The 58,950-nt window shown below is 41.3% G+C and overlaps 1 protein-coding gene and 1 non-coding gene across 8 annotated transcripts; both read right to left on the minus strand.

The window, feature by feature from the left end:
• Positions 1 to 2,912: 2,912 nt before the first annotated feature.
• On the minus strand, positions 2,913 to 58,164 carry LCA5L (lebercilin LCA5 like). Of its 7 annotated transcripts, XM_045540686.1 has the most exons (11): positions 58,001 to 58,143; positions 48,975 to 49,126; positions 45,705 to 45,707; positions 35,541 to 35,879; positions 35,133 to 35,279; positions 29,078 to 29,592; positions 26,967 to 27,104; positions 9,336 to 9,420; positions 7,547 to 7,653; positions 7,252 to 7,369; positions 2,913 to 3,647 (listed from the first exon to the last, which is right to left on the minus strand). In XM_045540686.1, the coding sequence occupies exons 4-11, from the start codon at positions 35,866 to 35,868 to the stop codon at positions 2,926 to 2,928; spliced, it is 2,160 nt and encodes a 719-aa protein (XP_045396642.1). In that variant the 5' UTR covers positions 35,869 to 35,879; positions 45,705 to 45,707; positions 48,975 to 49,126; positions 58,001 to 58,143; the 3' UTR covers positions 2,913 to 2,925. The 7 variants fall into 7 exon arrangements, with proteins under 7 accessions (XP_045396642.1, XP_045396643.1, XP_045396644.1 ...); XM_045540687.1 differs by lacking the exon at positions 35,133 to 35,279 and having other exon boundaries at positions 58,001 to 58,118; XM_045540689.1 differs by lacking the exon at positions 7,252 to 7,369 and having other exon boundaries at positions 3,539 to 3,647; positions 58,001 to 58,164.
• Positions 56,562 to 56,665, minus strand: LOC123631167. Its single transcript, XR_006733036.1, has one exon. It is a non-coding gene; the product is annotated as a U6 spliceosomal RNA (small nuclear RNA).
• Positions 58,165 to 58,950: the final 786 nt, after the last annotated feature.

Here is a 58,950-nt window from a genome sequence, read left to right on the forward strand (position 1 = left end):
TGCCTGGGACTCATTGGGTTTTCTGAGTCAATGGATTGATATCTTTTATTGCTTCTGGAAAATGTTCAGCCTCTGGATATTTAGCCCTGCTCCATTCTCTGTTCTCCCTTCTTCAGAAACTCTGATTAGATATATGTCAGACCCTTTCACTCTACTCTTCAGGTTGCTTTACCTCCCTCTCATATTCTCTCTGTGCTTTTATATTGATAATTTCTTTACATCTCTTTATTCTGGTCTCCTCTGCTGTTAAATGTTTATTGAGTTAATTTAAATTATTATATGTCTTGTGAGTACTTTTTTATATATTTTCACATATGCGTGGTCATTTGTTATAGTTCTTGTTCTTTTCATATTTTCAAACATTTCTTTAAACATTTATTGTATTGATATTAATAAAACATCTATTTTATTTTGAATATCTGTTCTGTTGATTTGCTTAGCAGCTTGTTTTCTTATGTTTGTGGTGTTGGGGCGGGGTGGGGTGGGGGTGGGGCTGCAAGTTTGTTTTTGTTTTGTTTGTTTTTTAAGTTGCCTGTGGAGATTTCTTGAGGCCTGGTTAAAGATAGATTCCTCCAGACAGGATTTGCATTTCTAAGGGCTTGGAGCATTACCAACCTGGACCTCTTCAAACTTTAGTTTTAGGTTAAATAGACCACTTAAGCAATCCAATTTCAGGCTATCCAACAGGATAGAGGCTGACCATGGCTACAAAGTCTCAGTTTTATACAATTGTTTTGTTCACTGAGGGTAGAGACCCTAGGAGTGTCCCACCATTATATGGGAAAGGGACCCCCTGCTTGGGCTGACTGGATTTTGTCCTTGGGAGTTTTGTCTGATGCTCAGTTCTCTAGTTTTGGCAAATGCCCTTTGGGCAAAAGCTGACTTCAGAGCTTTGCTTATCTGTCTCCCTGGGTGCCTACTGTCACTTAGTGTTGACTAGCTGACCCGTTGATTTAAAAACATGTTTGTATTGATAAGGAAAACCCCATCTATTACTTAGCACAGCAGCCACCTGAGACCCCCACCCCTCACGGAGGACCCATATTAGCATATTACTAACCTAACACCTGGCACATTAGCATACCACTAACCTAACACCTGGCACATTAGCATATCACTAACCTAACATCTAGCACATCAGCATAACACTAAACCTAATTACCTGGTGCAAGACACTAACCTAACCTATTACCTGGCGGGCATTAGTCACCTGAGACCCCTCCCCTTTGATCACCCCAACTTAATAAAAATGGGAAAAATTGGGTAGACAGGGCTCAGAATTTGGTGGCGAGACCCCTCTGAGCCCGCCGGCGAATAAACCTTGACTCTCCGACTCTCCGTGTGCTGCTCGGTTTGTCCTCGGGACCACTCGCTGTAACACTTGCCGTAACAGTATAGTTAATACAACATTTTCAGTTTTTGTTACAGCAAGAGTGCCAGAGTACCTTCTCTGTTAGACCTCAGGAAATGGATCTGTTTTTGTTTTTTCCCTGATTGTAAAGTTATGTCCATTACAGAAAACATAGAAGAAAGCCAAAGTAGAAAACACATTTTAAAAATGAATAAATAATTGGCCACAATCCCACTCCTCAGAGATAAAAAGTTAGTATTTTAATATATTACCCTATAACTTTTCCCACTCATACAGTCAAGATGACTGGCAGGCAGCAGGCTTAGATTGTATTTTTTATTAAATTTGTTCTCTGTAGAAGCACTGCTAAATAGCTCTGATTTAATATTATGATTTGTGCTTTTGTGGGTAGGCATAAGAAAAAAATCCTCTATCTGCTATAAAGCTGGAGTAAACATTGTAATATTACTCAGTACACCATTTCTAAGAGTCCTTTTAGTAAATTTTTTCAGATTTTAGGCAACTATGTCATTTCATGTGCATTTGCCTATTTTCACCTGGTCCCTCCCCCCTTCTTTCTTTACTTTTTTGTTTTTTTCCATCTCAGTTTCCCTAAAGATCAAAGCTTATACCAGTTGTAGTATTTATCTCATGCTTGGTTTTAAATATAATTCTTTTCTCACCATGATTTTTACTCCCTTTAAAAATTTTATTTTACTATTCTTAATTTTTAAAAGTGAATTAATATTATACACCAACCCATAAACATCCTTGGAAATACTATATAGTAGATTATAAATAAGTTGTCCTTATAACTAAATGAAGGTAAGTTAAATAAAGCTAGGCTGGGAGTACAGCCCCCTTTTTATAGTCCTAATTAAAAAAATTCTAAGTTTAGTAAATATATTAATTCAGACTGAACAGCTAGCTTCCGTAAACACTAATTACACTGATATGCTTTTATTTTTTTAGAACAAGATTAATAGAAAAATGGTTAAGTTACAGGTATGCCAGAAATCTCAATAAATAATACCGAATCTTAGGTGTTCATGAGGAAAGTGTCACCTGCAAAGACAGGATAATTAGATGACCACTTTAGCTGAATAAGAGAACATCCAAAAATGGTTTTCATAAAACCAAGCTTGGTAATCACTGTGCTTTTTTTTTAAATTAAGAGATTCTTTTGATCATATTCCTTTTCAAAGCTGTTATATGTATGAGATATATACGTCTTAGGTTGACTAACTTAGAGTTACTAGTTATGAAGCCCCAGAGAATACTAAAGCCATGAAATAAATCAGCCTTCCAAAAGATAATGGACACGTTTCACTTGTAGAAAAAAGATGTAAATTTGTATTTAAAGTGTTGTCATTGGCTAATATAAAGTGGATTTTTAAAATTAAATTAGCAATAAAACAAAACCTTAATTATCCAAAGTCAATTTAAGCACTAAAGCGCATACACGCGCGCGCGCACACACACACACACACACACACTCCCTCTCACACATTTTAAATAAAGATTAAAGGCACTTGAGAAGCAGTATAGCAAACCAGAATGTATTAGGATATTGATTAAATTATTTTTCTTTTTCCTTCTGTAGGTGAAGATGACTTAATAGAATTTACCACAGTTACTTTAGAGTCTCCAAAAGCATTGTTGGCGGAGGCCTGAGCAGGAGGTAGATGCTGCGTTTCCTTGCTTTTCAAAATCTCCTCAGATCCTTTCGTAACAGCATGACTTGACTGGTCATTTTTTAAGACATAGCCTGATCCAAAGAGTTCTTCCATTAGGCTGCTTTTCTTATCTCTGAAAGTTGTATCTTTTGCTTTCATTCTGGAAGACTTACCAAAAGAGGGTTCATAGCCGCTAACGGAATGTTCTTGCTTCAGTTCTTCGGTCTGAGTGCCATGTTTGCTTGTGCCCTGATTGCCTCTCATGCCGCCGGTGTGGGCTGGCACACCTGAAGTAGGAAGCCCGTGATGCAAGTTTTCAATCGTTGCCGTGAACGAGTAATGCTTTCTCTGTCTGAAGGGTATTTTGGCACATGGAACAGCATATTTATCAGGTATCTCATTCATGGCATTTGTTTGGTCAGTTCTTTGAAGCTTGTCTTTTACTCTGTCATCTTCTTGACTGCTGTCTCCTTCAGGATGAATCACCTGAATTCTTTTTGGTGGTAGTTCTTGTTCTTTCATTAAAATGGGCTTCTTTTCTTGATCTTGCTTTTTCTCTTTTTGTCTTCCAGTAGTCTCCAGAGGTGCTTGTACTTTCAAATGTTCTTCCTTTGATAAACCTATATTACAAAAATAGACAATTTAGTGCTCTTTTAAAAATTAATGGATTTCTATATTGAGATGGTATGTTTAACACACTTATTTTCATTGCCTGACAAGAACATTGAAATGACAGAAAAGATAAAATAGATGCATACAACCCTAGATTACAGAGAAGAGTGCTATTAACAAGCTTGGTATATATATATATTTTTTTTTTGAGACAGAGTCTCACTCTGTTGCCCGGGCTAGAGTGCTGGAGCATCAGCCCAGCTCACAGCAACCTCAAACTCCTGGGCTCAAGCGATCCTCCTGCCTCAGCCTCCTGAGTAGCTGGGACTACAGGCATGCGCCAACATGCCTGGCTAATTTTTTCTATTTTTAGTTGTTTGGCTAATTTCTTTCTATTTTTAGTAGAGATGGGGTCTCGCTCTTGTTCAGGCTGGTCTCAAACTCTTGAGCTCAAGCAATCCTCCCTCCTCGGCCTCCCAGAGGACTAGGATTACAGGTGTGAGCCACTGCACCCAGCCCAAGCTTGGTATTTTGTACTTTCCCAGAACATCTCAAATAAATGGGAATTATGGAAACAAAAGAAAAGTGATATTCATAGTAGAAAAATAAAATTTGCCGATAAGGTTATTAATAGATGTTTAACATCACTAGTTGGATGTAGTGCCATTTAAAATAATACAAACATTTTCACCCATCCAATTGGCAAATCATTTCTAGAGTTGGTGAGAACATGGGGATATTGGAATTTTTGATACTTGTTGGTGAGTGTCTACTGGTAGAGCTTTTTTGGATGGCAACCAAAAAATTTTAAGTGAACATATTCTTAGACCCAACAACTTTACTTCTTGGAATGAGCCTACCAAAATAGACAAAGATAAATATAAGGAAGATGTTTACTGCAGCATGATTTAGTAACAATGAAACATCCTACATATCTGTCAAATATGGAATTCTAGGCAGTTATTATAAAGAATGAGGTGGATAAGCAGGAACTGACAGGGAAAGATGTTCCCACCCTAGAATATAAGCACATGAGGGTAGGATATTTTGCATTTGTTCACTGCTATCTCCGTAGTGCCCACAACAGTGCCTGACACAGGGTATGCTCAAAAAGTATTTGTCAAATGAATAAACTTTCTAGGATAATATGAATGACCAGAGTGTACTGAAAAATAAATGGAAGGCTGGGTGCGGTGGCTCACGCCTGTAATCCTAGCACTCTGGGAGGCCGAGGCGGGCAGATTGTTTGAGCTCAGGAGTTCCAGACCAGCCTGAGCAAGAGTGAGACCCTGTCTCTACTAAAAATAGAAGGAAATTATATGGACAGCTAAAAATATATATAGAAAAAATTAGCCGGGCATGGTGGTGCATGCCTTTAGTCCCAGCTACTCGGGAGGCTGAGGCAGGAGGATCACTTGAGCCCAGGAGTTTGAGGTTGCTGTGAGCAACAGAGTGAGACTCTCTGTCTCAAAAAACAAACAAACAAACAAACAAACCAATAATAAACAAATAAATAAATGGAAAACTTAAATAGACTAGTGATCATAGTGAAAATGCAACTGATGTCAGTTTCTACCAAACTGTATCAGATGGATTGGCTTTACAGGTGAGTTCTACCACACTGTTGTGTATTGAAACATTATTTGGTCCCACAACTGAGGCGTGGCCCTTCTAGGGCCTCTACTGAATGTCTAATGTGTTGAACAAGGGCTTTGCACTCTGGGCTGAGGGGACTCTGGGAATCATTCATCAGTGACTGTTCTTTCCTTGCAAGTTGTTCTTACCTGGCCTTGGGGGTTCCACCCATGTTTCCCATTAGTGATAATGTAACATGAAAACAATGGAGCAGTGTTTTCAAAATTCTGAAGGAAAATTATCTCCAACCTAGAACTTTCCATCTGGGCAGTTACTATTCAAGTGTAGGGGTTGAATGATGACATTTCCAGATGAAGGTATACAAATTTTCCTTACATGTACACATTTACAAGAAGCTAGTGGAGACTGTGCTCTTTAAAACATGATGGAATTTACCAAAAAAGAAGAGGACTTGGTTTAGGAAACAGAAAATCCAGTAGAGAAGGGGGGTGACAGGACCCTGTAGGAAATGATGAAGGGAGATGCCAGGATGGTAGCTGCACATCAGAGGTGAAGAGATAGACTAAAACCCCAAGTCCATTAGACCTCCAGATACCAACTACCAGGCGAACCAGGGCCTTGGCCTGTCTGACTGTGGCTGATGAAATGTTACATTCTCAGTCATACCTTGCAGCCTGGGCCAGCTGAGGACTCTCCTTGCACCCTACTTCTGAGAGCTGAATCAGGTAAGCTTTGGTGACCTTAGAACAGGAAGTTCTGGGTGCCCCATTCCCTCTCACCCTACCTTTCTTGGACCTGCCCACAGAAGCCCTGCCAGATGCCGTGGATCTGATGGCTTTTCCGTCTCCCAGGACAATCCTTGATCTCACCTATTACTGACTGGGGCCCTTGGACATTCAAGGGAGCTGAAGCTGGAGTCTCTGCTCAGCTTACCTTTTCCTGGAAGTCTTCATTCAGCAGTGACAATATTGCCCTTTATCAGCTGGATTTGAATTTGCTACTCAGTTTTTCAAAGCTGAATGTATATTTAAGGGTACTGTTATAGACTGAATGTTTTCCCTCGGCCCACCAAATTTCAAATGTTGAAGCCTTAACCCCAGTATGGCTGTATTTGGTGATGGGGCTTTTAAGAAAGTAATTAAGGTCAAATGAGGTCATAAGAGTGGGGCCCTCGTGATGGAATTAGTGTCCTTATAGGATGAGACACCAGAACTCTGGTGCTTTTCCTCTGCCCTCTTTGAAAGGCCACATGAAGACATAGTGAGAAGGTGGCCATCTGCAAGCCAGTGAGAGAGCCCTCACCAAAAATCAAATGGCTGAAACCTTGAATTTGGACTTTCCAGCCTCTAGAACTGTGAGAAAATAAATGTCTGTTGTTTAAACCATCCAGTCTGGTATTTTGTTATGGCAGCCCAGGCAGACTAATACAGATACATGTGAGGACGGGGAGCGGAGAGGGAAAGCAAGGGGATGGTGGCATGAAGTCCAGGATGGCAGTGGTTTCTGGTGGGCAGGGTGAGCAGACAGGATTGGTAAGGACCCATTGGTGTTCTAAGGGCACTTGTGCTGTCTCTTAAGCAGGGGAGTGGGCATGCATGTTCCTTTTATTAAAATTCATAAACTGCATACATGTTTTATATGTGCTTTTATATACACACATACAGTAATTCACAAATTTTAAAAGTCAAATAAGAATAAAAGAGACTTAGGCTGGGTGTGGTGGCTCACGCCTATAATCCTAACACTCTGGGACGCTGAGGTGGGAGGATTGCTTGAGGTCAGGAGTTCGAGACCAGCCTGAGCAAGAGTGAGACCCCATCTCTACGAAAAATAGAAAAAATTAGCAGGGCATAGCGGCACACCTGTAGTCCCAGCTCCTTGGGAGGCTGGAGGATTGCCTGAGCACAGACGTTTGAGGTTGCTGTGAGCTATGATGGTAACACTGCACTCTAGCCAGGGTGACAAAGAGACCTGTCTTAAAAAAAAAGGGAGACTTTTTAAAGTTGTTAAAATTACCTTCATGTTTTCTCTTAGAATCTTCTTGCTTTAGTAGTTTACTGATATACTGAGAAATTTCATGGTTTATTTCAGTTGATTTGTCTTTATAACCAATGTTTCCTGTTGCCTTTTTACCCTATAATTTAGAAAAGCAGCAAAAACACATTTTTGGAGTCTAGATAATTTTAAATTGTATTTTATTCTAATGAATACAAATACTTTTTGTATATTAATAGAACAAGTGACTGTAGCCTAATTTATTTTTGTTAAGATATATTTAATTAGACACTGCATGATTTCAGAATTGGTGTACCTTAGTTGTCAAAGATGGAACATCATCTGATTTTTGGGTTTCCTGGTGTCTCATACTTATAAATGACAAACTTTTTCTGTCTGCTTGTACCGATTTTGTTGAAGAAACTATGGAACAGGTAGATCATATGTAAGAAACATATTTTTCATTTGGAAGCAATTGACTTTAAACATAAAGTAAATAACTTTGATGAATGCAACGTAATAATAAAACAAAGTATACTAGATATTTTCTAAATATTCAATATATATATATAATATTTGCTAGATTCCTTTTTTCCCCTGCTGTGACCCTTGTTTTGTCTTGTTTTGGGCCAAATAGGTTATGGGAATCACAGTGTTAGAGTACACGACAAGCAGGTGTTAGGATAAGTCAACGCTGCTATTTGAGGACAAAGCTGTCCCTTGCCAAAGAGATTCAAAACTATAGGCATGCAATTGTGCGAGGCCAACCACCCAGATATCCTGTGTCCCAGCTCTTGATTATCCACGGTTAGAATGTCCATGCAGAGTACACGACCGCTAAACTCTAGACTTCACTTTCCTTGAAATATTGTATCATTTAAACAACCCCGTCACTGAGCATCTTCACCGGTAGCTGTCACTCTGGATTATAAAGCCGGAAGCAAAGGAAGGCACGGATATTTGAGGTTGCTGCCTTTGGAAGTAAACATGTAGTTATTTCTACTGTCAAAACAGAGGTGAGCGTTCCTATTGTTCCTCGTCTGAGCAGAATCTGCTGCTGGGCCATCTTGAGAAAATGGGTACACACTGTCTTGAAGGGAAAAATACTGTTCACCTACAAAAGGTGCAACTAATGATAGTGGCATTGGCATGGATGAATCCCCCACACACTATGCTGAACAAAAGAAGCCAGAGGCAAAAGAGTACATGTTCTGTGATTCACTTACATGGCATTCTAGAACAGGCAAACTAAGCTATTGTGACTGATGGAAAATCAGTGGTTGCTTTGAGACAGGGTAGGGGACCACTGACTGCAAAGGGGCACAAGAGAACTTGGGGAGATGGAAATGTTCACAGTCTTGATTGCTGTAGGCAGCTACATGGGGAGAGGCAGTTGTCAATACCCACTGAACTGCACACTTATAATGGGTTCCTTTTTTTTTTTTTTTTTTGAGACAGAGTCTCACTCTATTGCCCTGAGTAGAGTGCCGTGGCATCAGCCTAGCTCACAGCAACCTCAAACTGCTGAGCTCAAGCGATCCACCTGCCTCAGCCTCCCAAATAGCTGGGGAGTACAGGCACACACCACCACACCCGGCTAATTTTTCTATTTTTAGTAGAGACGGGGTCTTGCTCTTGCTCAGGCTGGTCTCAAACTCCTGAGCTCAGGTGATCCTCCTGCTTGTGCCTCCCAGAGTGCTAGGATTACAGGCGTGAGCCACCGCGCCCGGCCAAAATGGTTGCATTTTATTGAGGTAAACTACATCTCAGTAAAGTTCATTTTAAAAAGCCATATACTGGCTAACAGATATACTTAGAAAGTTCCATTTTTGACGACATTTTGCTTCAAGCTAAAAGTTATCCTCTTGTTCTACCTGGAGTGAGGACATAAGAACTGAGCTGAAAATGGAAACAGGGAAGCATGTCTACTCTTTTCTAGCTATTTCAACCATATCACAGTTTCATTATTCTTGTGGAATCACAAAATATATTTCAATGCCTAACAAAATGATTTTTAAAAATATCCACTATTTTGGCTATACAAATTAGGAAAATCTAACTAGATACTTAAAAATAGATTTTGAGCAAAAGTAATTAAAACATACCTTTTGGATAATCTTCTTTATCATATAAATTTTTAAGTATTCGATTAGCATAGATGTTTTTAATTTCAAGCTCACGGTCCTTCTCCTGAAAAGAACCACAATACCAATTTTTCTAAAAATGTTTCCTTTTATCAACCTTGATTTCTTTTAAAAAACAATTTAAGGGGCAAGCGCGGTGGGTCATGCCTGTAATCCTAGCACTCTGGGAGGCCCAGGCGGGAGGATCACTTGAGCTCAGGAGTTTGAGACCAGCCTGAGCAAGAGTGAGACCCCGTCACTACTAAAAATAGAAAAAATTAGTTGGATGTGGTGGTGTGTGCCTGTAGTCCCAGCTACTGGGGAGGCTGAGGCAGGAGGATTGTTTGAGCCAGGAATTTGAGGTTGCTGTGAGCTAGGCTGATGCCCGGCACTATAGCCTGGGCAACAGAGCAAGACTCTGTCTTAAAAAAAAAAAAAAAAAAAGAAAACAAAAACCAATTTAAGTGAGCTCAGTATCTTTTGAATAAAAGCTATAGATTCTAGAAGAAACAGAAATAGGTCATATCATTTGTTACCATTCCGGACATCAAAAAGTATTAATACTAGATTTTTTTTTTTGAACAAAGTATGACACATTATTGTGATGGGGACAATATTTTTGAATAGCCTTGTAAATAAACTTTTTTCATGGTATTCCTTCTGTACCCTGGGCCTGCCTTGAAGTTTATTATTCCTCTTCCTGGTCCACTATAGTAGCCACTAGCTACATGTTGTGATTTAAATTAATTAAAATGAAATAAAATTGAAATTCAGTCCTCAGTCACATGACCCATATTTTAAGTGCTCACCAGCTACATGTGACTAGCGACATAGTATTGGACCGAGCAGATAGACCATTTCCACCATCGCAGAAAGTTCTATCAGATAGGGCTGCATGTAGACAAGTGCAGAGTGGGTAAAGCCTACAACAAGGGCATCATTTGTTCAGTTTTAAATCTCAATATTGACTTTTTTGAGTTTTGGAAAAACAAAAGTTTTGAAAGCCTCCCTTGTTGAGGAACAAAAAAGGGTTTTATTAACTACCAAATGCACCTTCTTGCACATCAACAGGTGTGTCTGTTGGACTCAAGACCACTGAGTTGTAGTAACAACCACAGTCAACAGAGGTGGGCGTACACGAGTTAAGGGTGGAAAGTCCAGGAGGAAGGCGCCCAGGGATGTGACAGACAGACACACAGACAGATGCACATGGTGGGGCGGGGGTGGGGGCGGACAGAGGGAGACTCTTCTGGTCTCTTTGTACTCTTAGGATCAAATCTATGACCAAGGGATATTCAGGGAGTAAGAAACATCTCTGAGGTTTGGAAAAGTCTCAGCACAGGAGGCCTTGATATGGCCCAGGAAAACTGAAAGCCCCTTTAAAAAGCCCCCACATTCACCATGGAGCTAGAGTAACATGACATTGCCTAAGTGGTAAGTTAGAAAGGGCTAAAATATAATGTCTGGGCAAAGGGCTTCCTTTACCCTCACAACAGGTGGGACCGTGGAAGGATACTGCACGGACAGCTGGGAACCTGCTCTGGAGTCCTCAAGGTTATGGATCCAGGTGGTCCCACAGCACAGGCTGTGAGCCAGGGATCAGATGGAGGATGCAACTCAGAGCATCTGCATCAACAGTCAGGAAGGGAAGAGCAGCAAGACTTGTCCACACTGGGAAGAGGCCATGAGTGTCACCAGCTGCAGTCAGTGCACACCAGACAGGGTCCTGGGAACCTGATTGGTTAAGACCGGTCACTCCTCAGTAGGACCAGGTCTAGAGAAGGCCAGAGAACAGAACAGGGATGCGAGGCTCTTTCTCCCCTCACCAAGCAGACACGTACGTTTCTCTTGTGCCTAGATGCTGTCTCCGCTGAGAGATGGGAGACAGGGATGGGGAAAATCCCTGCAAGTCTAAGAGACTAACTGGCATGAGACTTTTTTATTTTTTTGAGACAGGGTCTCTCTCTGTTGCCCAGGCTGGAGTGCAGTGGTGCAATCATAGCTCACTGCAGGCTCTAACTCCCGGGCTCAAGTGATCCTCCTGCCTCAGTCTCCTGAGTAGCTGGGACTACAGGCACTCACCACCACACCCAGCTAATTCTCAAAAATTGTTTGTGGAAAGGGGGTCTCGCTATGTTGCTCAGTCTGGTCTCAAACTCCTGGCCTCAAGGGATCCTCAGCCTCCCAAAGTGCTGGGATTATAGGCATGAGCTGCCACCCAGCCAAGTCTGTTTTTAATTACAAGAGACTGAGACAAGCTTTCATCCATTCCTCCATGTCCATCTCCATCCCCACCCCTAATTTATGGGAATGGGGCTCATAGGGAAGTATGGTTCAGCTATAGAAAATAAAGAACATTACATATTTTTGTATATCTAAACTGTAGATTGTAGGGCTTTTTTTTTTTTTTTGAAACAAGGTCTTCCTTTGTTGCCGGGGCTGGAGTGCAGTAGTGTCATTATAGCTCACTGCAACTTCAAACTCCTGGGCTCAAGTGATCCTTCTGCCTGGGCCTCCCAAAGTGCTAGGATTACAGGTGTGACCCACCACGCCCCGCCTGTAGATTATAGGTTTTATGTCACTTGAATCACAAATTAGTTTATTATCAGAGGTATGTAAATGGATAAAACATGAGAATATTAATCTTTTCTAGAATTTGGGTTTCTAGAAGCAAAAGTGTTACAGTTCATCTCTCTTTTTCTTTCTTTCTCATTGTGGCACTGTCAAAAAACAGTAATGCTGACAGTTTATTACCATGAAAAGCTGTTCAAATATATTCCACATATCATGTTTAAGAAGGATATTGTGTAAAACATTTTAGGATGATTTTCATCCACAGTGGTTAAGACAAGAAAGATTTTGATGTTTAGAGGGGCAAATTTTGATTATCTGGAAGACTCAGTTCTATCTTTTGGTTTGGCCTGGACACTCCGGGATCAGCAGCAGAGAGCAGGAAGGAGGCAGATCTAGAACCGACTGGCGGCGGGCGTGGGGATGGCTGGGGTCTGAAGGAAGCAACGTGAAGGACAGTCCTCCTTCAGGCTGGGAACAGAGGTTCAGGTCTGGGTACCACGACAGGGCTGGGCTGAAAGTCTAGCACAGCGGGTTTGGAACACGATGCAGGCAGGACACTTGTGTGGTTGAGTTCAGTCGGTTAGCCAAGAGAAGCAAGAGTAAAGCAAACCCAAGGCTAGCAGTGCTCATGGAGCGCTTGTGGAGTACTCACAGGAGATTCACAAGCTCAAAGGTATCAAGTCAGAGTTAAAGGGGAAGCTGGGTCGTGGTGTGGAACCATATTAAGGTCACCATTGATGGCTTCCAAAAATTACATAGGAAGCAAAGTTTTAACAGACACCACCCATTGGCAGGAGTAAGGCTGTAGCCTGGAAGTGGGCTGGGGGTACAGGACTTCATTTGACAGCTGTGGAAGGCTCCTCTCACTCCAGTCCATACTCCAGAAATGGGCCTAGACCTTGGTGTTGGATAACTTTGAAAATGAGTTTCAAGGTACAGAAATAGAAATTTTTAGCTTTGAGACCAGACCCTCCCAAGCTCAAGCAATAATGACTTACATTAAAGTGGCAGATTATTGTATTTTCCTAAAATTGCCACTACAATATTTATGATCCTATATGTTGTTCCAGAACTTTGTGGCTCCCCATCAAGAGGTGAAGTTTACTAACTGAACTGCCTTTGACTGACTTGACGAATGGAGTGAGCGGAAGTGATGCTATGTGACTGCCAAAGCCAGGTCATGACAGGAAATGTGGCTTCTGCCTGGCTCACCTGTTCTCTGTCTCTCTCTCTCCATTTTTCCTTTTGGAAGCCAGCCAGTAAGTTAGGAGGAAGACCACACCACATGGAGAGGCTGTGTGTGGGGTTCCAACCAGCAACCCAGCTAAGACCTCAACTGTCAGCTGGTACCAACTGCAGAGTAAGAGTGAGACTCGGAGGATTCCAGCCTGCAGTCTTCAGGTGTGCGCCACCATGCCCAGCTAATTTTTTTTATTTTTTGTAGAAATGAGGTCTCACTATGTTGCTCAGGCTGGTCTTGAACTCCTGGCCTCAAGCGATTCTCCTCCCTTAGCTTCCCAAAGTGCTGGGATTACAGGCATGAGGCACGGCACCTGGCCCAGCCCACCTTAATCTAACCATTTCTACTAGTTTTTAATGTATAAGATATGTAATTTTAAAAACTTTTTCCCCTTTTGAAACACTTATTAAAAAAATGTAAATATGCAAAATATACAAAAGAAGAAAAACTAGCACAGTGAACCTCCATGAACCCATGGACCGGCTTCATGAATGAACAACTCATGACCTATCAGATTCCCTCTATACACCCACCCTCTCTGACGCTACTCCTCAGCCCTGGATTATTCGAAGCAAATCCTGGTTTATAATTTAATCTGTCAATATTTCAGTATCTATAACGGACAAGGGCGTCCCTTTAAAAACCTAACTGTAATATCATCATTCCATTCCCCAAATTGAAACTAAACCCTTAATATCAACAAATATTGAGTTTCTTCCACATTTTTCAATTGCCCTACAATTTTTTTCTTTTTAAATATCAGATTACACCAGGGATGCACTACAATTTTTTTTTAAAGCCTATTTGAATTAGGATCCAAACAAGGTCCAAACCACTGCAACTGATACATCTCTTAGTGTCTTTTAATCAGTAGGGTCCCACACCTACCTCTCGTATTTATTTCCACTTTGCTATTTATTTGTTGCAGGAACCGCAGTGTTTATACTGTAGCGTTTCACAGTGTGATGCTGCTGACTGCAGCCCTGTGGTATCCTTTATTACTGTGGTCCCCAACCCCTGGGTACTGGTCTGCCGCATGTTAAGGACCAGGCTGCAGAGCTCCACTGCCCCTCTCCCTGCACTTCCCCTCCATCTGTGGAAAAATGGTCTTCCATAAAATTTAGGCACCAGGGGTCAGGTGGGGGCTGCACAGCAGGAGCTGTGGCTGGTGAGTGAGCAAAGCTTCATCTGTATTTACAGCCGATGCCCATCACTCGTATCACTGCCTGAACTTCCCCCACCCCCCTCCCTGTTCATGGAAAAATTGTCTTCTATGAAACTGGCCCCTGGTGCCAAAAAGGTTGGGGACTGCTGCTTTATCATGTTCCTCTCCTCCTTTACATTTAAACTGGTAGTTAGAGCTCAGTGTGTAGTTAGATTGAGGTTCCGTGCTTTGGATGAGTACTTGTAGGTGGTGGTATGGTAGGTGGTAGTATGTACATCTGTCAGGAAGTGTATGGATCGTGCTTTCTCTTTTGTGATGCTAGTGGCCATTGATGATCATCGATTAGAAGAGCCAGGACATCATTAGGAGTTCCAAACGGTGATATTCTAATCCTATCATCCCTTTTACATTATTAACTGGGATACTTCTCTAAGGAGGCTCTTACCCACTCACAAACTATTTGGTTACTCTGAGGAGTAGTTCATATGGGAAAGGTAAACATGTTTGCTTCTTTTCCTCTATTTACCAGTTTGCAAAATAGTGTGTTGGTTCCCTGTACTCCAACAGTGACTATCACTGAGGTATTTTGTTATTTGAGAATCATTATGAACTCCTGAATTCATTTGGCAAGTTTTAACCCATGCAGTTATCTTTATCAATCATCAAATTGCCCCATCTTTGGCCAGTACGAACCTATTCTAAATGGCTTCTGAGTACTTTTGATATTACACTAATAGTCCTTGAGAGTTTCCTTGCTTTTGTGTGACAATATGTCCCAGGCTCATCCAGCATAGTTCATGCACCAAACCTAGAATTTTTTAAGGAGCCCTAGTTCTTTTTAGAGGGATGTGGAGTTTAAAGACCATAATCTGGGCACCAGGGGTACTCACTGCTACTGAGCTGGTTACTTTGGAAATATATATTTATTTTTAAAGATAAAATACATCATAAATTCATACTTCCACTTCATTTCAAAATCAGGATGATAGGCTTTTTATTTGCCCTTATTTTACCTCTGTATTTTCTTTCTTCCATCCTCCAAATCCCAGTTCTCCATGACACCAATATAATCCATCATGTGCTTTATCCCATGGGATATACACAACAGTCTCAAAATAACAATGTCAACACCATCACCACCAATATCATTACTAATGATAAGGAAACCCCCCATCTATTACTTAGCACAGCAGCCACCTGAGACCCCCACCCCTCACGGAAGACCTGCATCAGCATAATACTAACCTAACACTTGGCACATTAGCATACCACTAACCTAACATCTAGCACATCAGCATAACACTAAACCTAATTACCTGGTGCAAGACACTAACCTAACACCTAGTACATTAACATATCACTAACCTAACATCTGGCACATCAGCATAACACTAATCCTATTGCCTAGTGCAGACACTAAACTTATTACCTGGCAGTCATTAATCACCTGAGACCCCTCCCCTTGTATGACCCCAACTTAATTAAAATGGGAAAAATTGGGTAGACAGGGCTCAGAATTTGGTGGTGAGACCCCTCTGAGCCCGCCGGTGAATAAACGTTGATTCTCTGACTCTCCGTGTGCTGCTCGGTTTGTCCTCGGGACCACTCGCTGTAACACTTGCCGTAACATTTTGGTTCCCTGACCAGGAGACCGACTGCCCTGGCCCCTTGAAGCCACCGGTTTGGGGACGGGCGCAGCGACCGGCGGGACCTCAGCGACAGAAGCGAACCGGTGCCAACCGCCTTTTTGTGGCATATCTACGCTCCTCGGGAGCTCCCGCCGGCCGCGGGGTCCCGAACTTGCCCGGACACGCCGGAGAGAAGGACAAGTCAAATCAGGTCTGGAGGCATCGGACCAGGTAAGGTCCCGGGACCCGTCCGAGTCAGGCCCGTCAGACCACGGAAGAGGAGCTTCTTCCTGAGTGCAGGGAAGGCCCAGGGTGGGACTGTGTAGCCTCTGCCTGTCTGAGTGAGTGCGTGAAGAGTGACTGTTTGTGGTTTCATGGCTGCGGCTACGGAACCTGAGTGGGTCCTCACCTGCGGTTCTGTGGCGGCATCGTACGGCATAACAGGGATTCACTCGCCTAAAAGGAGTGACCAGGCCCGGGGATTATACGGGCACACCTTAGCCAAGATGCGCCTAAGTTCCCGCGAGGGACGCAGCCAGGCGGAGACCTGAGAGAAACCCTGTCTCCCCACCTTTTGTCTGTTAAACTGCGACACCGTTCAAGGGTCTAGGATGGGTGGCGTAGAATCTAAGCCTACAGTCCTTAAATGCATGTTAAAGAACTTTAAGAAGGGTTTCATGGGAGATTACAGAGTCACACTGAGTCCCAGCAGACTTAGGGCCCTCTGTGAACACGAATGGCCCACATTCGGGGTCGACTGGCCCACGACAGGAACCCTAGACCTCCCCACCGTGCGAGCAGTTTGGAGAATCGTGACCAGGACTCCCGGCCACCCCGACCAATTCCGTTACATAGACTCATGGCTAGAGATTGCTCAGACCCTGCCCCCTTGGGTCCGGTTCTGTGCCAATAAGGGACAGAGCAGGATTTTTGTGGCCCAAAGGACCAGAGACTCCAGACTGTACAAACCCCTCCATCAGGAAGCTCCTGAAGAGGATCCACCACCGCCACCCTGCAACCCTACTGTGACACCTCCTGAAGTACCCCCGAATCTGCCAGACACCCCGCCACCGTCAGTCTCCCTGCCGCCAGTTACGGACCAACCAGGTGCCGACACTCCCATCACCCGCCGGATATGGTCAGCTCAGGTCCCAACTTCAGCTCTCCAGATGCCCCTGCATGAGGTGTGAGGTCCGATGCAGGTTACAGATGATGGGTCCATTCAGCCAGGGCAGCCAGTCCTGTACTACCAGCCCTTCTCCACCACTGACCTTCTGAACTGGAAGCACCACACCCCACCTTACTCCGAAAAACCTCAGGCCCTCATTGACCTCCTAGAATCCATCTTTCAGACACACCATCCCACTTGGGAAGACTGCCGCCAGCTCCTTCTGACCCTTTTTAACATTGAAGAATGACACCAGATTATAGCTGGGACAAGGAGGTGGCTCCAGGACCAGGTTCCAGCAGGGACCTTGGACGTGGAGCAGTGGGCACTCAGAGCAGCACCCGAGACCAACCCGGATTGGGATTTCAACTCCCTGAGCGGACGAGAGGCACTCGGAAGGTATCGGGAAGCTTTCCTCCACGGGGTCCGGGAGGGAGACAGAAAACCACTCAACGTGAATAAAGTCGCTCTGATCGCCCAGAAGCCAGAGGAATCACTGAACGAATTCTATGAGTGCCTTTGTGAGGCCAACCGAGTCTATACACCCTTCAACCCAGAGGCGGCCAAAAATCAGTGGATGGTGAATGCTGCATTTGTTGGGCAGTCCTATGCTGACATCCAACGAAAACTCCAGAAACTTGACAGGTTTGCAGGAATGAACCTCACGCAGCTGATGGAAGTGGCCCAGAAGGTCTATGTTAATCAAGACTGAACTGCCCAGAGGGAGAAGGACCAGAAAATGAAACGGAAAGCCACTCTCCTGGCCGCTGCCCTCAGACGACCTGACCCAGCCAAGAGACCTGGCCCACCACGGGAAGGAGGACCCAGGAGACCAGGGACCCTGAAGCCTGACCAGTGCGCCTATTGTAAGGAGTTTGGTCACTGGAAGCATGAATGCCCCAACAAAAAAAAAAACCACCCACCGCCAAACTGGAAACTGCCCAGGGGCTTCCAGCAGGAGCCGGAGATCCAGGACCTCATCGGTCTCACTGGGGTTGACTCAGAATAGGACCGATCCAGTTCCCTGACTGTTGGCCCCCGTGAACCTACGGTCATAATGGAAGTGGGGGCTGACCAATAAAGTTCATGGTGGACACTGGGGCAACACCGTGGCTCCACTTACAAAGTGGGAAACCACCATTGTGGGAGCCACTGGAACTCGAGTAGCTCAACCCTTCTGCCAATCCCGAATATGCCAGATGGGGGGCCACCAGATAAGACACGAATTCCTATGCATACCAGAATGCTCCATGCCCCTCCTAGGTCGAGATCTCCTGAGCAAACTGGAAGCCCAAATCACCTTCCACCCAGAAGGGCCTGCAAGCCTCATGGTCGGTGCTCCAGAGACTCTCATAATGGCGGTCACCCTGCCTCGGGAATCGGAGTGGAAGCTATATGATGAGGCCGAAGAGGAACAGAGCCCGCCTGACTTTCGGCAGGACTTTCTGTTGGTACGGGCAGAGGACAACCCCCTGCCCAACGGTCTTGCACACCAACATGCACCCCTGGTGATCGGGATGAAACCGAGCGCCCAACCGACCAGGAGACGACAGTATCCCATCCCCAAGGAGGCTCGAGAGGGAATTCAGGAACACATCGATAGGCTTAAGCGGGAGGGGATTTTGGTGGAGAGCCAATCTCCATGGAACACTCCCCTCCTGCCAGTCAAAAAGCCCAACGGAGGTGGATACCAGCCCGTCCAAGACCTGCGATTGATTAATGAGGCCACAGTGACTCTCCACCCAGTGGTACCAAACCCATACACCCTCCTAGGCCTCATTCCTCCAGATGCTGCCTGGTTCTCCTGCCTAAACTTAAAGGATGCTTTCTTCTGCATGCAGCTCACTCCGAAGAGTCAGCCCCTGTTCGCCTTTGAGTGGGAGGATCCTCAGACTGGATGGAAAACCCAGCTCACCTGGACACAACTACCTCAGGGATTTAAAAATTCACCAACTCTGTTCGGGGAGGCTCTAGCCACTGACCTCATGTCCTTTCTTTGAGAAGAAACCCACTGCACACTTCTACAGTACGTCGATGACCTCCTTCTAGCGAGCCCAACCAGGGAAAACTGTCGATGGGGAACCCGGTGCCTGCTCCAACTGGTCACTGACAAAGGATATAAAGTCTCCTGGAAAAAGACACAGATCTGCAGGCAACAGGTGAAGTACCTTGGTTTCCACATCACTCAGGGGCACCGGACACTGGGACATGAGCGTAAGCACACCATCTGTACAATTCCCAGGCCGACCAGATGGAGACAACTCAGGGAATTCCTCGGCGCGGCAGGATTCTGCCACATCTGGATCCCAGGTTTCTCCTTAAAGGCTAAGCCTCTGTACGAGGCCCTATGCGGGCCTGAAAACAAAGAGTTGGAATGGGCCAAGAGTCAGGAAAGGGCTTTCCAGGAAATAAAAGACTTACTAAAAAGAGCCCCCGCACTAGGGCTACCGGACCTCACCAAAGACTTTAACCTGTTTGTACACGAGAAGAAACAAGTGGCTCTGGGGTTTTGACTCAAACTGTGGGCCCATGGCAGAGACCAGTGGCTTACTTGTCAAAACAATTGGATCCGGTAGTGGCAGGATGGCCACCTTGCCTCCGTGCACTAGCGGCCACCGTCCTGCTATTTAAGAACAAAACCTCTGTGTGTGAGTCCCTCATACAGTGATATCTCTAATGAACACCTCAGGGCCCCCGTGGCTCTCAAGCAACCGGTTACCGCAGTATCAAGGACTGCTGTGCGAAAATCCACGGGTCACCCTGGAGACTGTGTGGACCCTGAATCCTGCCACCCTCCTACCCAGTGAGCCAGGGCCCCCAGACCATGACTGCACTGAAGCGGTAGAGGAGGTCTATGCCAGCCGGCCAGATCTGAAAGATAGTCCTCTACCAGCACCGGACTTAGAACTCTACACGGATGGCAGTAGTTTTATCCAGAATGGGAAACAACTGGTGGGCTTCGCTGTCACCACAGTGGATGAGGTCATCATGTCAGCCCCTTTGCCCCAAGGGTGGTCGGCACGGGCGACCCCCAAAGGGCGGAGCTATGGGCCCTCATCCAAGCCCTCAGGCATGCCCGGGATAAGAAGGCAAACATATACACAGACTCTAAATATGTCTTTGCCACAATACATATCCATGGGGCAATATACAGGGAGAGGGGACTGCTGACTGCAGGTGGAAAGGAGATCAAAAATAGGGATGAAATTCTCCAACTGCTGGAGGCAGTTTGGGAGCCAAAAGAAATTGTGGTCATCCACTGTCGAGGGCACCAAAAGGGCACAGATCCAATTGCCACCAGCAATTGCCTGGCAGACCCAGCGGCCAAAATTGCAGCCACCTGAGAACATTCAGAGGACAACACTGTGACCCAATGCCAAATCTTGTTGGTACCCGAGTGGCCTGAAAAACCAAAATATACTCCAGAAGAGAACCAGTGAGCAGAGCAGGAGAAGGCCAAGAAGGACGCAGACAGGTGGTGGCACCTACGAAACCATAACATCTTTATCCTCAGTAAATTAGCATACGCTACTGTCTCCCGATATCACAACCTGACTCACTTGGGAAAACAGCCCTCACGCAGCTACTTGCCCAGTACTACTACATCGCCAAACTTCCATCCATTGCAACAGCAGTCAGTATCTGCTGCCAGATCTGTGCTAAAAACAATGCAGCGGTCAGGCTGAGACCCGCCCCAGGAATTCAATACACCGGAACCTCTCCGTTCGAAGATGTGGAAGTTGATTTCACAGAAGTAAAACCATGTCAGAGGTATAAATACTGGTGCATATCACTGGTAGTGATATGCACCTTCTCAGGCTGGGTTGAGGCATTTCCTACCCGGACCGAAAAGGCTAGGGAAGTGGCAAAGTTTCTGTTGAGAGAAATCATCCCCCGGCATGGTCTACCACTCTCATTTGGCAGTGACAACGGACCAAGCTTCACTGAGGAGGTCATGAAAACCCTCACCAAAGCACTAGGAATCAAATGGAAACTACATGCAGCCTATAGGCCACAGAGCTCAGGGAAAGTAGAGCGCATGAACTGGACCCTCAAGACCACTCTAGCAAAGCTATGTCAGGAAACACAATTACCCTGGGTAGACATGCTAAGCCTAGCCCTGTTCAGAGTCAGGTGCAAACTGGGGCCCACAGGATATTCACCCTTTGAAATCCTGTTCGGTAGACCTCCCCCACTCATCAAGCGATTAAGGGGAGACATCAGACAACTAGGGGAACTGAATATAAACACACACCTCCAAGCCTTAGCCAAAACTATGTGTCACATCCACCACACCATCCTAGAAAAAACCCTATTGCTCTGGGTCTCCCTGTCCACCCCCACCATCCTGGGGATCTAGTCTGGGTAAAGGACTGGAAAAAACTACCCCTAGAGCCCACCTGGAAGGGTCCCCACACTGTGATACCAGTTACTCCCACTGCTGTTAAAGTTGCAGGTATCACTCTGTGGATCCACCACTCCTGGGTGAAAAAGGCTGAACCAGACAACGAAACTAACTTCTGGACTGCACATCAGGACCAGCAGAACCCACTGAAGATCCAGCTCAACTGTCTGCCAACAAGGGCAGCCACACCCAGGACCCAACAGGAGTAAATGGGACCACTGGCCCTTACCCTGATTGGGGTTGTAGGGACTTTACTGGGGATTGGACTCTTCTCGGTAGCTCTAGGGGATTGGACTGTACTGCAGAGGGCATCTCTAGCTGTGATATATTGGCTCAATGTAGGATGTCTGCTCGTGCTTCAGTCCCTACAGTCCTCCTGGTTGGGGCACTCGCCCTAACAACTATGGCAGAGAAACCCTGCCCTGAGGCTTGTTATGCTAGGACTTGGATTCCCTCCACTAATGGGATTACTCGAGGCTTCTGGACCACGGGAGGTTTCCCAGTTAGCACCTACATGCCAAAGACATGTTATAGTGAGGCTTGGGTGTGCCACAGTGGAGGAAAGAAACATTGGACTGGCACCATTACAGGTGATACTCAAACCTGTATAGCCCCAAGGGGAAAACCAGCTTGTTGGACTTACTACACCCACTGGGGAATGTCTGATGGGGGAGGAGTCCAAGAGCAGGCAAAAATCCAACAGATTGAGGACACAAGGGCTCAGCTAATTAAGATAGCCTCATTAACAGAGTCAACTTATAAGAGGCCAGATCTTACAGGCATACGAAAAATCACTGAACCCCGGAAAACCTCTCCCCTAATAACTCGGTTCCTCAATATGACCCTCCAGGCCCTACCCAACCATACTTCATGTTGGGTCTGTTTACCCCGCCCAGAAACGAGTCTATATTGGGGTCCCTGTGCCTCCAGGCTGGAACTCCAGTATCTTAAACCCGGGCCCAAACAAAAGATCCCTGATGGGCCCAGTAGCATACAATGTCCGTTTAGCCATAACTTCCCACATGTATATTACTTGCATTACTAACACGGGAGAAAATGAAATATTGGGATTCATACCAGGTGAGCTGTGCACAAATAACCAAACCTTACCCAATAATGCCACCACCACCTGCTCCCGGGATGGCATATTCGTTCTTTGTGGAGACATTGCCTACCTCTGCCTCCCAGGAAACTGGACCGGGACCTGCACCCAGGTCTTCCTCGCCCCAGATGTTTCTATCTTTGAAACCCAGCAACTAGAACCTGCACTAAGCCCCCACCCAAACACCTGGAAAAGGCGGGCCTTACTAGCATCAGTCCTCATAGCGGGAGGAATTGCTGCTGGGATAGGAGCAGGAGTAGGAGGCCTAGGAACATCCCTGAGCATCTACCACAAGTTATCCCAAGAACTAAATGAAGACATGGAACGAGTAGCAGATTCCCTACGGTCCCTCCACAGTCAACCGAATTCATTAGCGGCAGTGACCTTACAGAACAGACGGGCCTTAGACCTACTCACTGCTGAAGGGGGGGACCTGTATATTCCTAGGGGAAGAGTGTTGCTACTAGATAAACCAGACAGGAGTAGTGACCACAAAAGTCAGGGAGCTAAAAGAAAGAATCCAGAAAAGAAACAAGGAATTAGAACAAACCTGGGATTTTGACTTGGGACAATGGACTTCATGGCTACTACCTCTGGCTGGGGCACTAATAACTATCCTTCTCCTTGTCACTGTAGGCCCCTGCATACTCAACACAGTTATTAAATTTATAGAAACAACTGTAACCCGGAGAGCAACAGCTCACACAATGGCCTTACGAGGCTATCACCCACTGGGAAATGATGCCCTATAAAAGGCATGTAAAGGCATCAAAGGGGGGAATGATAAGGAAAATCCCCACCTATTACTTAGCACAGCAGCCACCTGAGACCCCCACCCCTCACAGAAGACCCGCATCAGCATAATACTAACCTAACACCTGGCCCATCAACTAATCTATTGCCTGGCCCATCAGCATAACACTAAACCTAATTACCTGGTGCAAGACACTAACCTAACACCTAGTACATTAACATATCACTAACCTAACATCTGGCACATCAGCATAACACTAATCCTATTGCCTAGTGCAGACACTAAACTTATTACCTGGCAGTCATTAATCACCTGAGACCCCTCCCCTTGTATCACCCCAACTTAATTAAAATGGGAAAAATTGGGTAGACAGGGCTCAGAATTTGGTGGTGAGACCCCTCTGAGCCCGCCGGTGAATAAACGTTGATTCTCTGACTCTCCGTGTGCTGCTCGGTTTGTCCTCGGGACCACTCGCTGTAACACTTGCTGTAACACTAAAAACAGTTTTAAGTTTTTTTTTTTTTTTTTTTTTGCGATTTTTGTCCTTATAGTGTATCTCCCTAGCCATATGCAATGATATTTATGTGTTTTAGGTCACTTGGAATGGTTTCTCTCTGTGACATTATGCCACCAATAGAATACAGTGGGCTCTCTGTATCGGAGGGTTACACATCTGCGAATTCAACTGAGATCGTATAGGGACAGAATTCGGGCCTCACTTCTGACCGCGGGAGGCAGCATGGGGCTGTAAGACCCAGCCTTACTAACTGCAGAAGAGCAAAAAAGCAAATGACCTCCGAGCCGCTGGAATTCAGCCCATACCCATATAAGGAGGGGACTCAATTGTCTGTCTCCTGAGTAATGTTTTCCAAGACCAGCAAAACAAGATGCTAACACCAGCTGATAAGGAACCTGCCACACAAAAACCAGACCTACTCAGATCTAACCACCCACAAGCCAAGAGGGACCCTACACTGACCTTACCCCAACTTTTCCCACATTATGATCTCAGTTTTATGCTAAAAATCAAGCCCAGGGGTGGGAGATTTAACATGCTGAGGAGACACGCAATGCATGAAGCATATAATAGAACTACACAGGCGCAGGAAACATCTCCACCTCTGCATGCTTAGGCGGCACCCTCCTCCCACCTAACCCTCTTTAAAACTCTCCCCGAGTTCCCCCGGGGAGTCAGCCTGAGGGTTTTTCCTCTGTGCTGCCTCCCTTATGTTCCGACATAAGCCCCCCCAAAGCCTTGCTAGTGACTCTGGTTTGGCCTCTTGTTAATTTCTTTTACATAGAGAGCCCAAAGGCCTGCACCCGTAACACAGCTAACCTCGGATTGAAAATACAGTATTTGTAGGATGCAGAACCCACGGTTATGGCAGGCTCACTGTTCACGGTTGGGTTCATTTGCTTTGGATATTTGTGGATAACTTTTTTTTAACATTTAATTCTGCTCATAATTATGCAAAATGCGTGGTTCCAAAGTCAAATCTACTGAAAAGATATTCAAGAAATGTAGGTTCTATAACTACCCTTCTACCCTATCTCTTCCCCTACCTCGGTTGTTATCCTATTATTGCTTTTGTTTTTTATTTTTTTATTTTTTTTTTATTTTTTATTTTTTGAGACAGAGTCTTGCTCTGTTGCCCGGGCTAGAGTGAGTGCCGCGGCGTCAGCCTAGCTCACAGCAACCTCAAACTCCTGGGCTTAAGCGATCCTACTGCCTCAGCCTCCCGAGTAGCTGGGACTACAGGCATGTGCCACCATGCCCAGCTAATTTTTTGTATATATATTTTTAGTTGTCCAGATAATTTTTATTTCTATTTTTAGTAGAGACAGGGTCTCGCTCAGGCTGGTCTCGAACTCCTGACCTCGAGCGATCCACCCGCCTCAGCCTCCCAGAGTGCTAGGATTACAGGCGTGAGCCACCGCGCCCGGCTGCTTTTGTTTTTTAAACATAGGCAAATATGTGGATATATTTGTATTGATTCCTTTTTCTTAAATGGTAGGATACTACACACTTTCCTCTGCCTGCCTTTTTTCACTTACCCACATATCCTGGAGATTAATGCATGGTAGTATATCAAGATTCCTCATTCTTTTTTACAGGTGCATAGAAATCCATTGTGTGGAGATACATTTACTTTTCTTTTTTAAAATAAATTTGGATCTTACTGTACATAGAATTTTGTATCTTTCTTTTTGTTAAGCATTTCATTAAGTATTAAGCATTTCTCCTGTAAAAATGGATTTTTAATGGTTATATACTATTCATATTCATATGTCTGCATAAGGAAGCACAAAATTCATTCTCAAATTTTCTGCTATGTATGTGCATGTTTGCCTTGGCCAGGGGATCTTGATGCCTTTTCTGTTAGATTACTAAAGCTGGTTGCTATAGCTATGCCTATTTTCTGGCACATTCTTTTTGAATATGCTGGAAAATGGGCATATTCTTCTTTCTGAAGAAAACATCTTTCTTAAGTTTCCTGAAAATCCAGAGAAAAAAGGAACCGAGTCTTTTCTCTGCTCGACAAAGGGAAAATTTACATTCAACCCTCCTCAGTGTTCTTCCCCTTCCTCTGTGATCTCAAGGCTACTGGGAAATCTAAATTTCCTACTTAATCATAAAAAAGTGTAAGATTCTTGTCTTAACAAATCAAGCCTAAGATGTATTAGTTGAGGCTTGAAACAGTTTATTTCTTAAGTGTTTTATGTAAATTTTGGATATTTTAGCAATCTTTTTTTTTTTTTGAGACAGAGTCTCACTTTGTTGCCCAGGCTAGAGTGAGTGCCGTGGCGTCAGCCTAGCTCACAGCAACCTCAAACTCCTGGGCTTAAGCGATCCTACTGCCTCAGCCTCCCGAGTAGCTGGGACTACAGGCATGTACCACTATGCCTGGCTAATTTTTTGTATATATATTTTTAGTTGGCCAGATAATTTCTTTTTTTGTTTTTAGTAGAGACCGGGTCTCGCTCAGGCTGGTCTCGAACTCCTGACCTCGAGTGATCCACCCGCCTCGGCCTCCCAGAGGGCTAGGATTACAGGCGTGAGCCACCGCGCCCGGCTATTTTAGCAATCTTGAAGGCAGAAAGATAGCAAAAAGTCTGAAAAATAGTTTAAAAATTCTTATTTTTAAAGCAGTACATACTTTTAAAAGACAGTTTTTAAAATATATTTGCAGTTGAGATGTTACAATAAATTTATGGGTCATTAAAATTTACCCTAAATATAAATAAAGTTAATTTTTAAATTTAAACACTAATTTTGAGTTACATTAAAATGTTAACAAAATGAAATATTACTTCATGTGATAAAATAAAAATAACAAGAAGTCTTGTTAATGAATGGAACATGCTTTAATTTTTCTAATTTAGTACATTCTCACCAAACTGTTAACTCATTCTAATAATTGCAGATCCTTTATCTGTTCATATGATTGTAGGGAAGAAACTCAATTTGAGAAGGATATTCACAAAGGTAAATAATTTAAAGATGTAATAGGCATAACTAACTCTTATATTTTGCGAAACAGAATTTCATTCTTACATTTTGTTTTAAAAGAAATACCTTAAGTTTTTGTTGGAGGCGTTTTACTTCCACTTGCAGAGTCTTGGTAGCTGTTTGAGCTCCTAAAATCTTCCGGTTTTCAATAGCCAACTGCCTACTAAAGGCTCTACTGTTCAACCTCAGTTGTTTTTCCAAGCTCTGAAAATAGCATATATTTCAACTATTCTGTAACCAATTTGATATTATTAAAAATTCAATTATAATGGAACTAAATGCATTTATGAGAAGTGCAAATTTTTAATACAATTTTAGCGAAAGTCTTTATAGGGGCATATATTAGAACTAAGCATAACTGAAAGAAAAGAAAGCCCCAAAATCCCAGATCCCAGAACTAGAGAATAAATATCATATGTTTGAGCCTAATGTTTTTTACATACTCTGGAATTTGATTTAAAAATTCTGAACAGATCCTGAAAACCCATAATCAATGGCATACATACGCACTCTGTCCAAATGAACTATGCTGCCATCTCTGCGTAAGGTGCTCTTTAAAAACCGTTCCAGCCTCTCTCTGTAAGGGGCGGCTCAGCATGAGTGCAGAGCATCACAGAGGGTGATTCCCAGACAAGAGAAACCACAGTTGTGACGGAGCCTCACACCACCACGTCTGTCCCTACTGACGGACTGCAAGACCATGGAGCTGACTGAACTCAGTACCCATCTCCACACATACTCACCTGCTCTCCAGAATGAGAACTATTTTACTGGAGAACTGTTTGACCTGGACTTTGACAGAGGCCTTACCAAAAGGGCATTTTTTTTTTTTTTTTTTTTTTACATAAAGTAGGGTCTCCTCCATTTTAACATTAATGCTTCCTCCTTAAAGAAAAGTGGAAAATATAAAAAGCCAAAAGGATGAAATAATCACTAAAATATAAAAAGCCAAAAGGATGAAAATACCTACATGTTTTGGCCAACAAAACATTTTTCCCTCACCAAACGCCCTACAATCAAACAGGACATTCCCATTCTTGGTAAGTGCTTCTGATAGCCAAGAAAATAGTTAATTGGTTCTTCAATTTGTTTTTTTTTTCAATAAAGACATGAACTACTTAAATATTTATATATAAAAATCTGTAGATGAGATAAAAATACATTTATATGACAGACATATGCTAAGATAAATCTAATATTGCCTAAAAGGACAAATAATATAACTTTGGTATACAAGAGTGAAAAATGAGGTTACTCATTATTTTCTATAGCTCACATATCAATTTTTTTGTGAGAAAATTCTCTTTGAAAATAGAGAATTTGCCAATAGAATAACTGAGATAAAACGTGGATGAAATGAACCTCATATTTACTTAATTCAAGTCATAGAAAATACTTGTGTCTCACCAAGTATTAAAGAATTAAACAGTTAGTTAATTCCACTTATGTTTATGCCCATAGAGGCCCAGACTGTGTCTAATGTAAAACAGGCAGGAGAATTCTCAATCTGTCATCAGTGCCTCCTCTCAAATCATCCCTCATAATGTAATCTCCAGGCTTTTGACAACCATGTGCTGTTAAGGAAAATCAATCCATTCATCTCTTCCATTTTTTAATTCCCTTTCCTTGCCCACTCCCTGGAAGATTATCTGGGAAAAATTCCTATTTCTAAAATAACTAAAAATGTCTATGTGATAATGATTGGCCAAACTGATGAGGGAGAATACAAGAAAAGGGACTGAATGGGTACCTTGTGTAGGTTTTTAGGGAAGTGGCCTTTTAATAAGCAGTTTAAAGGAGAGGGGTGATTTCAAAGAGAGGTTTTGCACAGCACAAGGCAACCTTTTCAGCACATGAAAAAGACTTCCTTAACACTGGCAGCTGCGCTGTCTTAGAGAATGGGCATTTCCAGATAACGAGCCTAGCTAATTATGAATGAACGGAGCAAGAATGAAGCCCCGCTCACTACCACAGGATGAGCATTTCCAGTTCTGAGCTGTTTCTGTTTTCCTCAAACCTCTCCCTTTCTCCCGTCCTCCATCAGACACTGCACTCACCCAGGGCGGCACGCCAAGCATGGCGGTGAACGCTTTGTTACAGGGGCAAACAGGACTATGGTGTACTCTCTCTGTATTCATTTTGGAATCTTAAAATGTCTAGGCCTCTACAATACAGACCTGTATTTTTTTGTCATTTGCCTCCATTTTTGTCGTAAGAATAGATAATCTTTGAGTGAGTTCTTCCCTTTCTGCAAGATTTTTGTCTTCAGAAAGTTTCTGCAGTGCCTGCAAGGCATCTTTAGTCCTCAGTAACTCGTTGTCAGTCTCTCTAAGTTTCCTAGATACAGTTCTTTCCTTTTCCTGGGATTTCCTAAGTAGTTGCCTTAAATTTTTTACTTCATTCTGATGGTTAACCATAATTTGAGGTAGATTATTTTTTGAATTCTCATATTTTCCTATAGCTTTCACGTGCCTAAACTGAAGTTGTTTCAAAAATTGGTTTTCTATGATGATGGCTTCTGATTTACGATGTATATCAGCTAATTCATTTCTTAGTTCTTTAATCTTATGAAGCCGTGCTGAGAGTATTCGATGAGCCGTAGCATCTCTTCTTTGGGTAATCATATTGATTTGAGAATTAAAAACTGAGGCATTCGAGGTGTGTTTTTTTCCAACTGAGATTTCCTTCTGGCCTGTGTAAGTAGACAATTTGGTTTATTACTAGTAATGTATATATAGATATAGACATGCAAATGTGCACATATGCGTAATCTCCCCCCAACAATGCACACATATAAATACACACACAGGTGAAACTAGAAGGGGAAAGAACTAACATTTAATGAATACTCATGTTTTACGCTAGGTACTTTATGGATATCTCATTTAATACAATTCTTTAAGGTCAGTTGTAGTCTATTTCATAGCTGGAGATTTTAAGTCATTTGTCCAAGGGAACATAGCCAAGAAGTGACACAGAATAGATTGAAAACCAGGTCTTCTTTGACTCTAAAACCTGTACTGAGATTTTTATTATAAAAGCTATACTAAAAGCCATGATAATAGCTAACATTTACTAAGTGCTTGTCATATGTCAGGCATTGAACTGAATGCTTTACACAGATTATCTGATATAATCCTTCAACGACATGTTATGAGGTAGAGTACAACATGAGAACCAAATGTGAAGATCTCATATATTTGAAATGATCCTTAAAAAGCCATTAAACTGTTGGGAGGGAGAAAGAGAAAGACAATGTGTATGTAGATACCATCTCTCAGTAAATCCAACACAGCCATTTTTTCCCCCTGTTACTTTGGCTGGACACTGAATGAAGTAATTGGTATGTGTTTAGGGGTCTATTTTAAACAAAAAGTATCTAAAAAATATTACATTTAGCACCACGCTTATATAATTGAATTTGAGTATGTTAAATGTATGTGTAACACCACTGTACTGTTAACCTATTTTAAAGATAAAGAAACTGATGCTTGGGGATGTCACTTGTCAATGGGCACACAGCTAGTAAGTGGTGAGACAGAACCCACAGTCTATGTGCCTGTGCTAGTGCCCCATAGGTGTGTGCATTTGTACGATCTAACTGTATGTATGTGTGCACCTGTCATCTGTATATATATGTATATGTGTGGATGTGTACATGTTAGTATATCTATATTCTGAGAAACAGAGATTTAAACTAGATTCTAAAATCTAAAAAGCCAGGTCCACATTTGGGAGAGAAAAGGGCACTTAGTGGCCAATGTCACTGGAGCCCTAACCTTAAGCTATTGGCCCAAGTGTGGGCACATCATCTGAGACAGGGCTTAATATGTTTGGTCTAGGTGGGGGGAAAGGCAATTCTACTTATGATAGAAACAAGGAAACAACAGAAATGAAGCATGCTTTCTGGGGGTAAAGCATTTGAATGACAGACCACATATATTTTACAACAATCACTATGTCATTATCACATCAATAACTGGTGGACTATCTTTGCAATTACGCCTTCAAGGGTATTTATTTTCCCACTGGGAACAACAACTTAGTAGGGGCTATGGCTAAGCATTTGAGTATTTTAGAATAGCCTTTTGAGCACATTAAAAATGGAAAGCAGAGCAGGCCAGCCTCTGGGACACCAGTAGAAGGCTAGTGAAGAGGTGTCTGGGGTTATGTTGAGGACACTTTAATACCTTGGGCACTAGCTAGGGAAGACCTAGACCCAGACAGTGTGGACCAGACTGGTTTAAAACAGGGGAAGGCAGGGTCTGACATGTTCTACACCATGGCAAGCACGACTGAACTTGACTCCCAACTTGTAATGTCTTCTAGCCCTTGGGTGGTCTGGCCCTGGAGGAGAGAGGGATTTCACTGAGACTAGAAGGATGGGTGATGGGTTCCACAGGCAGTGCAGGCTTATGTGCCCCTTCCCTGCCATATTCAAGTCATGCGAGAGGGAGTCCAGGGACTAACCACCATGGCCATGGGAGGTCTGGCTGAGGCCCCAGAAATCAAGAAGTGTACAGAGGGCATGGATGCTTTGAACAGGGTGGGCCTGGCCTTTTACAGATCACTTGGGCTTGGCCAAAAAGCATATGAGAGATGAAAATGAAGGACCAGAGGCCTTTCCCAAACACTCTTGTCTGTGTATGTAATGCTCCCCCATACACCCATACTCCCACCATTCCCCAAACGTGTCTGACACTGAATTTCTTGTCTACCCTAGTGGGTGGGTGGGAGAGAATAAGCCAGATTTGTATGCTGGCTTTTGAGTGGTATACAACAAATTCACACTATATATGTCATACATACTTGTATAACCATAAAGGTTATAGAAAATTGAAATAGGGTTTAATCCTTAATGACTTTATATCTCATTATCCTAACCCACACATAGTAAGATTAGTACAGTTTATGGTTTTTATCCCATTTCATACAATAAGGCAGATTTAGCTAAATGATTAAACTACTCTTAGGATACCTGATTTTCAAACCACTGAGCTAAAACACTCACTCAAATTAACTCAATTCACCAAAAATATATACACTTAAGTCCACAGTTAGCAAAAAGGGCATGGTTCACATTGCTTATAACGACACATGTGCTTTTGAACAGTCCTAAAATGTCGTCATCCTCACTACTTCCCCGGCAAACTCACGTGCTCCAGCCCGCCTTCCTTCCTAGGCCCTCTTTCCCCAGGTTTACCCCTCCCAACCCCTTATTTCAAAAGCTCTCTTTTCCTCCTATCACCTCCCTGGCCTCATCCTAGTTCCCTCTCCTGGTCATTGTCCCCTTTAGTCTCACTGTCCCATTTGTTCCTGTGCTCTTCCCTGCCTCACTCCAGCGCTGGTTCTCCCGAGCTACGTTCCCCATTTGCTTGCGGTGGCTCTGCTCTCTGCCAAGTTCTCCTCTCTTTCCTGGGTTTACCCTGTATTTCACCTTAAACAGACAGATTCACTTCCTCCAAGGACCAGGGTAAAGAAGACGTTCAAAGGAACCTTTCTGTTCTCCCTAGTTTCTGCTGTTAATCTGTTAGAGCAGGTGTCTCTTCAATACTGCCTTAGGTCTCCCACCTATACCTGACTAAGGACAACAGGGCAAAAGGTGTCCCAAGCATTTGAATGCAGTAAAATAACTTCTTTTTTCATATATCAACGTTTTTAATGACTAGCACATGTTTTGGTATCCGAGTCATGACACCAAATATGTTGGGTTTCAGGGTCTGAAATGTCGGTTCTTGGTGTGTTCATGGCTGAAGAATGACCAGATGCACCAAAGTAAGGCAAGCATGAAAATGAGGTTTACTGAGGAGAGAAAGATAGGATTATAAAGCAAGAGAAAGATATAGGTTTACAGAGCAAGATATATATGCCACAGATGACGACTGGATCCACTGTTGTAGCAAAAGAGGGCAAAACAAAGAGGCCTTAGTTATGGTCTCCATCTTGTATTACAGTGTCCAGATTGGGACCTCCCTCGTGGCTCAGACATCACCATGGAACTACTTTTATTGAACAGCTGGGAGTTCTGTGACCTGAGTCTTACTGTACATGCAGATCTCCCATGAGCCTCTCTGAAGACCCATTTCGGGGGGAGGGTGAACTGCACCAGCACCCACTTTTGTCCCTAGGAGACCCAGAATCCCTTGCTATCTACCTAACATATTGACAAAGAAAATAAATCAAGGAAACAATTTTCTTTTCTTTTTTTTTCTTGTCCAAAATTAAGTGGCCAGAAGGGAAACAATTTTCTAACTGATAGGATCTATAATTGAAAGAGTTCTGAAAGTACATATTCTACAAAAGAAGGAAATAATTTTTGAAAAGCAAATTGTAGAAACATTTGCTTGCTATTTACAATGATTTAAATAAATCTCCAATGTTTAACCAAAGCAAAAATCCTGTCAAACTGAAGTTCTCATTTCATCCTCATAATTTTTCTCTATGAAATGTTTTTCTGCCATAAAATTTGCTTTCATAAATTTTCTAAGACGGGAATTGAAAATAACTTCTGATATACTATTCTTTAGTGAATTCTGAGTCTATATTCGTGGTTCCTAATCCAGTGTTACTAGCCCTGAGGGCCAGAGATCTACTTTTAATATATCAGAAAGCTGAACAGAAACTGAACATTCACTTGAAAAAGGGTATGCACTGGCTAAAATATTAAGCTGCTTTGCTTTGGGTTGGAATTATATTACCCTAGGGTGGAACAACTTAAATTACTTTGGCAAACACTTGTAAAACATGAACCGTATGGGAACAAATGAATAAAAGAAAAAAACCAAGGAAACACTTTATGGTTCTGTGACAAAGCTTGAAGTTGCAATTAGTATTTTAAGTTCATCATACACTAGGCAAGGGTCCTCAGGGACATACAGAATTTGAGTTAAAGATGCATGCAAGATTAATTTAAAATAATTTCAGAGTATTAATATACAAAAGAACACCCAAGTAAGAGCAAACCTTTCACTCTTTCAGACAATGGAACTTAGGATTCTAGCCTCCTGTGAAGGCTGCTCCCACTTTATGAACAGGTATCCTGCATAGAGGGCTCAAGAAAGATTTGTAGAATAAATAAATGGGGGATCAATTTTAAAAAGCTAAATTATGAGGCACTTAGAACTGAAAATGCAATTTGTTTTTGTGGAAATAATTTTATAAATGCCAACTGCCCTCTCATACAGTCCCATAAAAGTTTAGACTCAACATAGAATGTTGTGTCCCTTATATAAACTCCTAGAGCCAGACTATTTCAGAATTTTGGGGGTTTTATTTTTTAGATGGGTGCATAAAATGGCATTTTCTATAGTTCTCCCAGTAGGGTCTGGGACAGCACCCTTTAATCAAACAATATTTCTGTAGTGAAATACATGACTTTATACTAAGTAAAATAAATAAAGATCAGTCTCATATCAGTTCATACCAGTTTTTGTTGTCAAACCAATTTTGGTACCAAAGATACAAAAAATGTTGAGTTTTCAGAGATTTGTAAAGCACAAATGTGAATTAGGGATCATGTATTTGTAGGACCTCATCTCCGATATTCTGTTGTGATAATCTCTTCCAAATGCCACCAACGGTCCCATCATGAGAGAAGGAACTGGTCTTTTCATCTTCTGCCCTGGGCCCTGCCAGTGGGTGTAGGATTCCCACCTCTTTAGAAAAGGGACTGTTCACCTTTTGAGAATCTGCTAAAAGCTCTAGGCCCTTTTCCCTAGAAAAGTTTATGAACACACACAGACACAAAAAATTTCATGGAGTTCACTGACATGTGTCTTAGATGAAGAATCCCTGCCCTATAGCTAGGAGAAAGGAGAAACGAAGACTCTAGATGTTCCACAAGTAGCACAGAGGGTCCTGGACACACTGGGGAATAGCAGGCTGGGGGTGAAAGATGCCAGATAAACATGACAGTGATAAATGGGCCCCATCAACAGTAGGCTCTGAATTATTTTGACTTGAGGGTGCTCTGATGGTCAAAGAAGAAAAGAGTTCTAGCTATTCTGATAGAAATACTATAAGCTCAAGATTGCCTAAAATGAGAGGAAGTAATTACAGTTTGGGCAAGGGGGCAGGGAAAAAGAACATCAAAGATATCACAAGCTAATTCCAATTTGGACAGTTAGGGAGTTGATGGAATTGGTACCATTAAAATCCACAAGGAAATGACATTATTAACAGCCTTATGAACGCTCTCTGTTTCAAAAGATTGTTTTCGCCAATTTGCCTCACCAGACTTGGAGACCATCCTCTTGGGCTGTTGAGACAGGTATTTAAATTTCATTGGCGATTCAAACTTTGATTCTCCAGCTGAGATGAAAGGCAAGAAGCCAGTGAAATCCAAGTATTGTGGTACTCTGTACCAAGGCCACCTGTTAACTAAAAATGGAACTAAACTCACTAGTAGGCTCCAGCAGGGTACGCCGTGCAAAGACTAGGCTCTACATTTTAAGCATTTCTGTTATTTTGTAATTATCTTAATTTCTCTATCTCCTAATTCCTTCTATAAAAGTTCACCTATAATACATACAATGTGGAAAAATAATAAAATGAATATGTACCACTTCAAGTACTAAAGTATTAAAAATAATGTCATTATAACCAGAAATTCAGTCTTGTTTGGGAAATTTTGCTTCTTACCTTGAGGTTGGGAGATTTTAGAAACATTATACTTTTTCTTCTCCTCCTTCTTTTCTTTTACCACAGGCTGCTCTAAATAATTTCTAGTAATGGCAGTTTCTGAACAATCCGAGAGAAAGTCTTCTGAATAATCATAGTGAGAAGTTAAACTTCTGCAGGAGCACTGGGATCTGCTATAATCAACACTCTTATCAGAAGCATTACTGTTCCTTGAAAAATCACCTGTGCCTGGGCTTCTCTTGCATTCTGCAGACTTCCTGTTGTTTTCTAATGCCACACTGGGGAAATGTTCCTCTATATTTGTTTTTGTTGTATCAGCCAAAGACATAGTAAAATACCCTAATAAAAGAAAAGTCCCTTTTAATTTATAGCTATTGATATTATAATAAACCTATGCTTTGTTATATTTATTTAATTATAAACAGATAATAGGAATGGTAACAACACATTATCCTGAAGTATTTTCTGTAAAAATTTCAGCTTGGTTTTTATATGTCAATGGAAAAAAAGCCAAACTCTGCAAAATAACTTAAATAGGTTTATTCTGAGCCAAATTTGAAGACTATGGCCTGGAGCCACACCCAAGAAACCTTGAGCAAGTGGTCACACTGTTGTTGGGTTACAGTTTGGTTTTATACATTTCAGGGAGACAGGATTTACACATGAAATCGTAAATCAATATATAGAAGGTGTACATTGGTCTGGCCTGAAAAGGTGGGACATCTCAAAGGGGGGGTGGTTACAGGTTATAGGTGGGTTTAAAGACTCTTTGATTTGTAATTGGTTAAAGAAATGAAGCTTTGTCTAAAGGCCTGGAATTTTTTAAGCTAAGATAAAGAAGTCTGTTAATCAGAGACAAGCCATAGGACAGATACCCAGAGTCAACTGATTTGTTATGTAAACTGAAGTCCTATAGGTTTGTCTTGTGTAGCCTTAGGCCTATCAATGAGTTACAAAGGATGTTTACAAGGGAGGGGGCATGATGAGACATGTCTGACCTCCCTTTTCATAGCCAGCAACTCAGCTTTAGGGTATTTCTGGTGTCTGGCCAAGAGGGGGTCCATTTAGTCAGCTCGGGGGAGCTTAAGATCTTATTTTAGTTCACATATATCATTTCTACATAAAATATAAGACCCTCTGAGACCAAACTTTGGTGAAGTAATATTCACAGGTAATATAAGATAAAGTTCATATCAGATAACAATGATAACAATGTATGGATTTGTGAATTACATTCTCATTTTAAAGGCTGGTTATTTGTTAGGATTTCTTTGCCTTGATTAGAACTAAAGAGAATGACAGTACTGTATTTGGTAACTTTGGATGGGTGGTATAAAATGCAACATTTGTGAAATTCAGATGTATTTATGGAGATGCACACTTTTGTAACAGGGGCAATGGCTTGAAAAAGGGTAAAAATGTTTTCTGTCTCTCTAAAACCTCCCCCACTCCTTTTGGGAATTAAAAACCTGCATTCTTGCCCCAGGCCAGTGGTCAGGAGGGGCAGGAGAATGTCCTTGTTCTTTGTACCACAGATGGCTCAAGGGAATTGTGGGGGTGGAAGTCATGGAGGTCATGAGATTGTTTTAGCCAAAGATAGGATGAATCAAAACCATCAAATATAGTTAAACAGCAATGGCCTGAAGTTGAAAACCTCCCCTTTAAAAGCTCTGTATTCCTGCTCAGACGCAGGATGTTGGTACTTTAAGATGGGAGACTGCCAACCTCCTCATTTGCTGGCAAATTAATAAACTTCTCTTTCCTTTTCCTCAAACCACTTGTCCTCGTTCTTCTAATGCAGCCTCGGAGACAAGTGCTGAGCTTTTGGTAACACTTTCATTTACTATTTTTGAGATTAAACATACAGAGTAGAATATGATTATTAATCTTCTAGCTTTATCTAGAGTTAATAATATTTGTTCTAAAGTAAAGAGTAATAGTGGGTTCCAGTAATATAAATTTGATTCATTGATTAGAAGGTTCTTTATGTTTTCTTATTCAGGAAATTTTCTTTCCCTTCTATGCTTTATTTAGAATCTTATAACATGAATATGACTTCCATGATTATATACTACATGAGAGAAGAAGCAATTCAGAAAAACATGCTGATTTTCATGGGAAAACCATCCAGGGATTGGAAATTTTTTGAAAAAAATCCACCAAATGAAAATGTATATTTCTTTAATATAGAACTGACCCTATTTTCAGCTATACTAAGAATAAACTTATAAATCATGAATTTGGAAAAGTCAAAATTTTTTGTCTAATTATTATAGATTTAACTATTCAATGTGAAAAATCAAAATCTTATTTAGGAACAGAACAATAGTAAAGTAAGATAGACTTCAAAGAAATATGTTTGAAAGTTAAAAATGAAAATAACATTTGATGGTATGATCTTAATTTCTAATCAGGGGCATATGATACCACATAGTTGAAAGTCCTTGTAACTAAAAGATATGACTGAAAAACTAATTTAATTAAGACCTACATGGAATTATACTTCTTTCATTTAGGGTGGATTTGATTCAAATTAAGTAACATTTAAAGTAATTTAAACACAATAGCTTTTCATTTGTAGATCAGGAATGTTTTAGTTCAATGAATCACTCCCCAAAGCAATTTTCACAAGTTGCTTCAGGGTTCTATGTAGCTAAAATAACAGCTTTTGGTTCCTAGGATCTTAACATTCAGTGAAAAAAAATCATATTTTACTTCTATTTTATTTTAAAATTATTTCATGTCCTGCTAGGTCTGCAATACTAGGTACAGCTTCTTGCCTTTACCTAAGGACTGCCTTCTGGGAGAGGCTGACAGCCCACAGGTAATGCTCCCTAAGAATCCAAAAGTTTCATATGAAAGTTATCTCCCTGAAGAATGATGAGTCCAGCTCCAAGATAGCTCAAGATAAATAGCTCTGTGCTACCCTTTATCCTTGCTAATTTAGAAGGACTGGATTTCAATGGACACAAACTTTTGCTACTTATGATAAGCCCTCTTATTTGTCTAAATAATTCAAAATGGAAGGAACAGGAATTCAAATGCAAGAAGGACCCCAAATGTGTACCCTCAATAAAATTAACTTTAGTTAAAAAGCAGATGCTTCTGCATCCTTTACAATGCTACTGCATTAAGTTACAATAACGCCACCATAATCTCTTTTAATTTTAACAGCAGATTGAAACAAACAAATCCACTTCCTGGGGTCTTTAAAAGGATTGTTTTTTCATCAAATTCTCAATCCTCCTGTTTTATCCAGAAAGCAACAGAGAAATTACCTGGCATCAGATCCTTCCCAACAGGAAACTAATATCACTTTCTCTACTGAGAGGTTTTTTTTTTTTTCTTACATCAGTTTCTGCTTTTTGCTGCACCTGCTTAACTCTCTAGTCTTCTCCTCTTCTGATGGAATACATAATTATCTTATTAATAATATTAGCATTATACTTAATATTTAGCTAGTACTTTTACTTTGTGCAGACTGCTTTCATGTCACCTAAACCTCACCATGTAGAGAGAAGGGAATAGATACAGACGGATTAAAGGCTAGTAATTGTCCATGTTTTCCAGCTCCACGGGCAGTGCTTTTTTCATTAAGTATCACAACTGCAAACAACACATTACACAATCCTAACACAAAGAATTTCTGTTTCCAGCCACATTCTGCTATGTATCAGTGGGCAGAAGAAGAGTCAAAGATCCTGATTTGTAAACCTTTGCATCTGGATTAGGAATCCAAGACACTGGTGTAGGAGACCCTGAAGGATTAAACTTCTCCACTGCAGCCCTCACAGCCTCGCCTGTGCTCATGTGTAGGAGCTGTTCCTACCCAGCCCGCCTGCTCGTGACCTTCCTCACCTATCTTGATAAATCCAAACTGTCCAAACAATGGTTGTTAATTCGCAAGAAGAATTTGTTTTTTGGTCAGTTGTTCCTGACACCAGCTAGACTTCACTGACTTCTGCTAAAGCCCTATAAAAATACCCTCCTCCTTCCCCACCTTAGAACAGTCCCCTCAAGAAGTCTCATGCTGGCATTTTTGGATTAAGGCTTAATTCAAGACTGTTTTCCTTGTTACATTCACAAATTGCCCAACAGCTATTAATATAATAGTGGAAGGGAGTGTGATGGAATAGAAAGTGATAGACAATATGAAGGCACCTGGATCTGTCACTTAAGTGCTCTTGTCCATCTGTAAATGTGACTAACACCACCGATTCCACAGGGCTGAGAAAGAAACACTTTTTATCTAAAGAATGCAAGCCCCCTTTAAATTATCAGGCCCAGAGTGGCACTGGAATGTGACAGTAGTCACCTCCCCCACTCACCCACTAGCAAAGTAATCATTTGAAGCCACTTGTTATGTCGGCCTTAGACTGACTGACACCACAGATAGCTATTACATAAATTAACTTAACAATGTCATACGCTGGACACTGTAACTCATACCCTACAGTTCTGTAAGTCGCCAATTACTAATCAACGTTATTTTTGTAAACCAAAGAGAATTCCTGAAAAACAACTTTTGTAATGGCCTCCTCTCCTGATTTGGCCTTTCTTCTTTAAAAATTTGAGCCTCTCTTTTGTTCTCCAGAGCACTTCCCAAGGTACCTTGGAAGTATTTCCCTAACCGCAGTCCTTAACCTTGGCCCAACTAAACTCCCTACCTATATTATTGATATTTTGTCTCAGTTTCTTTCTTTAGGTTGACAGAGTCATTATAGGGGGAAATGAGATAGTGTTTGTGAAAATACTGTCATATAGTAAGCATTCATCAAATACTAGTTTCTTTCCCCTCTTGGAAGAGTAATTCTGGGACAAATGTAAGGACTGTCAAGGGCACAGCTGGTGTCTTTGTGTGAGGGGCAGCAAAGAGTCAGTCTACTTTCCTGTCAGCTATTTTCCCAGGACAACTGCTTGAGTAATCCCATTAGACTGAAAACTCTGGAAGGTAGACACCATGTCTTGTCCCCGAGTAACTTCCGGCCTGGCATACTGCCACCATACAATCAATACTTGCAAATGCTTGAAAAATGACCACCACACCACCTACTGTAGGGCAAGCACGAAGGCAGGAACTTTACACACGTTAGCTAACTCCATCATGACAGTCCTGTGACATAGACATTATTAACTCCATTTTGTAGATGAGGAATCTAAGGCTCAGAAAGGTTGGTACTTATCCAAAGTCACAAAGCTAGTGAGTGGGAAAACTGACATTTGAACCCAGCTCTGTCTGCCCTTGAAGTTCTCTTCACTGCACCACGTTGCTTGACCCAAAACAGACACTATTTGACCAACCCATTTATCACTGCAACCTTAAAATGTTAAATTATGTCAAAACCTGTAATAAGCCTACAGGAATTCCTTGCTATGTAGCTTTTCATTGTTTTATCTCTACCCTAGAGTTCAAAATCCTAGACTATACTGAAAATTATCACTTATCCCTTAATCTTTCAGCCTAATGAATATAACCCACTCTGAATTTGACACAACAGGAATGGTAAGATGATGAAGATAAGGAAGTGAGGGTAGTGTTCTCTTCCATTCCTGGATTAGAATACTGAGGTTTGAGGATGTGATTGTATCCCATCTACAATTTTTTTCCCCAAAGATTCTCTCTGAATCACATGCTCACAGAGGGCTAAAATGAGCTTTGATTGCCCCATGTTTGATAAAGTAGAGAACCAGCCACCCTAGTCTCTCACTTTAATAAAAATTGATATAACAGGGAAAAAAACAAAAATACTCAAATGGAAATCTTTTAGAGCCTCATAACAATGAATAAGACTATATAAATAACCTCACTCCTTAAACAATTCTACCAGATTAAAATGTACCCTAATGGAAGGTTTTAAAGATTTAGCCATAAGAAAGGAGGTGGATTTGAAGCACTGTTGCCCTCCCTATATGGATTTGCAAGTCATAAGCCTCTGCTGATGGCTGAATTGTCCTATTAAGTACTAACTCCTGTGGACCTCTGTATTTTTCAGAATCTTTATAGACAGGAGTCAGTAACTGTAGCTCCTTAAAAATGTGTGAAAAATCACATACAATTAAAAATGTTCCAATAAGAAAATACTTTATTAGCAAAATTATCCACAATCTTTCCTGTTCAATAATTTACCTAACCTAATGCTTGGGGTATAGTTTCCTCAGGATGGGCCAAAATTTAGTCTTACTTTAAATACAACTATTTTTTTTGGTGGGATGAGTGGGTAGAAAATTCCTAATTGCCACCAATTTTCTAGTGGATGTATTGTCAGCTTGCTTTCATCAAATTTCTAAAACACATGGTATGAAGCAGTTATTCTACTATTGATCACTATTATAAACTAATCTGATAGAAAAATTAATCTGAAAAAATCTTTAGATTGATTGCTGTGTTCACTGATCTTCCTGAAAGGACAGCACTGCTAATAAACTATCTAACAGAAAAAAATAAACTATCTAACAAAAAGAAAAAAAGAGAGAGGATCACAGCACACAATTGCCCCTTTGTTTGATTAATCAAATGTGGCTTAACTTGTGCTTTTTATGAGTGTGTTTTTATGGCACTTGGAAAGAACTGAGCAGACAGGAGTGTGACCCTCCCCCAGTTCCCACCAGACCACATTCCGGGGAAACTGATAATCCAGCCTAGCAGAGAGAGAGAGAAAAAAACCCCAAACAAACAAAAAAGAAAACAAAAAACCCCCCAAACACAGCCACATCACAGCTGCCTCCTGTTATCAGCTTGCAACAATAACCACTTCCCCCCCCCTTTCTCTTTATCCCAATAAAAAGCCCAAACCCTCCACCCTCAGAGCTGGCAGTTCTCCTTTCTTTCTTTCTTGCTGTGCCCTTTCCTGCCTTAGAAAGTAAAATAAACTTTTTGCTTCAAATCTGTCCTAATTTTTGTGTAGAGAATTCTTTTTCAGCCTGTGCCATGAGTTCCCACCCTAACACTTCCACTGTCTTATAACTAAATAGGCACAAGTTATCTAAAAATCAAAAAATATAATTTCAATTCATATGCTAAAGACATTGAATTTTTAGGAACTTACTAAATTTAAAAGTTGTTATAAACGCTTTAGATAGCATATTTAGATACTGTGTTCTTTTGAAACAGTATATTTCAACTTGGGAAGGTCAATATATGACCTGGGTGGCCCAGGGATTTATCAGAACTTAAATTAATATCAGTGTCACTAAAATCAGCTTTTAGGTAAACTTAAATGTGCTTCTTTTTGCTACAATTGTTCTCAATACTAACGGTACAGTCTTTGACAAGAGGAAGTCATAAGAAAAACTGGGACCAGCTGATTTCATCTTAGGCAGTTCAGTTACGATGATATCAACACTTATATGAATTTAGTAGGTGATTCACCAACATTTTTCCTTTTTTTTTTATTTCAGCATATTACAGGGGTACAAATGTTTAGGTTACATATATTGCCTTTTTCCCACCCAAGTCAGGGCTTCAAGTGTGTCCATCCCCTAGATGGTGCACACTGCACCCGTTAGGTGTGAATATACCCATCTCCGTTTCCCCACTCCCACCTTCCCGACATCCAATGAATGTTACTACTATATGTGCACTTAAGTGTTGGTCAGTTAAGTCAGTTAATGCCAATTTGATGGTGAGTACATGTGGTGTTTTTTTTCCATTCTTGTGATACCTCACTTAGTAGAATGGGCTTCAGCTCTATCCAGCATAATACAAGAAGTGCTAGATCACCATTGTTTTTTGTGGCTGATTTACCAACATTTTCAAATGATGATTTTTTTAAACACATCCAATAGGTCGATTTATTTGGCTTACTGAGGGTATATATTTTACAAGAAAACTACTTCATAAGCCTCTTGGATATAATTCTTTTAAAAAGCCCCTCTTTTATTGAGGTATAAATGAAATTTAATAAACTACACATTTTTAAAGTGTACAGTTTCATAAGATTAGACATGTGTATACCCATGAAACTACCACCACAATCAAGAAAGTCAACATATCCATAAACTCCCAAATTTTCCCTGCACCCTTTTGCAACTCCTCTCTCTTGTCGCTCCCTGCACCTCATCCCTGTCTCAGGCAACCACTGTTTTTTGGTCACTATAGATTCCTTTGCATTTTCTAGAGTTTTATGTAAATGGAATCATACAGTCTGTCCTTTTATTTGGTGTGGCTTTTTTCACTCTGAATATTTTTTTGAGATTCATCCATGTTACTGTGTGTATCAATAGTTGCATTTGTTTTTTACATTGCTGAGTTGTTTCCAATTGTATGTATAAACCATAATTTATCTATTCACTTGTTCACAGACATTTCAGCTATTTGCAGTTTGGGGATATTGTAAATAAAATGGCTATAAACATTTACACATAAATTTTGTGTATGGACACATGATTTCTTTTCTCTAGTATAAATACCTAGGAGTCGAATGGCTGGCTGATATGACAGGTATTTGTTTAACTTTTTAAGAAACTGCCAAACTGTGTCTGTACCATTTCACATTCCCATTATCAGTGTGCAAGTGTTCCAGCTGCTCCACATTCCTGCTGGCACTTGATCGGGTTAGTCTTTTTAGCCTCTCTGGTAGATTTGTGTGGTGATATCCTATTGTGGCTTTAATTTGCATTTCCCAAATGACTAACAATGTTGAATATCTTTTCATGTGCTTATTGTCATCCTTATATTTTCCTTGGTAAATTCTCTGTTCAAATCTTTTGCCCATTTTTAAAAAATTGGGTTTGTTTTCTCATTGTTGAGTTTTCAGAGTTCTTCATATATTCTGAAGGCCTTAATCAGATATATGCTTTATAAATATTTTTCCCCATCTGTGACTTATCTTTTCATTCTCTTAAAAGTGTCTTTTGAAGAGCAGACTTTTTAATTTTGATGAAGTACAATCATCAATTTGTTCTTTTAAGAATGATTCTTTTGGTGAATCTAAGAAATTTTTGTATAACCTGAGGTCACAAAGATTTTCTCCTTGATTTCTTCTAGAAGTTTTATAGTTTTAAATTTTACTTTGAGTCTATCATCCATTTCAAGTTACTTACTACAGATCAAAATGCATTTTTTTTTTGGTATATGGACATCTGATTGCTCCAGCATCATTTGTTGAAAAGACTATCCTTTTTTCACTGAATTGCCTCTGTAAAACTTCAGATATGCAAATGTGGGCCTATTTCTGCGCTCGATATATTGTTCCACTGATCTATTTCTCTGCATTTATACCAATACCACACTGTTTTGGTTACTATAACTTTATAATTAATCTTGAAATCAGGTAGCGTAAGCCCTCCAACTCTGTTCTTCCTTTTCAAAGTTGTTTTGGCTATTTTAGGTCCTTTGAATTTCCATGTAAGTTTTAGAATCAGTTTATCAATTCCTAAAAAAAGCCTAATAGGACTGAGATTGGGATTGTGTTGAATCTATAGATAAATATAGGGAGAACTGACAGCTTGACAAAATTGAGAATTCCAATTCATGAATAAGGTACACCTCCCATTTATGAGGTCTTTAATTTCTCTCAGCAATGTTTTACAGTTTTCAGTGTACAGCTTTTTTGCAACTTCTGTCAGATTTATCTCTAAGTATTTCATATTTTTGATGGTAAATAGTATTGCTATTGTTAAGTGGAATTGTTTTTTAATTTCAATTTCTGATTGTTTGCTACTAGTATATAGAAATACAATTGATATTTACATATTCATCTTGTATCATGCAACCTTGCTAAACTCACTCATTAGCCCTGGTACTGTTTTTGTAGATTCCATCAGACTTTCTATATAGATGATTATGTCATCTGTGAATAAAGAGAGTTCAATCTCCTTTTCTAATATGGACCCTTTTATTTCTTTTTCTTGCCTGATTACACTGCCCAGAATTTCCAGTACAAAGGTAAATCGAAGTGGTGGTGAAAGTGGATGTCCTTGTCTTGTTTTGGATCTTGGGAGGAAGTATTCAGTCGTTCATTATTAAGGATGATGTTAGCTATGGCTTTTTCATAGATGCCCTTTATCAGGCTGAGGAAGTTTCCTTGTACTCGTTATTTATCTAGGGCAGTCAGGTAAATCCTGGGGAAGAATGGGAAGAGAGGGGATATCAAGAGAGAGAGAGGGAATGGATAAAAGGGAGAGGAAAGAGAGAAAGGAAATGAGGGGAGTCATTTGGGGTACCTGCTGAAAGCCTGGGGAATGTCCCCTGAAAACCTTTTCTCTACCCAGGCTGAGGAAGTAGACATCCCATTGTACAGGAAAAGCAGGAGCTACATGTTAGAACAGAAAACTATGCTTTACTTTCCCAAACCAACTCTACTTTTGCATCTTTCCATAAGAACCACTTAGAGCTCCCTTGGACTCAGTCTGTACTATGTTTGAGTTTAGGAAAGGGTAGTCAGATGCTATCTGGAAGACCAGAAAGCCTCCTAGCTGTTATATCAAGAGTGTTAGAAATTAAAATGAAGAATGTTACAAGTTTTAAATAGTTTATCTGAGCAAACATTAATTCATGAATCAGGTAGCACCCAGCTGTAGTTTGTGGTTTGGGGCTATGCCAGAGGTGCTTGAAGAAAAGGCTTTTGTAAGGTGAATGAGGAAGCAGAACAAAGAAAATAATCGACTGGTTACAATTATGTAGTTACCTTATTTGGACTATCAGGTAGAAAGCTACTAGTTATACAATTAGAGGTTCATGGTTTTTAATTACTTAAACTTAAGTTTCATTTCCCTCTAAGTTAATCATTTACAAGATATGCATTTGAGTTAGGTTTCAGTTTGCTTATGTAGAAACTCAGGGCATTAGCCATTTCGGTTTAATGGCCTCCTATTTAATTATTTTAACAAGAGGCAAAAGGAGCACCATCACTGTCAACCACTGGATGGTGAGGATCACCTAACTGCAGACTAACTCAATTTCCTTCAACTCAGTTGGGGAAACAAACAAGAGATTCCGCCTATATATAGTCACTTTTCTCTACGCAGAGAGTATTAGAACACTCCAGTACCTCCAGTGATAAAGAAAAGAATTACAACCTAAGTCACATTGGCTTTATCTTTCGAGGCAGCCTCTGGCATGCACACTCAGTGTGGTAGGAAGCTTCCAAGATGGCTCCCAGTGATCCCTACTTCCTGGTACTCATGGCCCTTGTTTAATCCCCTACCCTTGAGTGTGATTCAGATGTCACTTCCCCGATTGGGTAACTAAAAGACTCTGACTCCTGCCTTAATCACCCTCTCCACTTTTCTCACTTGCTCACACTGAAGGAGGCCGAGTGTTACACTGTAAACCAATTCATGGAGAGGCGCACATGGCAAGAAACTGAGGTCTCCAGCCAACGGCTAGTGATGAACTGAGCCCCTCAGGCCAACAGCCTGTGAGGAACGGAATCCTACCAACAACCATTTGCATGAGCTTAGAAGTTTGGATTTTTCCCCTAGCTGAGTTCTGAGATAAACTGCAGCCCCAAATGACACCTTCATTGCACCCTTATGAGACACCCTGAATCACAGACCTAGCTGTGCCTGTGACACAGGGTAATAAATGTTTGTTGCTGTTTTTCCAGCCAGTAAGCATTCATTTCAAAACAGAAGACTTATAGAACTGAAAACTTCTGTGTGAATCTGCCACAGGAGGTTATAAAGTCAACAGTTATCTTGCAGAAAAATGGAAGAACCCAGACTTTATGCTAAACAAATAACCTAGTTCACTTAGGTTAAACAGATGCTTTCTAGAATGTTTATTTACTTAATTTTGAAAAAAATCTCTGTAATGACGTACTTTCTCTATAATCCATTAATTTTAATCAAACCAGGATCATATCAAAGTAGTTTTTTGGGGTGCTGGCCAGCCACTCCATTGTTTTAAGATATTGTTTTGGAGTAATTTGTTGTTCAGGCACGGATTATAAACTAAGATGTACATTATCAGGGCACGTAAGTTTCCAAAAGGATTATTTGAACTGATACTCACTCATGAGATAGGACATTTTTAGAATTCTGGAATTTGCAGGACCCCGGAACTGTACTAAAATTTCTACCTATATGACCTGAATATGGGTCTGTTTGGGTTCACCTGGCACTGAGAGTTCCGTTCTTTTTCACGAGATTGAATCTGAGAGACATTACCAGCAATGTAAACTGATGTAAAACCATGTTTGATTCTTGGCTGTTACTACTGCCAGCAATAAATGTGCCCCGAATGCACATAGCAAGGGCCTCTCCAGAATATTCAGTCTATTAAATACCAGTTTTCTCACTGACCTGTTAAAAATTGATTGATGACTAGTATCAGTCCTATAACTTCATTTTTAAGTTGATTAAACTGTTTTAGAGTATCTCTCTATTAATATAAATAGGCTATACCTCACTATTGTTACCAATTAAAAAAATTATGCATGTTCCAGGCCGGGCGCGGTGGCTCACGCCTGTAATCCTAGCACTCTGGGAGGCCGAGGCGGGTGGATCGCTTGAGGTCAGGAATTCCAGACCAGCCTCAGCAAGAGCGAGACCTCATCTCTACTAAAAAATAAAAAGAAATTATCTGGCCAACTAAAAAATATATATAGAAAAAATTAGCCGGGCATGGTGGCACATGCCTGTAGTCCCAGCTACTTGGGAGGCTGAGGCAGTAGGATCGCTTAAGCCCAGGAGTTTGAGGTTGCTGTGAGCTAGGCTGACGCCACGGCACTCACTCTAGCCCGGGCAACACAGCAAGACTCTGTCTTAAAAAAAAAAAAAAAAAAAAATTATGCATGTTCCACATATATGGGTGATACATTATTGAAAAATCTAGGCCTTAGGCCAACCATCTAATGTTATTCTTAATTAATTAATTATTTAATAATATGTTCAGTCAAAGAACATTTATTGTCTTCCAGGCACTGGGGTTATGAAGAAGGCAAACTTCTGCCTTTAAAGATCTTAAAATAAGCAAAGTTAGTAATTACGTAATTAATGTCTACATTAGTTAGCATACTAGTTTTTGCTGTATCAAATTTATGGTAGTATACAGTTCAGATTCCTTTTGGCAGCATTTATACTTTGAAAAATCAGTGTGTACAGTATAATGGTGCCTCTTTTATTGCACTTGAAGGATAATTAAAATTATGTCTCCATCATTATGGGGTTTATAGTTATTTCTTTGCTGTTATGACTCAGGAATGCAAGCCACAACTATAAACACTGTTCTAATAGAAAAATCTGATCTGGTTGAAGGTTTGTTTTCTTGGAATGCACCATGGTGAAAGGAATGGCTGTTTATAAGAGCAGTAAACTTTTGTATCGTCGTACTCATCTAATTACAGAATTAGAAATACGAATGTTCAAGATCAAGGTATACATCTGAATAATTCTGAATACTACACTTAGGTATCTTCATTTCTGCTTTTGCAACACAGCAGACAAAAAGTAAACATACGCTGAAATGTTTTAAAGTGAATTACTGCATACCTGTTCTCTATCAACTTCCCGAAGATGTCTGAAGATAAACTGTATGTTTGAGCAGAGCGTTCTTCACACTGTAGTATTTATGAGGTTTCCGGGGTAGTATTTTCTGACATTCTTTGGTCTCTTTTTAAAGAAAGAATATATTTTGAAAAAACCTAAAATGATATTACAAAAGGAAAATGTTACAATGTAACAAAGAAACATATTTATATAAGAAGAATAAAGGTTTTGAAGCAGTATTAATTAATTGATACATATTCATTTGTGTTATGGATTGCTGGGTACCTCACACACTAACGCTTCTTCTCTAACAAAGTGAATCAGCTATTGGCAGTTGATCAAGAAATTCTTGGTTGTAATCACCAGTTATGCTGAAATAAGATTTGAAGGAGCCAGACAGAGCAGTATCTTTCAAAGTTTTTTTGGCAGAACAAAAGGTCCTATGGTTCCCCTGCCTGTTCTTTCTTTCCAGTGCAAAGGTGAACATAAATAATTAAAGTTTTTGGATATGTGTTACTTGTATGTCGACAATAAAAATAACAAAAAGAAGACCCTCTTGGTACCACTCACAGGCACTGGATCTTATTTTAGAGGCATAGATATTGACTGACTGAGCATTATATATTGAAAGTTATTCTTTTGGCTCAACAGTCTCATGAATTATCATATCTATTATTACAACAAGGTAATCCTGATTTTTTTTCTTTCTTTCTTTTTTTTTAGACACGGCATCTATCACCTAGGCTAGAAGTGCAGTGGTGCAATCATAGCTCACTGAAGCCTCGAACTCCTGGGCTATTTAAAAATATTTTGGGTAGAGATGGGGGTCTCATTTTGTTGCCCAGGCTGATCTCAAACTCCTGACCTCAAGTGATCCTCTGACCTTGGCCTCCCAAAGCGCTGGTATTACAGGCATGAGCCACTGCGCCTGGCCGAAAATCCTGATTTTTAATGGTAAATATTCTGTAATGAAGTTACAATTAATTCATATGGACAATTTAGTTCAAATGGTCACAACTGTTTCCAACCCACATTATTCTGTAGGTAGGTAATTGTATTCTTAACCAATCCTGCCTCATGGAAACAACAGCGTAACATGCAAGTTTTCCCTCTTTTCTTATCCATTCTCAACATTTCCTATTCCCTTCCCCACTTAATTTTTTCTCTTTAGCATATATCATTACCTACGGTAATACATGTTTTACTTAGCTTATTTGTTGCCTAACTTCTCCAAGAATTGTATGTTTCAATGGCATGCATTCTTAATTCTTTTGTCTACTGCTGTATCCCTAGTACCTAGAAGAGTTCCTAGGAATAAGTGTTCAATAGTATTGATCAAATAATTTAATGTTCAGGATGCCTCTGTGCTTCCTTAATTCCTGTCTCCATATCCATTACACCTGACAAAACCCACTATTACTAACCCAACTCAAAATGTCCTAAAATTTAAATGAATGCTTTCCTAGTATGATAAATACCTATCTCAAACTAAAAACTAGCCTTATGCTTAATAGTGAAACATTAATTTATGGTACTATAAGGATTAAGATAAGGATGCCTACTAGCTCTGTTGTTAATTAGTATTGTTCTGGAGGTACTAGCTAACGAAATTAGATATAAGTAAGAAACAAGAGGTATAAATGTCAGGAAAGAAGAGGCAAATTTTATGTGCCGATAACATGACTGTATACTTAGAAAACCCTATAAAATAATATAAAATAAAGAGAATTCACTAAAACTAAGGTTACTAAATGGGATATAATCTTTTCTATATGCAAAATAAAATGACTTAGAAAATAGAAGAAAATATCCCACTTGTGTCAGTCCCCCAATTTAAAATATCTGACATAGGTTTCATATGAATAATATGAAGAAAACTTTAAAATTACTGAAATAAAAGAAGATTTATGTCAGTGGAAAAACATACTTTGTTCTTGAATATCATAAAAACATAGAATATAAAGATGTAAATTCTTTCCAATTTAATCTATGTAATCAAAGTGTTCCCAATAAAATGCCAAGAGTAATTTTTTTTGAAATTTGACAAAATGATACCAAATTTATCTAGAGAAATGAATATGAAAGAATACAAAGGAATTAGAAAAAGAATGATGAAAAGGGACTACACCTCTATCAGACATTGAGACATGTAAAGTTATTAAAAGAGCCTAATACTAATGCTTTAATAGACAGATCAATATATTGAAATAAAGAGTTCAGAAACAAAAACAAATACATATGGAAACTTAGTATAAGATAAAGGTAAAGACAGTAGACTATTCAATAAAGGATAAGAGGACAACAGGCTAGAATACATATGGAAATCAAAACAAAATTGGATTCTTATTGCATTTCTTCCACTAAAATAATTATTAGATGGATTAAAAATGTAAATGTTAAGAAAAAATATTAAATGTGGAGTATGAAAAGACATAAAGCCTAGAACCATAAAGGAAATAATTTATAAAAATTACTGTATAAAAATTTAAAACTTCTGCATAACAAAAAAATCATAAAGTTCAAAGACATATTACAAACTGGGAAAACTATTTTCAATGCATAAAACAAAGACCTAATTTCCATAGTTTCCAAAGAACTCCTAAAACAACCCATTTGTAAAATGGGTAAAGGATATGGACGCATTACAGAACAAGCACATTACAGGAACACAGATGACCAAGAAATACAAAAGATGTTCAGTCTTACACATGATGAAATACAAATTAAAACAATTAGATTTGATTTTTCATCTACCAGAATAGCAAAATTTAAAAAAATCATATGAAACATACTATTGTTATTGTAACCATGACTAATACTGATAATAAACACTTTAAAAAATAAAATGAAGCATATCTCATTATGTGTAGATGTGTATATGTAAAGATCTCTAAGAGATGTTTATTTTCCAATCAATGTCTACATGTTGCTCATTACCTTCCATAATGAAAGGAGTTAAAATCCTGTTTTTAAGATTTAAGGTTTTTGGTACTGTGGTAGGCTGAATAATGGTCCCCTAAGGATGTCCATGTCTTAATCTGCAGAACCTGTTAGTGTTACTGTATATAGCAAAACGGGCTTTGCAGATGGGATCAGTTTCAGGATCTCGAGGTTGGGAAGATTACCCTAAATGATCCAGATTATCCACGATGGCCTACTGTAGTCACATGGGCCTGCCTGAGAGAGATACAGGAGGAGTCACAGGTACAAGGCCATGTGATGACGGAAGCAGAGAGAAGCAGAGTCAGAAGGAGAAGATGCTGCGCTGCTGGCTGTGAAGATGGAAGAAGGGATCACAGGCCAAAGAATATAGGCTTTTCTAGAAATTATAAAAGGTACGGGAGTAGATTCTCCCTTGGAGCCTCCAGAAAGAATGAGCCCTGTTGACACCTTGATTTAGCCCCATAAGACTCATTTCAGACTTCTGATCTCCAGGGCTGTTAAGAGAATAATTTGTTTTGTTTTAAGCCACTGAGTTTGAGGTAATTTGTTATAGCAACAACAGAGAACAAATACAGGCACCTTAAAAAAAATCATGAATTAAATGAGACTAAAAGCAGGCTATTAAATGTAAATGAAGTGCAATATTATAAATTTCAAGAAGTCAAAGAAGAATGGTGAGTTCAAACACTTTGGGGGAAGTATCCTAATTCTAGAAACTGGCTTGCTTTACCTCGCCTATACTATATCTAGGAAAAAGACGATGAACCCTGAGAGCTGGTAGGACTGTTTGCTTTGGAAAAAGGGCTGGAGAAGATAACACTCTCTCACAAGCACTCAATGCAGAATTTTTTTTAAAAAAAGCAAGCATGCTAGCTCTCCTGCAGGGACAATGGTGGAAGTATGCCTGGAGGCTACAAAAGCAGGGTGGACAGAAAGGAAGATGTAGTAAGGGGAAGCGGTGACAAAGAGGTGCCAGGTAGCCGGCAAGGTTATGAAATTAGTTACACAGAGCAAGTAAGTTAATTGAGGAAACAGATAAATATATTTAGAATCATGGAGCCAAGTTTCTTACTGCCTGAAAGAATTTTACTTACATAGAAAGGAGGGAAGGCTGGAAAGAAGTCGGTCAATAGATAGTATCAATGGATGCTGAAGGCTGGCTAGTGAATATAAGTTGATAAGAAACAGGATTTGCTATCACATCAGAATGTCTCTTCCCAAAACACTAATCAAATGCAAAGGGAAAACAGGTGACTTCGTGGAGAAACCTGGCAGACACCAGATTGAACAGGGGATCAAGGTTCATGTCACCAGTGGTGGGACAGGTGGACCTCATGTGTGTCCATGGGCACGGAGAAGGTCACAGCACCATTTCTGTGATCTTCCCACCAGGGGCACAGCCAAAGTCTGGGCAAAAGAAAACATTAGATGGATCCAAAATTCAGGGTCTTCCTACAGAATGAAAGGCCTGAACTTTTTAACATAAATTCTTTGACACAAAGTTAACAGAATGTTAAATGTATAGAAAAGCTCTTCTCGAAGCTTATAAATACGGTATTATACAGGTAAGATGATCAACATCTTAGGGCTTTTGAAAACACTATTTCAAATATTTTATCTACTTTTAAGATTACGTGTCCCAATTTTTTTCCTTCAGAAATTCGGTGACTCTAAATATTGACAAAGAAAAAGTAATACTGATTAAGAAGAGAGGTAGTAGTATACTATAGAAGAAAAACAGGCTGTGAGGCAAGATACCTGAGTTATATATCCAGCTCTGTCAATACAACTAGGTGTTTGGTCTCAACTGACTAAGGTTGAAATTAGCTGATTTCTCAATGACTTCTAAGGTCCAGTCCAGCACTAAAATCCACAAGCAAAATCTAACCTATATATGAGAGAAACTTCTAGCTTTATTTAATAGCATGAAAATGTGCCATGTTCAAAATTTGGACAGTTATAGACTAGCTATGTAGGTTTTGGTAATTTAACAATTTTATATTTTATTTTTGACAAAAAGCTGGAATTCATTACCAGATGAACACCCCAATTGCCTTCAGGATAAGAACCTGTGCCTCTCTACTTCCACCAAGCGTTGGCAAACATAATGTACTGTACTGCATACAGGACAATTTAATGTGGGTTCTAGGAAGGGTTACAAATCATTATACAAGTGCCGATTTTTAGCTCCCCATAGCCACATTTCCTTTTAATTTTCAGTGTTTATTATTTTTTACTAGACTTTTCATTCTAGTTTAATAAAATTATACTAAAACACCTGACGTTTAATATCTCTTACACATTAGAATGTTCCTTTCATTCATTCAGTCAACACACATTTGAGTGCGTACTATGTGCCAGGAACTGTGTGAGGTGTGGGGATGCAACGATGAACACAAACAGAAAAGTCTGTTTTTATAGAGTTTATGTCGGTAACAAGCTGATCACATAGTGCCTGTTGTAAGTGTCTTAAACGAGATACAACTTTGTGAGGATATATAACAAAGAAACCTGATTCCAACAGCAATCTGGGAAGTTATCTTTACAAAAGTGCTGTCTAAGCTGAGATATGAAGTGTCAGTAGCAAGAGGAGACGAAGGGTAGGAGGAAACACTGCAGACAGAGATAAAAGACAGCACCAAGGCCTGGTGGGTAGAGGAGGCCAAAGGGCTGAAGCCCAGGGAGAAGTGCCAGCGGTTTTAGATAGGTCTTGAGAAGCAGGTGCGGGACAAGAGCGGCAGGGCCTTGGGAAGGCATATTTACGATCCAGATCATTATTCCAAGGGCAATGGGAAGCTGGCAATAAGCAAAAGAGGGAGGCTGGGGAGGGATGGCCTAACTGGCTCTGCCTTCTGAAGGGGTTACTCTGGCTGCAGCATGGAGAAGAGAATCAGGAAAAGCCATAGGGGATGTGGGGAGACCAGACAGTAGGGTGATGACCTACTGAGACCTGCACAAGGCTGATGGTGGTAGCTTAGACTAATAGGTGAGCAACAATGAAGAGACGTGAAATATGCCCAGGAAACACCACCACTAGGGCTGGGCGATTCAGTGGATGTTGGGGTGAGGGACAGGGTCAAGGAGGAATCCTAGTTACAATGGAAAAGGTCTCAGTTGGGGTTGGGTAGTGGGATTGGTTGGCCTTGTGCATGTTGAGTTGGAGGTGTCTGTGTGATATTAAGAAGCCATGTCATTCAGTTATCTGAACGTATGGGTCTAGCTCAGAAAAGAAGGTTCAGCTGAAGAGATAAAGTTGGGAGTCAAGAGCAGATAGCTGGCACTTGAAGCTGTGGGCATGGATCTGATCCTAGTATTAGACTGTAGGGGGGACTGGGGAGAACAGACACCGAGCTTTGAGGACCTCCAATATTAAAGAGCCTGGGAGTGGAGGCTAAGCAAGAATGGCTGCAGGAAAAGCAGAAGAGGGGTGAGGGGTGTGGTCCCAGAAGCCCAGGGATGACAGTGTTTTAAGAGTGATGGGGGCAGCAGTGTCAAATGTTGCTGAGACTGAGCAAGATGAGGCCTGGAAATATCTGATTAGTGGTTTTGGTTTTAGCAGAGACGAGGAGGGAAGCCAGACTGGTTGAGGATGAGGGACTAGGAATAATTGATGCATTCAATAGGGCAATTCTTTAAAGTTTGCCTGTCAACGGGGATAAAGGATTAGACAATAACTAGAAACAGAAGGGAAATGTGGGGTCAAGGGAGACTATTTTCTTTTCTTTCTTTTGTGATGGAAGATTCGAACATGTTTAAAAGCCATGGCAAAGTGCTGAGATGGAATAGGTGATTATATAGGAGGGCATGGATGACTGCTAGCCTGGGGTTTTTGATGAGTGGGGATGGGATCCAAAGCATGGGGAGGGAATGGCCTTGGAGAGGAAGAAGGAAGTTAAGATGGGTACAGGTGTAGGGAAGGCATGCAGCTTTTGTAGCTGGAGACTGAGGGATTCCCATGCGATAGCTTTAAGTTTCCCTATGAAGTGACAGCACAAAGTACGGAGGATTGGAGATCAAATTTGAGCAAAGTGGAGGTTTATGATCTGCAGTCTCCTACAGACCCTCAGCAAACTGCAGCAATTCTACTGTGCTACTTTGGTCAACTGGGGTTTTACCTGATGGAAAAAGAGAAAAAATAAGGGCTAGGGGTTTAAGAGATCGCTAAGGGTACAGATGTGTAGGGGCCGGTGCACAATGAACCCTGAATTGCTTGGTGACAGACTGGGGTATCAGCACCCAGGCACTTACTATCAAAATGATCAGCACAGGGATGTTCATTTGTCTCCATCTCAATTTGCCTCTTTTGGAGCTTCTTTAAAAAATAACAAAAGAATGAGTAGGGAACAGAGCTTCAATTCCTACATGACTCCTTTTTCTTCACTGGGAAGAAGGTTGTCGATTCTTTTGTTCTCCAGTGCAGCCAATTTTAAAGCTCTTGCTATGGTTCTATTCTAGAGGTACTGCCGTATTTATACCTAAGAAAGCTAAGGGGCACTTTTCAATTTTCAGCTTAACAGCATGGTGTTTATGTAGTCTGTTTACCTGGTTTAAAAGTTACAATTCTCAAAATAAATACTAAAAATACTGTATTTTTATCTATGGAGATCATAAAATTCATATAATCCTTTTTTAGTTTTTATTTTTTTTAAAAATATGAAATGTTTCATAAATTTGCATGTCATCCTTGCACAGGGGCCATGCTAACTTCTCTATCATACCAATTTTAGTGTAGGTGCTGCTGAAGTGAGCACAAAATTCATATAATCCCTTTTGAAAACGTATTCATATTGAATAACAGAGAAAGGAAAAACAAAATAAGACTGTCTATGCTCAAGTGGGGGAAGGGCATAAGCAGGAAAACCAATTAGGAAGCAACTGAAATAATCCAGGCACCAGATAGATGATGGTGGCCTGGATCAGGGTGGTGACAATGGGGGTTGAGAGAAATAGAATTGTAAATGTATTCTAGGTACATTTTGAAGGAAGTGCTGACAGACTGAATGCAAGGAATGATAAAAACAGGAGTCAGGTAGCATCAAGGATGGGGCAACTGGAAGAATGGAGTTTCCAGTAACTGCGGTGGGTTAAGAGTGTAGGAGGTGCAGGGTTTGGGGATTATTAGGAGCTCAGTCTGGGCCACGCTGCGTTTGAGATGTCTTAGATTTCTAAGCAGAGATGCAGTAAGCAGTTGAGTACATACATGGGTCTGGCGTCCGAAGAAGGGGCCAGGGCTGGACATATACATTTGGGGCTCACTGGCATTTAGACAGCCTTTGAGTCCATGAGACTGGATGTATTCATCTGAGTGTAGACAGAAAAAAGGCTCAAGGTCATGTTTAACCATGAAAAACTGATCTGAAAAAAAGTTAACTGTTGACGTAAGTTTGGCAACGACATGTTAGATCAGTAAGAGGAAACTGTGGACAAAGAGCCCCAAGTTTGGGCGAGGGTGTAGGGAGGAGACAAATACAGAGAAGACATTTCAAAAGACTTGAGATTCCCACAGGCTGGGGATAGGGAAATGTCAGGGCTAAGGATAAAAGGAAAAGCCAAACCAAAGCAAAACAGCAAATAGGTAGATTCAAAATTGAAGGTATAAGACTCAGATATAAAAGAAAAATATTAACGAAAGCCTCCAGGTGGAGGTGAAAGCGGCGGCCGTCTGACCGTGGGCTACCCGAGGGCCTGCCCTTCCCCTCGCCGTACCCGGGCACGGCACGGCACGCACTCGGTCACTTCGGGGCCGCCCCCGGCCCACTGACCCAGGCGACCCAGGCCGTCGGCCGCTGGGTTGGGTTCCGGGCCCGGCGGAGCAGCGTGGACTTGCGAACGGGTGAGCTGTCGGGGCGCAGGGCCACACTTGCCGAGCAGGGCAGACTGCTCCTCGCCAGGCCGCGCTTTGCAGGCGGAAACGCCGGAGGACCTGGAGACGTTACCCGCCGAGAGAGCAGCGAGGTGGGCAGGGGTGAGGACTGAGTGACGGAGCGACACCGGAAGCCCAGAAAGAGTGTAGCAGGCGTCTCCAGTCCGGGCCGGACAGGGTAACAGGCTGCGGGGCTCGACAGAAGACGCGGCTGGGCTGTTACCTGCTCCGTGCGGCTCCAGCGGCTGCGCCAACCCAGCGGGCTCTTGGTGCGGGCTCCTGGCGCGGGCGCGTCGCCATGGAAACCCAGGCGCAGGGCCTTCTGGGACAGAACGGCTGGCGGAGTGGGGTGCGCGCACGCGCACTCAGGGCTGCGCGCGCCGTGGCTGGGGGGGGGCGTTCATCTAGGGTTCGGAGCTCAATCTGGCTTCGCCTCTCCCGTCTGTGTAGGGAAAACGAGTTGCTGGTGTAGACGGTCTGCAGCCGAGCCTCCCGCCGCCCTCCTTGGCGCCCAGGACCCTGCCTTCGCCTCTGGCCGCACCGGGAGCGAACGAGCGAGCCGTTCGTTCACGCGCCGGTGTTCCTGGGCCCAGCGCTCCCCTAGACTCTGCCGAGGTGGGGTGGCTTAAGTTATGCCCGCCCGTTGGCTGCGGGCAGGCAGGTGTAGACACCCGGGACGTGGGCGGACTGAGAGCAGAGTGTCCCTCTTAACCTCTTTTCATAAAGACGGTTTTGTTGTTTTTGGTGAAACAATGTGATCACAAATGTAGAGAATTGAGAAATGTACAGGCAAGTACAAAGAAAAAGTAAAAAGTCACCTAGGTGATGGAATTATCAGTGCTTTTTAATAACTGCATAGGAATGGGATAATTTACGAACATTTTAATTTTTTCATTTCTTTTTTTTTTGGTGGCATTGTATCAATGCCATGCGGAATATCCTTGCAGATGAATCTTTGAGGTCATCACTGACTCTTTCCTTAGGATAAATTCCTACGGGTGAAGTTGCAGTCAAAGCACATGCCCACTTTGAGGGTTTCTGAAGGTAGATGGAAATTGCCTTCCAGGCAAGTGTTTCCAACATTTGGCCCGAATTGGAGGTTTTCTTTTTCTTTAATTTTTTTCTTGGCCTATTTTATTGTCAAAAAATTGGCATCTTTAATTGTATTCACTT

Source organism: Lemur catta, chromosome 1, assembly GCF_020740605.2.
Source record: "Lemur catta isolate mLemCat1 chromosome 1, mLemCat1.pri, whole genome shotgun sequence".
Classification (NCBI taxonomy): Eukaryota; Metazoa; Chordata; class Mammalia; order Primates; family Lemuridae; genus Lemur; species Lemur catta.

Excerpts from the sequence above, each read along its gene's own strand:
- LCA5L (XM_045540686.1), bottom strand. The coding sequence starts at position 35,868 with ATGTCTTTGGCTGATACAACAAAAACAAATATAGAGGAACATTTCCCC. Across the intron at positions 7,654-9,335 it reads TAAAGAAGATTATCCAAAAG|TTTCTTCAACAAAATCGGTA; the intron begins GTATGTTTTAAT and ends CCTGTTCCATAG. Across the intron at positions 7,370-7,546 it reads TTCCATCTTTGACAACTAAG|GGTAAAAAGGCAACAGGAAA; the intron begins GTACACCAATTC and ends TCTAAATTATAG.